This window comes from Thamnophis sirtalis, unplaced genomic scaffold (assembly GCF_051295495.1).
Source record: "Thamnophis sirtalis isolate CommonGarterSnake01/CBP01778 unplaced genomic scaffold, rThaSir2_p1.2 scaffold_3, whole genome shotgun sequence".
In the NCBI taxonomy this organism is placed as follows: domain Eukaryota; kingdom Metazoa; phylum Chordata; class Lepidosauria; order Squamata; family Natricidae; genus Thamnophis; species Thamnophis sirtalis.
This window is the reverse complement of record NW_028261383.1, coordinates 14,659,469-14,731,557: the sequence shown is the minus strand read 5'-3', so window position 1 is coordinate 14,731,557 and position 72,089 is coordinate 14,659,469. Positions and strand designations below refer to the sequence as shown.

General features: G+C 40.8%; 2 protein-coding genes across 2 annotated transcripts; one reads left to right on the top strand and one right to left on the bottom strand.

Moving 5' to 3' along the window:
• Positions 1-1,132: 1,132 nt before the first annotated feature.
• LOC148047258 (vomeronasal type-2 receptor 26-like) lies at positions 1,133-11,985 on the bottom strand. The gene is made up of 4 exons (XM_087711264.1): positions 11,453-11,985; positions 9,813-10,025; positions 3,156-3,282; positions 1,133-2,289 (listed from the first exon to the last, which is right to left on the bottom strand). The coding sequence occupies exons 1-4, from the start codon at positions 11,876-11,878 to the stop codon at positions 1,379-1,381; spliced, it is 1,677 nt and encodes a 558-aa protein (XP_087567390.1). The 5' UTR covers positions 11,879-11,985; the 3' UTR covers positions 1,133-1,378.
• Positions 11,986-39,873: 27,888 nt separating this feature from the next.
• Positions 39,874-55,708, top strand: LOC148047257 (vomeronasal type-2 receptor 26-like). The gene is made up of 3 exons (XM_087708012.1): positions 39,874-40,233; positions 42,340-43,134; positions 55,607-55,708. The coding sequence occupies exons 1-3, from the start codon at positions 39,874-39,876 to the stop codon at positions 55,706-55,708; spliced, it is 1,257 nt and encodes a 418-aa protein (XP_087564138.1).
• The last annotated feature ends 16,381 nt before the right edge of the window (positions 55,709-72,089 follow it).

Below are 72,089 nucleotides of genomic sequence, written 5' to 3'. Positions count from 1 at the left end.
GAGACGCAATGAAATTTACTGAGAAAGGTTAAAATATAATTGTACATAATAACTGCTGTAAAGTATATTGGAAGTATATATCTCTACACCTTTCTTTAAATTTTTTCTTTTTCCAACTCTAATATTTTTTTTCCTATTTTTACAACCACCATCTTTATAATAATTTTATTTTTATTTTCCTCTCAAACAAAGTAGCACCCTCAACTGAACATTGTTCATGTCATCTTTTCAATCCTCTTCAGGTTAACATGCTCTTTTCAAGGAGTGGACTGCTACGGGTTTGCCCTGGTTTGAGAGAACCCATAGCTAACGATATGGCCAGGTCGGAGAACCTCCAAATCCTACCCCTGGTTGGCCCCACCCACCCCATCCTGCCCTGCCCCTCCCAGGTGTCTCCACGTGGCCCATTTTGGATATGAGGTAAGTGCAGGGCCCATGGAGAGGTTCAGGGAGGGGGAAAAACGGCCTCCTGAAAGTTCCTCCAGTGGTCCTCTGGAGCCTGGGAGAGGCAGTTTTCGCTCTCCCAGAGGCTCAAGGAAAGCCTCCAGAGCCTGGGGATGGTGAAAATGCCACCCCCCCCAGCCATGGTGCAGGAGGCCGACTAAGCCACAACCACCATGGCCACAGCCACCCAGCAACCAGGCAGAGAACCCGTTGCTGAAATTTTTGAAGCCCACTTTTCTCTTCTCTTTTCTCTTCTCTTCTACAACTTGCAGATAAAGCATTTCCTTTTCCTTATTCCAAACATCCATTTTAAGTGAAAAGCTGGACAAAATGGCTGGAGAAAGAAGACCTGAAGACTCTTCTCTGGGAGAAGATTGAAGGAATCTTGTCCATAAAAAACACTTCATTAATTTCAGGGTGTGACTGGGGCTTGGGCCTTACATTCTGCAAATTCACCCAGCAAGAAAAGGATGAGGAAAGCTGAGAACTTTTTGCATGATAGGAAGATACAGCTATCATACAGCCAAGAAAGAAAATACTACCAAATACACATATTACTGTTAAATTTGAGGATAAATGTAATTATATCAGGAGGATTTTTAAAAATATCTTTACAAACTTTCATTTTGCAAATGCAAGAGTAGGTCTTCTGGATCAGGCCAGGACTATCTTCATCCCTCTCAATTATTTCTGGCATATAAACAAGATTCCCATTGCATAAGTATTATGTTCCAAATACCCATGTGTGACATTTCAAGGCCCAGATAGGCTAAGGATCAAAGAACAAAAGATTCAAAAGTGAAGGACACTATTCTCCAGCCATCTTTTCTTATTACAAGTAAAATCATTGGCCCAACTTAGGTATTGAGAGAAACTTGCACATTTTCTACATTTGATGTGTTGGGAATTTTTGGGTAGTTAAAATTCCTCTGTCTCACATTTCTATATTTTTTCTGGTTGTAAGCTGCTCCTTTGTATTCAGGTCTGGCCTCAGAATGATAATGTAGCACTTGGGGATGAAGATGCAGCCCAGAAGACCAGCACTCGAGGCCACAATGGAGAAGATCTGAACAGCCACCATGTATTTCCCTTTGGTGCTCAGGTAAGTGGGCACAAAGCTCACCCAGACACTGCAGAAAACCAGCATGCTGAAGGTGATCAGCTTGGCTTCGTTGAAGGCCCCGGGGAGATTCCTGGCAAGGAAAGCCAATGTAAAGCAGATGGCAGCTAGGAAGCCCATGTAGCTGAGGGTGATGTAGAACATGACAATGGACCCTTCATTGCATTGCAGGATGATCACTCCAGGCTGGGAGTGGAAGTCAGAGTCAGGGAATGGCGGGAAAGCTCCAAGCCAGATGGAACAGATGATAATTTGAATAGCAGCAGAAGAAAGGATGATGGAGTTGGCCAAGCTCTTCCCCAACCATCTCTTCACTCGGTTTCCAGGTTTTGTGGCCAGGAAAGCCAGCACCACTGTGATTGTTTTGGCCAAAAGAGAAGAAATGGCAACTGAAAAGTTGATGCTGAAAACCATTTGTCGGAGAAGGCAAGTGGTTTTTCTTGGTTGACCAATGAAGAGAAAAGGAGACAAGAAGCAAAGCAGGAGGGAGACCAGGAGGATGTAGGAGAGGTCCCGGTTGTTGGCTTTGACAATGGGAGTTTCTCGGTACTGAAGGAATATGATTAACACAAATCCTGTGGTTAAGAACAAGAGCATGGCAAAAGAGACTAGGATGTTGCCCAGATATTCTTCATAAGACAGGAAAGATATAACTTTGGGAATACATTGTGCTCGGTTCTCTTTTGGATATTTGTCATCTGGACACTTGGTGCATTTTTCTGTATCTGAGAAAACCAAAAGCAATATTTCTTTCATATTCTGTCCTTTTACATTTCAAGAAATACAGTATTTGCTTGGGATCGCAGCTGATACCAGCAGCATTTTCTCAGATGCATTTCTTAATTTCTCTACGGAATGAAAATACAATGGATTCCATGTTCCAAAAACTATAGAGTTAACTATAGAGCCGAGGTGGCGCAGTGGTTAAATGGAGCACTGCAGGCTACTGCTAGATCAGCAGTTCAGCGGTTCAAATCTCACCGGCTCAGGGTTGACTCAGCCTTCCATCCTTCCAAGGTGGGTAAAATGAGGACCCAGATTGTTGGGGGCAATATGCTGACTCTCTGTAAACCGCTTAGAGAGGGCTGAAAGCCCTATGAAGCGGTATATAAGTCTACTGCTAAGTCTACTGCTATTTGTGAAGTTGGGAAAAGTCTTAGGACCTTAATGATCTCCTGTAAAATGTGCAGAACCTTCATAGAACAGGTAAATAATAAATCAACTAATCATTCTAGACAAACTTCCTTGATCCTTCCATACAGCAATGTGAAATCTAATTGGCTTGCAGAGAAACTGGTCTTGCAAAGAAACTGGAACGACTGCTGGGAAAAAGGACACATCCAAACTAAAAAGCAGAAGAGATATTTTCTCTAGCAATAGTAATGCTTGTCCAATCTGCCATACCCATCAATTCCCAAGCCCCTCCTTCAAGGCCTTTTTCATATTAATCCCATTAGAGAAGAAATTGTACAGTTTGAAAATAAACAAGAAAACAGTTGAGCTTCAATCTGCCTTTTCACTTGCATTTTCATGAGAATATTCTGAATGGATCCATTTGCACATACCAATCCTTTTCTTTGGTGTAACCCACCTTCCTCACTAGAGATGGTCCCTTCCGGACAAGGAATGCAATCATAGCAGCAAACTGGTTCTCCTTCTCGTTTCCGTTTGACAAATCCAGGATGACATTTCCCCCCACATTTGGACTGAGGCAGAGACTAAGCAGAAAAACAAGGTGTGGCAAAGAAAATATGTTAGAATTAAGTAATAATCAAAACTGGAAAATTACAGGGATATCAGCCTAGCAGTCTCTGAGCTACAGTTAGGTAAAGATGAAATCGCTGACTCAGTCCAAACAGATGAAGTTGTCAACTTGTAAAGCGTTTCCGTGACTATTATTAGGTTGGCATTGGAGAGAGGATTCCATGCATACCTTTGGCCAGAGTTGGATCTCATATTTCTACAGCCTAGTTGGTGCATATGATTTATGACACAGACACAAGGGAGGGGATAGAGGGGTAAAGTTCAAACTTAATTAAACGGAAGTCAGTTTCGGCTTCGCAGAAGAACATGCCACAATGCCTAATAAATGAATGGGTTACTCTTGAACTTTGTCTCGAGGCTCATAAATTAATTAGATCAACTTCTGGGAACTTCACAGAAGTAATATTGGTAAATCCTTCATTTTAGTACACTATTTTGTTTTCAGCATATCACATTACAAAAAAAAAGACTTTTCTACTTAATACTGGAGTGATGGAATTAAGAAAAGATTTAAGCATTAAGTGACAACCATTGTGTATTGTGGCCTGCTAGTGACCAGTGGCCAATGGAGCTGGCAGCAGAGTCGGACAGTGAGGAGATTGGGGAGGATCATGGGCCAGTCCTGGAGGCTGGGGAAGGCTCGGACAAGTGCCCTGCATCGGAGGCAGAGACAGGGCCAAGGTTGACTGGCAGTGATCAGGTGCCTATGGAGCTAGACAGCAGTGAGGTAGAGGAAAAGCTAGAGCCTCTTCCCAGCGTGCGTATGCACAGAGCTGCCTGAAGAAAATAACTCAGAAATCAGGGTCGATTTGGGAGTAAAGTCACAGGTGGAAGGTAATTGGCCCCTCCTGTAGGAAATAAAAGAGGAGCAAAAGGGGAGTGGGCTTTTGCAGGAAACAATTTGTTCATTCATTCATTAGATTAATTTCAGGAGCGTGAAAATCTGTTTATGAATCTCAGAGACTCTGTGCCAAAAAGCCTTAAAAATGAGGACTGACAACCCTAAAGGAGATGTTCTTTGTTTTTTATATTTATTCCTTCAATTCCCATGGCTGAGATGAAATAAGAGTAAAATAAACTGCCTAGTTTCAAGAACTGCAGTGAAGGGAGAGGGAACTGAGGCCATAAGAATGTTTCCCTCAAAAAGGCTAAGTCAGGAATCTTTTGCTACAGCACATGGGACACACATCTGAGCCCTGTGGCAGAGTTGGATATTTCTAAGGTCGTGCTTGGTATCCAAGAAGAAGTCTTTTCTATTGAAGAACTGCAAGTAGGTGACACCTGTTCTTCCTTAAAAAGCAAGAAGCTGAGTCTTGGTCCCTGCAAAACCTTTTATTTACACGACTGTGAATTCCTTTCATTCACAGTCTGCAAGGCTTAACCAACAGTGTTCCAGAGGAATGTTTATCAAAACACAGTGTGAAGTTTCCAAGAGTTGGCCTAATTAATTTACGAGCCTCGAGACAAGATTAGAAAAAACCCCATTTATTTATTAGGACTAACATTTTGGCACGGACCTCTGTGGAGCCGAAACTAAATCCCACTTAATGGCATCTGAACTTTACCCCTGTGTCCCCTCCCTTCTGGCTGAGGTCATCAATTACATTCTCCAACAGGACGTTATGGCAGGGTTCTGGACATGCACATTCACATCCCAGTACAGAAATATGAGATTTTTTACTCTGGCCAAAAGTATGCATAGCATTCCCCCCCCTTTCTCAAGTTGATAGTAGTCATGGAAACGCTTTAGACGTTGACATCCGGCTCCTCTCACTTCCTGAAAGCGACCTGTGTAAAACAAAGCAATTTGAGTACAGGTGTATAACTTAGGGATGTATCCCTCCCCCAGGCTTGCTTGGATTTTCTGCATGGAATTTTGCTATAAGGTGATCAGCCTGGATATTTCTACTTTTCATCCAAGATGCCTCTGATAAGGGGTAGCCTTTCCACTTGATTAAGTATTGGAGTTGTCTCCTGTGTCACCTTGAATCAAGGATACGCTGAACTTCATAATGGGTTTGGCCCCCTATGACCATAGGGCCCAGGGGCTCCCGTGGTAGTGGTCTCAGAGTGGATCCAATCATGGGTTTTAAGAGGCTGCTATGAAATGCTGGGTGTATCTTCCCCAACAATCGAGGTAGTTTCAATTGCACTGTGACTGGGTTGATGATCTTTCTTCACGCCAGGCCACCAGAATTGCTCCAGGCTAAGTGTAAAGTCTTTAGGAACCCAAAGTGGCCTGCTGGTTTGACATCATGACTCCTCTGGAGAATTAGGGTATGTAGGGATTCTGGGACGTAGAGTTTTGTCCCCTTCCATGCAAGGTAATCTCTCTTTGTCAAGATGTGTTGGTTGTTTTGGAACCAGGGGTCTGCTAGCAGTTCAGTTTTGAGCCTCGTGGTTAGGTCACTTGCAAATTGATCTTGACGGTCATGACGTTGCCATCTGGTGGTCACTTGGGCAGCAGTTTAGGTAGAGGGAATCATGGTGTCCACTACGTGTTCCTGTTCGCATCTGTACTGAGGCATGCGGGAGAGGGCGTCAGCTAGAAATGTGCTTTAAAACAAAATCAAAACAGTTGAAGTATTGAGCCCATTGGACTTCTTTGGGTGATAGTTTCTGTGGGGGTCCTGAGCACTGCCAGGTTTTTGTGGTCAGTCCAGACTTCGAACGGTTTCTGGCCCCCTTCCAACAGGTGTCTCCAGGTTAGCAGTGCCCATCTCACTGCGAAAGCCTCCTTTTCCCACGCGGCCCATTGTCTCTCTGTGCCTGTGAGCTTGCGAGGTCCCGAAATTCCATTGGAATCAGTTTGGCCTCAGGGGTTTTGTCAGATGTGGTTGCCAGTTCTTCTTGTGGGCTCTTTTGGGGGGTTTCCAGCATGGGTGGTGTTTCTGCTTGCTGGTGTGGGAGGGATTGGGGGACCCTTAATATCCTAAGTCTGCTGGGTACCCCCTTGCCACCAGATGGTCGGTCCCCACTTGTCTAGCCAGGAAAGTCCCAGTATGACTACGTCTGTCATTTTGGGGAAAATTATGAATTGAATTACTTCCCAGTGATCCGCTAGCTCTAGCCTCACTTGTTAAGTCAGGTGGGTGGAATAGGCTCCTCCCATTAGGGACCCGTTGACCTGCTCGAACCGGATCGGGTGGGCCAGTCTTTTTGCTCTGATCCCCAGTTTCAGGACTGTGGTTAGGTTAATCAAGCATCTTGTGCAGCCTGAGTCTATTAGGGCTTGAAAATCCCCCTGGTTCCCTGTTTTTGGGGCTGTGAGGTGTATTGGAAAAAGGAAAGGGTGAATTGGTTCTCTCACCATTGGGTCTCCAACAGGACGTTATGGCAGGGTTCTGGACATGCGCATTCACATCCCAGTACAGAAATACGAGACTTTTACTTTGGCCAAAAGCATGCATGGCATTTCCCCCCCTTCTCAAGTTGATAGTAGTCGCTTTAGCCGTTGACACACACCCTATCTCATTTGGCGAGCTGCCAAATAACTAGTTTCCAAATGCAGAGCAAGGCAAAACCTGGCACCGAGTCTCTTATAGGCACAAACAGAACTTTCCACTCTTGAAATGACCAAATGAACAAATTGTTTCCTGCAAAAGCCCACTCCCCATTTGCTCCTTTTTTTATTTCATATGGGAAGGGCCAATCACCTCCAAGATGTGGCTTTACTCCTAAGTCGGCCCTGCTTTCTTAGTTGTTCTTGTCTTCTGGCAGCTCTGCACATGTGCACATTGGGAACACACTCCAGTTGTTTCCCTGCCTCACTGCTGTCTAGCTCCCTCTCTGCCTCCAACACAGAGCCCTCGTCTGAGCTATCCTCAGCCCCCGGACTGGCCCATGTTCCACCTCAGCCTCCTCACTCTCTGACTTTTCTGCCAGCTCCACTGGCTGCCCGTGATCCACAACAACACAAACAGACATGGAAAAACACAGCTACCTTTATTATTAGTTACATTTGGAGTCTCCTTTTGACCCAGAGAGACTTAAAGTAGCTAACAGTTGAGATAAACAATGCCATTCAAGGGACCTTCAGATGAAGTCCTCTCTTACAAGCCAAAGGCCACATCTCAATTGCATTTCCTTTCAAACTGTCCCTCTGTATTTCCAATATAAAGAAGTACTTTCCTTTGGATCAAAATCATTCTTCAGGGCTTCAGTTTTCTGGGTCAGGACATATCTCACATCAAAAGAGTATCTTTATGATTTCATGTGAACTGAAAGCGTCACTCTTTCCTAAAAGCAGGCAGCCTTTCCACTTTTTCTTATGGGGTGAAATAGAGGTATGCATAACCCTGCTTAAAAATATCATAAACCATGTATCTGCCATTTTAGGGGCGTTTTCCCCAATCAGGACAATAGGAAGCTTATTTCCTAATGAGACCAATGAAAACTCAATCCAATTCATCAAATTCAGTCCAAACCTGAATCTAGGGACCCATCAACAGAATTGTCTTCTTCTTTACTATTTGAGGAAAAGGAATAAGTGAACCTGAGGCTCTAAGCAACACAATCCCTGCATTTGAGGGTTCCTCACTTGTTTGATGGTCTGCATCATTAAAAAATGATCACTGAGCAGCAAAAGTGGGCATCAAGGAAGTTTAAAAAGAGGTTCCGTATTATGCTTTCTGAAGAAGATCTCTGTGAGTAGTACTAAAGGTTTCAATTCTCAGTGAAAGTCATCTATCTTGGTGACTAGGCTTAGCCACTTGAAAATAGCGATTTGGTATTCATTATAGAAGACCCAATAGAAACAGAAAATAGCTTAATGCGAGAACTAGGAAAATATGGAGATGTAGCAGGGTTAAAGATTAATAGAGAAAAGACTAAAATAATAACTAAAAATTTGAAGGAAGAACTAAATAAAGAATTAGAAAGAATAATAGGACTGCAAGTGAAAAAGAAAGTTAAATATCTTGAAATATGGCTAACTGCAAAGTGCTCAACTATAAAAGAAACTAATTATAAAAAAATAGTGCAACAAATAAAAAAAGATCTAGAACTATAGGGGAAACTACAACTAACATAATTAGGGAAAATAGCAGCGATAAAAATGAATGTACTACCCAGACTATTATACCTATTTTACCTAGGATAAAGTTGAAAGCTCTACAGGATGACAGAAGCAGAGGTGGTATGGGACTCCCAGACTTGGAGCTTTACTACAAAGCAGCAGCACTAACATGGATCAGGGATTGGATAAATTTAAAAAATAAAAGAATACTAACATTAGAGGGTCACGATTTGCAAATGGGATGGCATTTTTTCCTATGGGAAGAGGGTAAAAAGAAACAAAAATACTTTCACAGACACTATATTAGAGATGCACTGATACAGGTCTGGAATAAAATTAGAGAAAAACATTACATGAAAATACCGACATGGCTTTCCACTATGGAAGCCATGACACATCCCAATACACTAGATCTATCGAAAATGGTTAGATGTAGTGAAAATTTAGACAGCCAAGGGAATTTGAAAACAAATCCAGAATTAAAGGAGCAAAATATAAATATAGATTAGTGGCCATATCTCCAACTACAATCGAGATACAAAAAAGACGTAAAAGAATATGGAATATACACAGAATTACAACAAATAGATAAAATTTTAATTGGCCCGGAAAATAAATTCATAATGAAAATTTACAAATATTTATTAGAAGTAACATTAGAAGAAGAAAAAGTTAAAGGTTGCATGATAGTGTGGGCCAAAAACTTTGGATATAACATAGATCTAGTGGATTGGGAAAAAATTTGGAACACAAATTATAAACTAATACGATCCACAGCACTTAAAGAAAATATATACAAAATGTTTTATCGTTGGCATTTATCACCAACAAGATTGGCTAAAATGTACCCAAACATGAAGCCGACGTGCTGGAAGTGTAAAAAAGTACAAGAGACTTATTATCACATATGGTGGACCTGTCCAGAAAGACAAAAATATTGGACAAAAATTTGGAAATGAATGCAAGAAATTACAGGAGAACAGATAAAATACAAACCCGAAATCTTTCTACTGGGAATAATCAAAGGGAAATATACAAAGAAAACTAAGTACATATTAACACATCTGCTAATTACAGCTAGAATAGCATTTGCCCAATGCTGGAAACAAAATAATACCCCCTCGGATGAATTGGTGATAAAAAAACTTTGGATTGTGCAGAGATGGACAAATTAACACTGAAATTAAAAGATAAAGAAGAGTCGGAATATTATGAAATTTGGAACAATTGGTACAAATGGCTGCAAAACAGGAATAAAATTAATTAAGCCAAAAAACAATATATAGAAATATATATAGAACTGTGTATAAAGTGTGTAAATATAGAAGCAAAATATTATATACATGTACAGGTATGATGACATAACAATGCAAGGTGTTGTAGAAGGGAAAAAATAATAATAAAAATCTGCTAATAAAAAAGAAAATGGGGCCTAAGGCTTGGTAAAGAAAGCAATATTTCACTCACTTTTTTGTGTAATTTTAGCTGTGACAGAGCATTTCGTTGGATAATAAGTCGCTGTCTTTCAAAACTGCCCAGTCTCATTAGGAAGGCATTCTTCTTGGAGACAATCACATTCATCATGATGTCCATATCTGCTGTTACTTCTCCATTTTGGTCCAAGTACATTCTCCGGCTGGAATGTTTGAAAAATTCACTCTTCTGCAAATATGGGTGAAACTAGAATGGAAGCATCAATGAAGTTAGAAAGCTTATACATTGGGATTTTTTTTTATCCCATGCAAGCTTTTCACATTTATCTCATCTCCAAATATGCTTAATTGGAATACCCTTCACAAATGAACAAAAAAGGTTCAGCAAAATTTGTCAGACTGACAAAATATATCTTGACAAAATTGATCAATTATGGGAAACAAAAGAAGGTGACAAATAAATGGAACAATATAAAAAAGAGATGGTTCACAAACTCCTTGAAAACAACAGGGTGAATTTGAGAATCCTTGGATTTGTCAAGAAGATAGTTGCCAGGCTAATCTCCCCAGTTAAACCCAGTGGGAAATATGACCATTTGAGCAAATTGCATTTATTGGATGGCTACATCCCAAGAATCTGTCAAGTCTGAATGTACTAATTTCCCACCAACTCTTTTTTACACCTTGAAGAATTAGGGATGATCTTTTTATAATTTCTCTGCCTCTTACAAAGTTGTAGGCATCCTCACCCTTACCTGATCATACTCTAGGCCCATGATTGCGAACCTATGGCATACGTGCCACATATGGCACATGGAGCCATATTTGCTGGCACGCCAGCCGTCAGGTCCGGCACACATGTACATGCCAGTCAGCTGATTTTTGCCCTTCTGGGGGACGGGGAACGCCATTTTTGCCTGCCCCAGGCTTCAGGAAAGCCTCCAGAGGCTCAGGAGGCCGAAGAACAGGCCCAACGGGTTGGCAACAGTAAGAAGAGCTGTTTTGGTTCCTGGGAGCTTAGAATCAGTAGGATTCTAAGAGCACCTTTTCTTAATAACACAATCTCTGATTTGGAGAAGGAAGAATATAGCATTTTTTTTCAATGACCAAAAGCTGTTGTACAGAAGCTTCAGATCTTTTCACTGTCACTCCAAGGGTCAGACATAGTAACACAAACTCAGTCACAAGAGAGAAGAATCTTGCTGAATGATAAGAAAAATATTTTTAAAAGAGGAACTGTTTTAGAGCTGAGCCAGTGAACCAGAGAAGTTCAGTCTCTCCTTCACTTATTGTCTTAATGCGAAAACCAAACAGACATCAGTCAGAAAAGCTTTAACTGGGATTCCTGCAGAGTGGAAGGATTGATGGGTTAGGAGGCTTCAGGGTATACATCAAATTTATAAAGATACAATTATATATTGCTGATCATGAAACCATATATACATGGATTTATTTTAAAATGCATACATCCTTTTTTTTAATCAACAGTGTCTAATATGAAAGTTTATCGGTTGTGGTGCCAGCTGTTTGGAAAGTTATCCCCTTAGCAATTAGATTGACCAAACATGCTTGCCTTTTGTAGCACAAGGAAGTTGAGATGTTTTCCTTCCTTCTCCTTTGGATTCCTGCTCAGAAATAACTTAATTTTGATGGATTTATTTTGGGATTCCTTACCTGCCATGGCTGCAGTTTTGGAGGCTTCAAGCTCTTTTCACTCTGCTTCCTTCTTCTCCTGGATCTGGAGGAATATGCATTGTTCAAGACGTGGGCCAGAGTCAGAATGATAGAGTGGACATATTCAACAGGAAAGATTTGTCTCCTGTTTCTTCCCCTTTCAGTATCCAGTGGCACTTTCTCGGTGCATCTTTTCCGGCCTTTGACAGAAAAGCCACGATTTGAAAAAGAACAGTGAAAATAGTTATCTTCAAACTGGCGGTCAACAAAAAGTAGTTTTGGATTATGTTGTCTCCAGTCTTTCAACTGAATTTGAAGGGCCCATATACTATGGACATATTTGAAAAGTCTGTGCTTGTTTCTATTCTCTCGCAAAAATCCTGTGATGATCCAGACTTTCTCTTCAATGGGTTCTGATAACCGCATAAATATTAAATGAAAAGGAAGAATTCTGTCCAATAAGAGATCATGTTCTATGAAGTGCACAAAGACATTGACTTGTCTCCATTTGGAGAGGGCTTCCCTGAGATACGCTGTGTAGCCTGTTGGTGAGAATTGTTGTGATATAACAACACAAATCCCATTCCTGACAAGCAAAGGAGTAAAAGTCCTCATGAAATTCTCTCCGTTCTCTGTGTCTGAAGCAAAGAGGCCGATCAAGGTCCATCTGAAACGGAGGAGCAGTTGGACGATTGCTGGGTACTGGATCCTGTCTTTGGGGGACATTTGGTGGAGAAAGGGGAACTGATTTTTATCACCCAGAGTCTCTGAAGAAGACATATAAGCAATCTGAAAAAGCAATGAAGATGTGTTATACTTGGGGTCAAAGTCAGAGTCTAGCTTTTAAGAAATCCAGCTTAGTTTTCATCATCATTTTAGAATAGTTTATGGTGCATTAGCCACTGGACCCATCAAGGTAGAATGTGGACATTAACAAGGCTGTATATAAAAATAGAATAAAAGAAATAAATTAAATAAAAACAATAAAGTATGCAAATCATAACTCTGTATGACCCCTATTATTTAATGCAAACACACTCAGACATGCAGATGTCAACGGAACTGTTTTGTACCAATACAGGGCAGTATTATATACTTTTTGAATTTTGACTACATAGGGAAAATGTTGTTTTGATATCCTAAAGGTTGTTGGTGCAGGCTTTGTTCCTTTTTTAAGAAGGTTCTTAAAGGTTCTTTCTAAGGTTCTTTCCCAGTCAATTATCATGCTACTGTGTTGCACTCAAAGATTATGATCTCTCTCTCTTTGTTATAAAATTGATTTTTGAATTGTTGATGTGTAATGTCTTCTCCCACTGCAAATGTTATCATGCTACTGTGTTACACTCAAAGATTATGATCTCTCTCTCTCTCTCTTTGTTATAAAATTGTTTTTTGATTTTTGAATTGTAGATGTGTAATGTCTTCTCCAACTTTGGAAATTCAAATGCATTCATTATAAAGGACTTGATTAAATCCTCTATATTTAACCATTGTGCCTAGCTGTTCAAATCTTGGTAAAATAAATACTTCCCTAAGATGTATCAGTATTTCTGTGTTAAAATACTTTGAATTTGGAACATATTTTTTCTACTGGTTCATCACTTTCAATGTGCCAACCTTACCGAGGCTACTCAGTAAACATCTTTCTCTACTTTGATATCCTGGAATCTTTGTACAGCAAACATTTTAGCTGTTGTATAAGAGACAGGGACACTAGAGCTCCTGGTATAGTTTATCAGTTGTACAATCCAAGAAGTCTTTACTTGAAAATTTGTCTCTTCTAATAGCAAGAATTTGAGGAGCCTGTATGTTTCCATAGCTTTAATGTAACACCAATAATCACTGTATATGCCCTGATTTTAGATAAAGATCAAATTGTATTATTTCTCAATTCAGCTCTGACAGCAGTAGCTGAAATCCTTCTATCTACACATTATATTTCTCAGATGATGTGATTGGGTGTGTTCTATTTGTGGATGAATTGTAAGTTCCAATCAAAGACCCTTTGATTGGACACAGAGATTCTCCTTAATTTCACAAATCTGCAGCCAAAGCACACAAAGCAATGGGGTTATTGGCATGACAGGAAGTGTCTTCCTTGGTTCTTACTCCTCCCCAATGTGGATCCCAATTCCTTCTGACACCTAAAATGGTCATGCTGAAAAGCAGCTCCTGAAATCCATAAAGAAGTTATGGTCGGATCTATTACTCCTACCACTACCACCACCCTCACTTTACAAGATAGCACAGTACACACACACACACACAGACACACACACACACACACAAACACAAACACACACCTACCTACGTACCTGTGGGACTTTGTAGGAACCAACCAGTGTTGACATCTGTATGGAGATGTCCATTTTAGCTCCATCCAGAAGAGCCAGAATGTTGTCCTTCCTTCCACAGCTGTAGTTGGGAACATTGGCTTCTCCAGTAGAGAGCATGTCCAGCAAGGCCTCTGAAGTGCCCAGGCTGTTGACATAGTTGTTATGGATGCTATAGCCCAGAGTGAGATTGCACAGGAGCCTTTCATTCTTGTTGATCAATTGAATAGCAAAAATATAGCGGAAGAAAGGTACTTCTGCAAAAAATATATCACTGTAAAAATGTTCACATTATTATAGTCAACAATAACAATAACAAAATATAGTTTTCAATTTTGCCTTCTTTGCCTCCACTATCTTTATTATTCTTAGCTCGTTGTGTATAAAACTAATCCAAAATCAGAAGCAAATGATAGCCATCACCATTTAATGTCTTTTTGTCAAGAAGATGGGAAAGATTCAAAATCATTCAATTATTAAAGCCAAACCATCATGAAAGGAAAAAGATGTTGCATAAGTAGCCCATAAAAGCTATTCTAAAAGGAAGTCAGCTTCTTTTCCTTTAAGGATCAGATAGTCAATATCAATGAGTGGTTATACAAATATAACAGAATAATCAAGTTGGAAGGGACCTTGGAAGTCTTCTAGTCTAACCTCCTGCTGAGGCAGGAGACCCTAAACCATTACAGGCAAATGATTGTCCAATCTCTTCTTTAAAACCTCCAGTGTTGGAAGCCATGGAAATCAAAATTATTCAGTAAATTAGACAGGTCCTTCAATATAGTAATATATTACTATATATATTATAGTATACTATATATATATATATATAGTAAGAATAAAAGAACAGGAGTGTTAGAACTGCAAATGGAGGGAATCCAAGTCCATCACCATGAATGACTTACGAGTGAGACTGACTGGAAGGAGCCACATTGAAAGGCAACACTTTTTCTGATGTTTTTGTTGTACTGATGACTATATTAATCAGATGGTCTCCTGGCCGATAGTAGCTCCAGGGTTTGTTTCTATCCTGCTGCTCCAAACTCAGTGGGCATTTCCTTCTAAGCTTTGCAGAGTCTGGCTGTACCAACAGTATCAGAAGCAGAAGCAAGAGATGCATGATTCATTCAACCCCATTCAATTTGTTAAAAAGAACCTCCAGAAGAGTTAGAGGAATGCAAAATACTCTCACAAGGTAGAAATACCAATCGTTTCCCTGACTCTGACAGAAACAAACAACTTTCACCTGGAAAGGATAGAAAGGTACATTCAAGAGCACAGTCCCTGCCTGTCCTAAAATAGTTGGAAGCACTCAGCATGGCCAGAGACATATATATTCTTTTTCTGATGCAAGATCTCTTCCATGTTGCTTCTGGCTGATGTTTACATCAAAGGCTGTTACTCGAGAAATAGCCAGTGAGGTCTCAAAGACTGGGATAGTTATAATTACAGTGAGAAGCATCTTCTCTTGGGATGCTGAACTTCTGTGGGTCTCCATGTGCAGGGTAGTTAGAGAAAAGTATGTTAATGAAAAATCAGTAATACACATCCCTGGGACACTGTTCTTTAGTGGTTGTGTGGTCCTTCCTATCAGGACATGTCCAGAAAGTTATTGTGAAGTTCCCAGAAGATGACCTAATTAATTTACGAGCCTCCAAACTAAGTTCAAAAGAAATCCATTCATTTATTAGGATCAACATTCTGGCGTGTACTCCTGCAGAGCCAAAACTGATTTACACTTTATGGTGTCTGAACTTTACCCCTGTGTCCCCTCCCCTCTGCCTTGGTCATGACTCATATTCACCAACAAGATGCTACTGTAGGTTATGGACATGAGCAGCTCTAAGAATATGAGACCTGACTCTAGCCAAAAGTATGCATGGAATTTTCCTCCCTTCTCTATGCCACTTGATAGTAGTCATGGCAACACTTTACAAGTTGACATCCGGCTCCCCTCACTTCCCAAAAGCGACTGGTGTAAAAACAAAGCAATTTGACTACAGGTGTACAACTTAGGGATGCGTTCTTCCCCCAGTCTTGCCTGGGTTTTCTGCATGGAATTTTGCTATAAGGTGATATCCAGGTAAGCCTGGATATTCCTACTTTTTACCCAAGATCCCTCTGATAAGGGGTAGCCCTTCCATTTGATTAAGTATTGGAGTTGTCTCCTTGGCCACCTCGAATCAAGGACTTGTTGAACTTCATAATGGGTTTGGCCCCCTATGACTACAGGGCCCGCGAGCTCCCGGGGTAGTGGTCTCAGAGGGTTTTAAGAGGCTACTATGAATACCGGGTGTATCTTTCCCAGCAATGGAGGCAGTTTCAATTGCACTGTGACTGGGTTGATGATCTTTACTATGGGGAATGGTCCCATAAACTTTGGCCCCAGTTTCTTGCTAGGCAGTTTTAATCTCAAATATTTGGTGGAGAGGTAAACATTCTCTCCCACCTGGAATGGCTGTTGCGGAGCCTGGTGTTTATCTGCCTGTTTCTTATAGGTTTGTGCTACTTTAGCCAGTGCTTTTTTTTGACATTTTCCCAGGTTTCTTTCAGCATCGACATCTAATCAGTCAAGCTGACTGAGGAGGGGGGATCCCTTGGATACTCAGGCATTGGGACAAAGTCCATACCACTCACTATTTTGAACGGCGTGAGTCCTGTGCTACTATGAACAGCATTATTGTATGTGACTTCAGCAAAAGATAAAAGGTCTTCCCAATTGAACTGCTTGTTCTGAAAAAATGCACCAGCAGCCACTCTGGTGGTAGCCTTCCTATGACCCTCCTAAATTCACGGATATGCTCTTTGATGGGGCGGCCCCTCTGTTTTAGTTTGCTTAGTTCCTCTTCCGCATATGGGTCCTCCTCACCCTCCTCAAATCTGGCCTCTAGCAGTTGCAGGAAGTCATCTATGTCTTGCAGTTGGGGGGGGGCGCTCCTCTTGTGGAGGACTCCTAACCAATTCCTTGTTTCTCCCTCTAGCCCCTCTGTGATGGTATTCACCATGGCCCTGGGGGATGGGTAGAGGTGCCCATAGAGCTGGGGGCGATGGTGGCTGCCACTTTGGATAACTTGCGGCTTGAATGGTGTGAGCGAGTGGCACCGAGTGGCCGATGCAAACGCTAAAGATATCAAGGGCGTGTTTCCATACTGGCGGGTGGCGCTAGCAGATGGCGAGCGTTTCTTCTTTGAACTATGAGAGATTAAGATCTGGGCCTGTATTAGACCAGCACCTCACTTGAAGATGGAGTGGTTGAACTTTTCCATCTATACTGCTGAGACTGGTGGCTGGTTTCTGGCCACCTCAGCCCTCTAGCCCCCCCCCTCTTCTCTTTGGTGCAGCCCCCTCTCTGCTCGCCGCTGCGGGTGGTATATGGATGATGGCGGCATCTTTTATGATCTTTTGGGACTTGCAACATCTTCTGACTGCGTCCACCTGGTTGTCCGACTTGCTGAACCCTTGGGGACCGTTCTGGACTACCATCACCATCTTGCCATCAGATGGAAAAACTGCAAGAGGGGACTTAATGTTTCTAATGTACTCCCCCCCCTTCATGACCCATCTCGCCTGCCCCGGACTTTAGACTTTGGACCCTTATTATTATACCTTCCAAGAACGAGATATACTATCTGCATACCCCTGTATCCCACAGTTGGTGCTCAGCTACCTCAAACTTTTTAAGAAGTATTTGCGCAGTTATTAAGCTATACTTGCGCAGTGCGCGAAAAATTTTTTTTAGGAATGCGGTGTGAATGGTATGTCTGATTGATGACTGTACCCACTTTTTTAACCTCATTATTGCTGTATTTTCTGTGTTTTAACTGACCTATGTGGGGAATGCATGGATGAGTGCCAGTGTTTGTGTAAGAGGATGACTGATTCAAAGGGCCTGTCGGGGAACGCGGGAGCCATAGTGGGTGGGGGGACTACGGACACCGGAGTGGGCCGGAGCATTACGGTCTTCACAGGGAGGGGCAGATATGGCGGGGACTTTAGGGCTGGCCATTACCGGGGAAGGAGGGCTCGCTACGTCACAGAGATCCCTCCTTCCAGCCCTATGAGTCCCACTCCAAGGCCAGATGGCGCGAGTAATCAGGACCCTGGTCTCAGGCTGCTGTCGCTAAATGCCAGGTCTGTAGTTCACAAAGCTCCCCTCATCCGGGACCTAATATTAGACAAGAGGGCAGACCTGGCATGTATTACTGAAACCTGGCTGGGCCCGGAGGGAGGAGTTCCCCTCGTAGAGATGTGCCCAGAGGGTTTTCAGGTGCTTCATCAGCCGCGATCCCAGGGAAGGGGTGGGGGTGTGGCTATTGTTATCCAAGAGTCTCTAATACCTCGTAGGATCCCTGCTCTGGAGCTTGTCGTGTGTGAGTCCCTGCTGGTGAAGTTGGACCTCAAGGGTCAAGTGGGTCTGCTGTTAACGTACCTGCCTCCCAACAGCGTTGCAGCAGCCCTCCCCTCGCTCCTCGAGTCGGTAGCCGAGCTGGCAATTGAGTTTCCCAGGCTTATAGTTCTGGGGGATTTCAATTTGCCTTCGCTCGGTGAACACTCTGATGGGGCGCAGGAGTTCATGGCTTCCATGACAGCCATGGGCTTGACCCAAGTAATTCGGGGCCCGACTCACTCAGCGGGTCACATGCTCGACCTCGTATTCCTCTCGGAGCAGTGGAGTTGTGATCTTGGTTTGAGGGGTAGTGAGATCTTACTCCTGTCATGGTCGGACCGCTACCTACTGAGGCTTGACTTTTGGAGACCAAACCCCCACTGTAGGGAGGAGGAACCGATTAGGTGGTTCCACCCCAGGCGACTTATGGACCCTTTGGGCTTTCAGACGGAGCTTGGAGTTATTCCTGATACCCTCGTCCGCAGTCCACCGGAGACTCTGGTTGCTGCCTGGAACTCAGCAGTGACAGAGGCTCTTAAACAGATTGCGCCTTTACGGCCGATCCGAGGCAGTGGATCCAGGAGGGCCCCTTGGTTTACTGAGGAACTCCGGGAGATGAAGCGCCGAAAGAGACGCCTAGAGCAACGATGGAGATCCAGTAAGTCCGAGTCAGACCGAGCGCTTTTAACATCCAGCATCAGAGCTTACCTCCGGGCAATTAGGATGACTAAAAGAACACACATTGCCTCTCTGATTGCTTCCGTTGAGTCGCACCCAGCTGCCTTGTTCAGGATAACCCATTCCCTCCTAAATAGGAGGGATACGAGCGATCCTTTGCAAGGCAGAGCTGAGGATTATGTCCAATTCCTCACGGATAAAGTTGCTCGGTTTCGGATGGACCTGGACTCCAATTGCGCAGAACCAGCTGAGGCACCAGGGGAGAATCTGGCAGGACATCACTGGATTGATTTTCAGGCTGTTGCCCCTGAGGACGTGGACAAGGCCATGGGAGCTGCAAGTGCCTCCACATGTGTACTGGACCCGTGCTCCTCCTGGCTGGTTGCTAACAGCAGGGAGGTGACATTGGGCTGGATCCAGGCGGTTGTTACCGCCTCCCTTCGGGAGGGGTTCTTTCCCCCCACTCTAAAGGCGGCGGTGGTGAGACCCCTTCTGAAGAAGCCATCTCTGGATCCAGCTGTTTTAAACAATTACCGTCCAGTCTCCAACCTCCCCTTTGTGGGGAAGGTTGTTGAGAAGGTGGTAGCCTATCAGCTCCAGCGGTCCTTGGAGGAAACTGATTATCTAGATCCCTTCCAGTCAGGATTCAGGCCGGGCTACAGCACGGAAACCGCTTTGGTCGCATTGATCGATGACCTCTGGAGAGCCAGGGATGGAGGTTATGCCTCCGTCCTAGTGCTCCTTGACCTCTCAGCGGCTTTCGATACCATCGACCATGGTATCCTTCTGCGACGACTGCGGGAGGTGGGGGTGGGAGGCACTGTTCTACGGTGGTTCTCCTCTTACCTCTCGGACAGGTCGCAGTCGGTGTTGGTCGGAGGGCAGAAGTCGACGCCTAGGCCCCTGAATTATGGGGTGCCGCAGGGATCGGTCCTGTCCCCCTCCTGTTAAATATCTACATGAAGCCGCTGGGTGAGATCATTCGACGGCACGGGATAAAATACCATCAGTATGCGGACGATACACAGTTATATCTGTCCGCCCCGTGCCAACTCAGTGAAGCGGTTGACGTGATGTGCCAGGGCCTCAAGGCTGTTAGGGACTGGATGGGGGTTAACAAGCTTGTACTCAACCCAGATAAGACTGAGTGGCTGGTGTGCTTCCCTCCTACTAATTGGCCAAGTGTTCCATCTCTCAGGCTGGGGGGTCAAACAGTACGCCCCTCAGACAGGGTTCGCAATTTGGGAGTCCTCCTGGACCCACAGCTGACTTTTGAACACCACTTGTCGGCTGTGACCAGGGGGGCATTTGCACAGGTTCGCCTGGTGCACCAGTTGTGTCCCTACCTGAACCGGGAGGCTCTCACAACAGTCAGTCGTGCCCTTGTGACCTCTAGACTGGACTACTGCAACGTGCTCTACATGGGGCAGCCCTTGAAGAGCATTCAGCGACTTCAGCTTGTCCAGAATGCAGCCGCGCGAGCGATCGTGGGTGCGCCTCAGTTCACCCACGTAACACCTATCCTCCGCGAGCTGCACTGGCTGCCTATTGGTCTCTGGATACGCTTCAAGGCGCTAGTCGTCACTTATAAAGCCCTTCATGGTATTGGACCTGGGTACTTGAGAGACTGCCTGCTGCCAATTACCTCCACTAGACCGATTAGATCCCACAGATTAGGCCTCCTCCAAATTCCATCCGCCGGCCAGTGTCGACTGGCGACTACTCGGAGGAGAGCCTTCTCTGTGGCTGCTCCGACCCTCTGGAACGAACTCCCCGTGGAGATTCGAACCCTCACCACCCTCCAGGCCTTCCGCAAAGCCCTTAAAACCTGGCTGTTCCGACAGGCCTGGGGCTAAAGAACTGTTGCCCCCGTCTCGAATTGGTATGACTGTTGTGTTTTAATTATGCATTGTTTTTTATGTCTTTTTAAATTCTTGTTTGTATCCCCCTTCCCTGGTTGAGTTGTGAGCCGCCCTGAGTCCCCTTCGGGGGAAAAGGGCGGCATATAAATAAAATCATCAACAACAACAACATAGCATTCTAGGTGGATATCAGCTGAATCGAGGAATAGATCTAGCTGGTCTGAGTCCCCATCAAACTTTCCCCTGAATTGGGGTGGGTCATTCAGCCCTACTCTTCCAACCTTCTGTCGGCCTCTGTATGCTTGCGTCTGATATGGCTGGCTGTCTTCCTCACCTCTAGTTCGGAGGGAGGGAGGGGTTTGACTGCCCTGGGCAGCCTGCCTGCTGTATGGGAGAGGCACTGGTTGCAGTTTTGGGCTCCTTCTATTGGTTGAAGGAGGGGGGGGGCTGTGCTCCAGTCTGCATCTCTTCCCCTCAACAGGATCAGATGTCCCTCCCCTCTCTTTTGGGTGGCATGATGGCCCCTCATCAGCAAGGATGGTCCAATCAAAATGCTCCCTCTGTTGCTCTATTTCACTCTCCAGGGATTCCATCTGGGGCTTTCAATCCTTGAAAGGGATTGATGTCCATCAGAACAAAGGGTGAAGTCATATGCCTCCGCGTTTCTTTCTCGCCAAACAATTCTCAATTCGAAGTCGTCCATCAAGTCTTTTTCCCTTCTAGAATTAGGTCTAATGCAATATATCTTCCAAAGGGATCTGCTTCAATTAGTTCAGCCTTAATGTCTTTTCTTAAGTATACAACTATACCATTTTTCTTTTCTGTGGCAGAGGTCACAAAATATTGACCAAGTTCGGGGTTGAACAAATATTTTGATCAGTTGATTTGATATGAATTTCTTGCAGGCAAATTATATCGTTCTTGAACTGTTTGAGATAGTGAAATATTGCTGGCTGGCTGTTCCTTTGATCTTTTTTATCACTGTTCTTTGCCGGATAGTTAGGAATGTGGCACAATCGCCATTTTAGGAGCTTATTTTTTAAGAAAAAAACAAAACCTGTGCACGAAGGAAGCTCTTGTAAAAAGAAGCTAGGATTTTTTTTTTTAAAAGGCAGATAAGGTTCTCAGGTACGGACTCTGCTTGTATTAATCTCAAATAAATATATCAATAGTTGTCCTAAGTGGGGGGATCCTTACTTTGCGCCGTAATAAATACAGCCGGAGTTTCTGGCACGGAGATGTGATTCAGCCTTGGTCGGGCCCCCCTTCCATTCGCAGCAAAAAAAAAAAAGGCTGCAAACTTCAAAGAAAAGCTCTTACCAGCTGGATCTCTCTCTCACTCTTCTTTGCCTGAAGAATGAGGTATCTACCAGGTATTTAGGCAGATAACGCCACCAGAAACCTGGGGGCAGCTCATTAAGCTGCCGCCATAAGCAAGGTCCCGCCCTGGAAGTCTGAACTTTTTGTTTCAAATAAAGGCCAATATCATATTTTTGAACTACGACTGCACAGGAAATATGTTGCTTTAAAACATGCATCAAATATTACATCTAATATGCAGCCCAAAGTACTAATTTCTCTCTTTCTTATACATCTGACATTCAAATTATAGATGCATTAAGTCTTCTATCACTGGAGCTCTGCAAATAAAGGACTTGGTTAAATCTTCTTTTTTATCCCCTGGGACCAGCTGCTCAAGTCTTCTTTGAGTAAATAATGCCCTAAAATCACAGTTCCTAACAAAATTTGTCATTTGAAATTTTGTTTGTACAAACAGCCATAATCCTGGGTGTCTCTCATAGCTTTAAAACTAGACCACTAATTATATGGTGCAATTTCCCAAATCAGCTCACAGGGCAGCACATGCAAGATACTTCTCATATGTTGGGTTGGCTAAGTTCCAGTAGAGATAAAGAGTAAGAACCAAACTGTGGGGTGCCCATAGATTTCACGACATGTCAGTTTCAGCTGCGCCCAACTTCCTGAGAGCCTGTGTTAGGTGCTGACAAGGAAATGTTAGAAATTAAGGGAGACGGATGTCCCAAAAATATTTTTTCAAAAGATAACTGGACTTTTTTTTTTCTTTGAAGACATTTCACTTCTTGTCCAAGAAACTTCTTCAGTTCTGACTGGAAGGAGGGATGAAAGGATTTATATTCCTTACAGCCATCCGGTTGTTAGCATTCTGAAGGTCGATCATTAGCTCTCTAAGAGTCATTGAGGCCACTTGTGGGGTTATCTGTGCCCTCAAGCAAACAGCCAGCACTAAGGCATCTCTTTCTATTTATTGTTGTTCATTGCGAAGTCGTGTCCGACCCATTGCAACACCATGGACAATGTTCTCACAAGCCTTTCTTTCCTCTACCATCCACCGGAGTCCATTTAAGCTCATACCGACTGCATCAGTGACTCCATCCAGCCACCTTCTTCTTTTGCCCTCAATCATTCCCAGCATTAATTTCCTCTTCAGGATCTGACTTTCTAAAGAGCAATCAGGTTGATCTCCTCTAGGACTGACTGATTTGATCACCTTGCAGTCCAAGGGATTCATTCCTCTATTCCTCCCCCATCTATTTGCCATGTATTGAGAGGGGCGGATGCCATGATCTTAGTTTTTTTAATGTTGAGTTTCAAGCCAGCTTTTGCACTCTCCTCCTTCATCCGCATCAAAAGCCTCTATATGGTTTACCTATTGTGCACTTCTTTATTCCTTTTCTTTAACTTCTAGAGAAAGATGAATTTCTTCTAAGAAAATATGCTGCAAATTAACAACTGACATTCTATCCTTGTCATTTGTAAGCAAGATTGGGTCTCAGATCTGAATGTCTGCAATCACACGGAGTTCTACAAGTTTTTAGATTGCGAATCTCACTGCTGGCACCAGTTACTCTACAAAAAAAATACAGGACCAAAAAAAACCCAATAATCCTGATTCACTGCAGATTGTTTATTCAGTGTACACTGGAGGAAATTTCTTCCACGAAAATGGTAGGTGGGAATCCAACAAATGAAAAGATGCATTCATATATCTACATTTCAGGAAAGGAAGATGAAATTATAATAGTACAGGGGTGGGTTTCTGCTGGCATAACAGCTGCATACGCAGAACATTAAAAATGAAAAAAAAGAAAAAAACGACGACCAGGGAACCGGTTTGGAGGCGTGGCCGGCCTGGGTTGCTGCCAGCTCCAGCGACCCAGGCCGAGAAACCCCTACCAGTTAACATGTGATGTAGGAATGAATATTCATATTTAGTAAGCATCAAGTTACTTCCCTACTCATTTACTGTTACTACCTTCAAAAAAGAGTTACTATCTAAATAAAAAGAAACATTATCAGTTGCATATGCTATAGCGGTATTGGTAAAATGTTTGGAGAAACAAGCGTGTTTTCACATACAATCCTTCTATATTTCCAGCTTGTTAAAATCTACCCACTACTCTAAGAACTTGCTTTCCTCATAATCCTATTTCCAGTCACTCTTTAATGAATTGAAGCAAAACAGTTGGCCTAGTCATCCATGGAGAACATTGTGGATCATTTTCGGTTGGAACATGTTGAGAGTTGACATTCCCCTGTCTCACATTTCAACATTTCTTCTGGACGTAAGTTGATCCTTTGTATTCAGATCTGGCCTCAGAAGGATAATGAAGCATTTGGGGATGAAGATACAGCCCAGCAGACCAGCACTGGAGGACAAGATGGAGAAGACCTGAACGGCCACCATGTACTTCCCTTTGATGCTGAGATAGGTAGGCACAAAAGTCACCCAGACACTGCAGAAGACCAGCATGCTGAAGGTAATCAACTTGGCTTCATTGAAGGCCCCAGGGAGATTCCTGGCCAGGAAAGCCACCACAAAACAAATGGCAGCCAAGATGCCCATGTAGCTGAGAGTGATGTAGAACATGCCAAAAGCTCCTTCGTTGCATTGCAAGATGATCTCTCCAGGTTGAGAGTGGAGGTCAGAATCAGGGAATGGAGGAAAAACTCCCAACCAGATGGAACAGATTATAATTTGGACAATAGAACAAAAAAGAATAATAGAGTTGGCCAAGCTCTTCCCCAACCACATCTTCACTCGGTTTCCTGGTTTTGTGGCCAGGAAAGCCAGCACCACCGTGATTGTTTTGGCCAAGAGAGAAGAAATGGCAACTGAGAAGACGATGCTGAACACCACTTGTTGTAGTAGACAGGTGTCTTTCCTTGGTTGACCAATGAACAGAAAAGAAAACAAGAAACAAAGCTGGAGGGAGACCAGGAGGATGTAAGTGAGGTCGCGGTTGTTGGCTTTGACAATGGGGGTTTCTCGATATTTAATGAATATGATTAATGCAAACAATGTGGTTAGGAACAAGAATATGGCAAATGATAGCAGGATGATGGCCAGACATTCTTCATAAGCCAAGAATGTTATAACTTTGGGGATACATTGGACTCGATCCACATTTGGATATTTATCATCTGGACACTTGGTACATTTTTCTGTATCTGAAAAAACCCGAAAGAAACATTTCTTTAATATTCTATCCTTTCATCTTTACAAAATAATTTTTTGGGATGACAATTTTTAACAGAATTGGAGGGGACCTTGGAGGTCTTCTAGTCCAACCTCCTGCTTTGGCAGGATACCCTACACCACTTCAGACAAATGGTTATTTAATCTCTCCTTAAAACCTTCCAGTGTTGGAGTATTCGCAGCTTCTGGAGACAAGTTGTTCCACTGATTAATTGTTCTAACTGTCAGGCAATTTCTCCTTAGTTCTCCTTGATTAGTTTCCACCCATTGCTTCTTGTTCTACCCTCAGGTGATTTGGAGAATAGCTTGACCCCCTCTTCTTTGTAGCAACTCCTGAAATATTGGAACACTGCTATCATGTCTCCCCTAGTCCTTCTGTTCATCAGACTAGACATAGCCAGTTCCAGCAACCATTCTGTATATGTTTTAGCATCCAGTCTCCTAATCATCTTTGATGCTCTTGTCTGCACTCTTTCTAGAGCCTCAACATCTTTTTTACATTGTGGTGACCAAAACTTGGAATACTGCAGTATTCCAAGTGTGGCCTTATCAAGGCATTATAAAGTGGTATTAACACTTCACTTGATCTTGATTCTATCCCTCTGTTTCTGCAGCCTAGAATTGTTTTGGGTTTTTTAGCAGCTGCTGCACACTGCTGGCTCATTTTTAAGTGATTGTCCACTAGGACTCCAAGAACCCTCTCACAGTTACCACTATTGAGCAAAGTACCACATTTATTGTCCCTGTGGCATTTTGTTTTTCTTGCCTAAATGTAGAACCTTACTTTTTTCACCATTGAATTTCATTTTGTTAGATAGCGCCCAATGTTCAAGTCTGTCAAGATCCTTCTATATCTTAAGCCTGTCTTTTGGAGTGTTGGCTATTCCTGCCAGCTTGGCGTTGTCTGCAAATTTGATGAGTCTATCTATCCATCCATCCCCTCGTCCAAATCATTGATGAAGATGTTGAAGAATACTTGGCCTAAAACAGAACCTTGGTGTACCTCACTGCATACTTCCCTTCATGTAGATGTAGTTACTCAGTTAGTCTCAGTTAATGAGTCAGTTAGTCTTCTATACAAATGGCACATCTTAATATCCTGGATTCAGAAGATGCCAATCTTCTAAAATCTACTTGGCTGGTGGAGAAAACTGGTTCTGAAAATAATCTCAAATGGGACCAGTGGTATTATGGTTGTAATGAGGTGCATCCATAACTATCTATACCACCTCATTGTGGCCCAGCAATAAGCTCTAGTCATCTACAAAGGGAGGTCCATGTAGAGTGCATTGCAATAATTCTTCCAGGAGGTAGATCTAAGAGAATTCCTCAAGTTTCAAACAACTCTGATATTCATAGAAAGATTAATGCGGAAAGAATGATCCAAAATAAAAAGCAAGAGAGATATTTTCTCTGGCAGTAATAAAGCTCATCCAATATGTCATATGTCATCCCTAACCCTTTTGCTATTCTTCCATTTTGAAAAAAAATGGTGCAGTTTGAAAATAAACAAAAAAAAAAAAGTTGAGATTCATTCTCTCATTTAATTTTCACTTTAATGAAAGTTCTCTAGATGAATCCACTTCCATATACCTGCACTTTTCCTTGGTTTCACTCACCTTCCTGAGTGGAAATGGTCTCCTTTGGACAAGGAACACAATCATAGCAGCAAACTGGCTCTCCTTCTCTCTTTCGCTTGACAAATCCAGGATGACAATTTTCCACACATTTGGACTGAGGCAAAGGCTAAGAAGAAAATGGAATGCCACAAAAATGTTTCTGCACTATGTATCCATGGAAAACAGAGGTAGATATGAAGTTTAGCTAAGTAGACTGTGTGGGCTTCATAATCATATGCAGAGAAAAGCAACAAAGATGATTAGGGGATTGGAGGCTAAAACAGCCAAAGGTTGCTGGACTTAGGTGTGTCTAATTTAATGAAATGAAGGACCTGGGTGTGACATGATAACAATAGCAATAGCACTTAGACTTACGTGCTGCTTCATAGTGTTTTTTACAGCCCTCTCTAAGTGGTTTACAGTCAGCATATTGCCCCCAACAATTTGGGTCCTCCTTTTACCCACCTCAGAAGGACAGAAGGCTGAGTAAACCTTGAGCCAGTGAGATTTGAACTATTGAATTGCAGCTACCAGTCAGCTGAAGTAGCCTGCAGTACTGCACTCTAACCACTGCGCCACCTGGTAGCAGTGTTCCAATATCTAAGGAGTTGCCACCAAGGAGACACATTAAGACTATAAGCACCACAAATACCAGCGCTTGAAGGTTTCTGACCAGTTTGATGGAGATACTAAATTATAGAAGAAATACAAAACTCTCAGTGAAAGTTATCCACCATGGTGACTAAAATTAACCCTTTTGAAAAAGGAGAAAACACAGCAATATCTTACCCACCTTGTTGTGCAACTTTAGCCATGAAAGAGCACTTTGGTTGATAACAAGTCTCTGACTTTCAAAACTCCCCACTTTCCTTTTGATCAAACCCCCCGAAACCAACAAACACACAATGTCCATGTCTGCAGTGACTTCTCCATTTTGGTCCAGGTAGAGTTTCCAATGGGAAAGATTGTAGAACTCATTCTTCTCCAGAAAGGGATGGAACTAGAATGGAAACACCCAGGAATTTTAAAAGCAGAAGCCTTTGTTTCTTATCCTACCTGGTATTTTCATTTTACCTTTTTCCTTTAAATTTTATTGTATTCTCTTTGAAACATTAAAATACAAACTCCCAAAAAAGGTGGAGGGAAGCAATACAAAAAAGAACTAGACAAGGCTACACAAAAATGTGTATAAAAAGAAAAAAAATATCCATGTCATATACATACACAAACATATACATAAACATCCCTTTTAGCAACAAAAGCTATAATATTTTGTACCAGAACGTCAATGATGCACTAAAAAAGGATGGCCAAACTTGATAAGAATATTTGTGAAAATATCAAAATAGTAGATGATTGCTGATGGTGAACTAGATGTGAGTCAGCACTGAGATGCTCATGGAAAGAAGGCAAATGTATCCATATGAATCTCAGGAGGTGAACATTCTGGTTTGAGGAGACCCCAACTCAAGTCTCAGCTCCCCTTGCAGGCACAATGCTTGGAGAAGACATTTCACAAAACTTGGATTAACTTGGAACAGCAAAGAAGTCAAGGAAGAGATCAAAGGAGCTGCTCTTTGCCTTGAGGAAAGACCAGAAGGAGAAGAGCCACGTTGATCTACAGGATCTGAAAATCAAGAGTCCAGAAACACCTTTTCCAACTAACACAGTCTCTTACTTGAGAAGAAAAGATGCATCACTCTTCCAATAATTGAAATAAGTTATGCTGAAACTTAAGCTATCGGCCTCTGCTTCGCTTACTTGCTATTGGCTGCCATAGAAATGGGGATGGTGGGGGCATGGTATTTGGGATGGGAATAAATGGTACAGGAGGTGATATGGAAGTTTTCTTCTCACCATCTTCTGCGCATGCTGGTGGCCGGTGTTTGGACCTGGTCAAGGTCAACCATCCTGCATACCAACATGATGATGCCTTTTGAGATGCAATCCACATGACACCTAATGGAGTTGCAGATTGGACACTGGGGTGGGGTCATTGGAGGGAGGGGGCTGGGTTATCATTTGATATGTACTTGTTCGCGCCTTTCTGGCTCAGATCTTGCTTTACTTTTATTGCTATCTTTTCATAACCAGTAAAAGTATTTTAATTCCACGAACAATGGAGTTGGGAGTTTTCTTTCTTGGTTATTGATGGAGGCACGCCTGACATAAGCACTGTTATTCCAAAGTCTGAGATATGGTAATACGAACTCAGTCCAGAGAGGGGAGATTCTGGCTGAATGGAGTGGGGGGGGGGCATCTTTAGAGGGAAAGCAATTTTACAGCTTAGCAAATGAACCAAAGAAGTTACGTCTCCCCTTCACTGATTGGCTTACTGTGAAAACAGAGCAGCCATCAGTTAGAGAATATTTAACAAGAACTTTTGCAGAAAGGAGGGGCTGGGCTGGATGAGATAGTTTGAGGACAGTGTAAGCATATAAAATAATGGAACCCTTCAAATGGGGGGGGGGGGTAAAGGTTTCCCCAGCCAGTTATGCTTGACTCTCTGTTTTTTGGCTGAGGGAGCCAGCATTGTCTGAAGATATTTCCATGGTCATGTGGCCGACATGACTGTACAGTACATCAAGATACCACTGAATTGGTATCTATTTATCTATTTGCATTTATTTGCATGCTTAACCTCTGGCCGATAAGCCCAGAATCTTAACTGCTAGACCATCATGCCCCATTCAAATAAGAAAGTCCTAGAGGAATAAAATTAATAACTTCTATAGGAAAAGAATCTCATTTAACCCTGAGTTAGTCAGGAATTGACAAAATTATGTAGAAACAAGTCTCCAAAAGTTGAAATTGATTAAATTACCCATCCAACTTTCTAAGCTGCCACCTTTGTTGATTTCCTTGTGAAACTGACAGGCAAACTACAGACATACAGCAGAAACTCCTGACGAGGAGAGGCTTAGGAAGGTTTCATGCTCTTGTTATAAATGTAGCAAATGCAGTCTTGTAGCAAAAAGGATAAATGTAATTAACCAAGTGTGAACACTGATCTTGTGAAAGACATCAGATAGATCAGGGGTGTCAAACTCAGGGCCCGAGGGCTAGATCTGGCCCACGGGGTGCTTAGATATGACCCCCAGGGCCACCCTGGAAACAGCCCCATTTTGCTGGCAGACCTCTCGGGCCACCACAGGCACCCTGACTTGAGTGACGTATAGCTGGCCACCCCCTGCCTCCCAAAGTCAAACACAATGCTGATGTGGCCCTCAATGAAATTGATTTTGACATCCCTGATATAGATTGATTGTAAATAACAAAATAAATCAGATATTTCTATAAATATCTGAGCCATATTTTACTCAGGGCCCTTTATTTGGACCTCTGTCCCAAGCAAGAGGCTCTCTATTTCTGCAGGAATAAACAGCTGAAGGTTTCCTTCCTTGTTCCAGCATGATTTATTGGGCACTGGCACTGTGGAAATAGAATCCGGCTGATGCTCAGGCCATCAGATGTTCTCAGAGTCTCCTTCAAATTAATGAGTAAAATTCTACAGTGCTAATCACAAACCATACGTACAGGAATATCTTTAAAAATGGAAACATCATTTAAAATTATTATTATTTAATATCAAAATATATCTGATGCCAGTTCCTTGGTAAAATATAATTGGACCAATTAGATTGATCAGACCTTTTGGTCTTTTGTAGCACAAGGAGGATGAGATGGTTCTCCTCCTTTTCTCATGGATTCCTTCCCCAACAGAGTTTTGTTTGCTATATCCCTGTTGGGATCCCATACCTGCCATGGCTGGAGTCTTGGAGCTTCCAATGTTTCTTGGACCTTCTTCCTTCTCCTCCATGATCTGGATGAATATGCTGCCTTCAGGATGTGGGCCAGAGTAATAAAGATAATGTAAATAGAATCACTATTTGCAATCTAGATCCTGCCTCTTTTCTCTTGGGTTTGCATTGCAGCTTTTTGGGTGCATCTTCTCCGGCCTTTGACAGAAAAGACATGTTTAGAAGAAGAACAGTGAAAATACTGCTTTACAAACTGGGGATCCAGAAAGAAATGTGGCTCAAAAGCACCATATTTTGGGTTTTATTGTTGCAGAAAATCAAAGCTCCAAATACTATGGATGTATTTGAGATATCCATGATGATATATTAAATATTTTCCCAGATTTGTGGTGATCCAGACTTTCCCTTCAATGGGTCCAGGCAAATCTTTAAGTGTTAAATGGAAAGTACGAAAGGTGCTTGAAACGATAATATATTCTGTGAAGTGAACAAAGACATTGACTTGTTTCCACTTAGAGCTGCAACCCCCGAGGGGTGCTTGATAAAGAGTCATTGGAATTTGTTGCGATATAACAACACAAATTCCATTTCTGACAAGCAAAGGAGGAAAACTGCTCAGGAAATTCTCTCCCTTTTCTGTCTCTGGAGCAAGGAGACCAATCAAGGTCCATCTGAAATGAAGGAGCAGTTGGACAATTGCTGCGTACTGAAACCCTTCTTTGGGAAGCATCCGGTGGAAAAAAGGGAATTCACTTTTATCACTCAGAATCTCCGAAGCAATTTTATCCCTGATCTGAAAAAGCAATGAAAAACGATGAAGTTTGTTTTGATGAATATATTTGAATGGTTTGTTGATTAGTCATTGTTTATAATATGAAACACAGAATATTAATAAGACTGTATATAAAAACAGAACACAAGAAATAAAGTAAATTGGAATAACAGTAAAAATGCAAATTATATTTCTCTATTGCTTCACAATTAGATTCAAATATGGAGATATTAACTAAAGCATGTTGTTCCAGTAAAGGGCCCTATTATATTTGTCAGAGAGTTTGCAGCGTGACTACTATTAGGAGGCAACCCAGGTGCATAATCCAGAAGATACATAACCCAGGTATAAGGACTATGTTGAAGCGTTGGATTATCAGCTGTTCAGCTTTAAGTGGGAGGATATCAATCTTCTTAACTCTACACCGAGAACCTAGCAATGGATACCAGACATCAAGGTAAAAAGTTGTTGACATGTTGGCTCATAGGCTTTTAGCTTTCTAAATGAAGTAATGACTAATTACTGATTAGTAATTACTGTCAGTATGTTTTATTAACAATAGTTAAAATGGAGACTCTTATCATGACTACTGGATTTGTTCAGCATTGAAAAATATCTAATTCTAAGACGATGGACAAAATGTGAGCTTTCCATCATTTCTGCATCTTCTTATTGTACAGAATGGCTTTTTGGTTGAATAGAGAGTCTTTCCTCACCTCCAGAAGTGTGCAACAGAAGCCCTCAAAGCAATGGGAATGGTGTCATGAGAAGGTACATCTGTTTTGAACCATGTTCCTATCCTAATGTTATCTCAACAGCCAGTCATCATAGACCATAGTGAAAAAAAGCTCTTGAATTCCATAGAGAAGATATGGCTGGAATTTTATCATGCACTCACTACCACCCAACTCACTTAACAAAGTACAAAACAAACACACACACACCTGTGGAACTTTGTAGGTGCCTGCTAAAGTTGACATCTGGATGGAAATCTCTCTGTCAGCTGCATCAAGAAGAGCCAAAATGTTGTCCTTCCTTCCACAGCTGTAATTAGGAACATTGGCTTTTCCAGTAGAGAGCATGTTCAGCAAGGCATCTGAAGTGCCAAAGTGTGTTCAAATAGTTATCATGGATGTTATACCCAAGTGTGAGATTGTATGTAAGCTTTGCATTCTTGTTGACCAGTTGATCAGTGAAAATAAAGCATTCTCTTCCTTTGTTATCATAAGGTATACTATTGTAAAAAAAGTGTTATAGATAATATCAGCATAACCAACAGTAATCATCAAATAACTTTTTTTTAAACTTCATCTCCTTTGTCAACATGACTATTGAGTCTGAAGCAAATGCTCATCCAAAACCAGAGCAAATAACCTATCAGCATTAAATATTTGTGAATATTGTGACATTGAAAAAGAGATAGTCCTCTACCAATGTTAAGTATCATAAGATTCATAAGAATCAGAAGTGATACAAAATGCCATTCTATTTCAAGTCATCCTCTATTCCTACAAGAATCAGGTATTGAATTGAATATCAATGAGTGGGTATAAAAATATGGAAATGATCTGGTCAAGGGAAACTATGACAATGACTTCTTTAAGTCATGAAGTCTTTAATTTGTTGCAGAGAGGAAAATACCGTAGACTTCTTTTGGGTATTTTTTATGTCTTATCTTTACATTTGTGACTCCTTCTCAAAGGGTTGTAAAATGCTGTGAACATAATTTACTTGGACTTCAGTAAGCATTTGATAAAGAAGACCATAACCTTCTACTTGATAAGATTTGGGATAAGAAAAATTTGGGTTAGACATCATGATCACCAGATGGATTTGTAACTGGCTGACCAACCATACTCAACATTTAGTCCTTAACTGAACTGCATCTACTTAATGGAAAATATGCAGTGGGGTACCCCAAGGCTCTGTCGTTGGCCCAGTGTAAAGTACCCTAACAATGCCTGCTTCATAATAAGTAACCCAATATTGTAATACAAAAAGCAGTGATTTATTAACAGCTTCATTAGGCATTTTTCTTTAGCCATTTCTTATTCGCAGCCATCTTTTTTTGCTTTCTTTATCTGCTTTTGAACTTTGCCCGTGTTTCTGTCTTCCCTTCAGTCTTTGTCATAAATTACGTTTTCCAATAGCTTCATTCATCTCAACCCAGCTACTGTAATCTGAGATCTGGCTCCACCGATGCTCTGCATGGAATGTCAACACAGAGAGTTGACACCCAGTACACTTTAATAACTTCACAAATGATTATAAATGAAGGCGTAGAAGGACGGCTCATCAAATTTGCAGATCACACCAACTATCTTTAGGGCTTTAACTAACAAAATGAAATTCGATGGTGAAAAAAGTAAGGTTCTACATTTGGAGGGAGGGATCAAATGCACCAGTATACAATAGATGGTACCTATTCAATAGTAGTAATTGTGATAGGGATCTTGGACAATCACATAAACATGACCCAGTAGTGTGCCGCAGCTGCCAAAAACAGCCATCACAGTCTTAGGCTGCATTAGCAGAAGGATAAAACCAAGAAGCATTAGAACCACTTTAAAATGCCTTGAGAAGACCACAGTTTTGGTCGACACAATACAAAAAGGGTGTTGAGGTTCTAATAATAGTACAGAGAAGAATACCAAAGATAATTAGTTTGTTGGAAACTAACACATATGATGAACAGTTGCAAGTACAGAGCATTTCTAATACAATGCAGAGAAGCCTAGGGGTGGTATAATAGCAGTGTTCCAATACTCCAAGGAGCTACCACAAAAAAGAGGTGACCAATCTATTCTCTAAAACACCTGAAGGCAAAACAAGAAGCAATGGATGGAAACTAATCAAGGAGAGAACCAACCTAGAACTATGGATAAATTTCCTTTCAGATTGAAGAATTAATCAGTGGACAGGCTTGCCTTCAGAAGTTGTGGCTGCTCTCCCATTTGTCTGAAACAGAATAGGGTTTCCTGCTTGGGCAGAGGTTGTAACAGAACACCTTCAGGGCCGCTTCCAACTCAGTTATTCTGTTATATTTTTAAAAAAAGACAAAAGAGGGAGCCTCTCAAAATCAGAACAATTCAAGAAATTAGTTAATCCCTGCAATAGAGGAGTAAGTGGAATAAAAAGAAAAGAATGAGGGTGTTAGTAATGCAGATGGAGGGAATAAAACACCATTGCACTGAAAGACTTACAAGAAAGATTTACTGTGAGGAGCCATGTTGAAACTGAAAATGTTCTGTCCCATAGTAAATGCACTGGTGACTATACTAATGAGATGGTGCCCCGGCCTATAGTAGCTCCATGGTCTTTTCCCATCCAGGTGCTCCAAATGCAGTGAACACTTCATTCTAAGCTTCCCAGAGACTGACTGGGATACCAGCAGAAGCCGAAGCAGAAACAGGGAGTCCATAATTCATGAAGCTGAATCAATCCTCTGTTTTCAAAGAAGAGTTACACGAATTCAAAGCACTCTCACAAAATGAAATCTCCAGTGGCTTTCCTGTTTCGAAGAGAGACAAACCGACCTTCACATGGAAAGGAGATAAAGCGCATTCAGCAGCATAGCCCCTAAATCTTGCACAAACTGTTCAGCATGAGTAGAGGTTTTTATCTTTTTTGATGCGTTCAATGTTGCTGTAGTCTGATGTTATATCACAGGCAATCACTGGAAAAATTGCAGCAGATGTCTCAAAGTCCAGGATCGGGATAATTACCATGAGTGATAATTTGTCCCCTGGGACCTCTGAACCTGTTCCAGGTCTCCATGTACAGAGAAAAAAAATATGTTTGTGAAATCTCACAGATACATCCCCAGGGACACTCTTCTACAGTGGTTGTCATCCTTCCTGTTAGGACATGACCAGAAAGTGATGCTGGAGGAAGATACTTCAATACCTGGGAAACTGACTTGTGAAGTCCTCCATTGTGAAGTCCTCCATTGTAAAGTCCTCCAGATCGAGTTTTTTTCTAGTGTAGATTTCTGTCACTTAAATCTAGTGCTCCCTGTCTTCCTAACACCTTGAACTCTGCCTAATATTAAGAGTAGGTCCTCTTTAGAGTTTTCTTTTCTAGGAGATCTCCATGTATTAATCCTAAATTGGAACTGATTTTAAAATTCCTTCTACATGGAGTGATTTATTTTATTTTCCATCTGTTCTAAAAATACAAAATTTTTGAATGAGAACTGACTAAGGGCAAGAAAGCATGGAAGAAAAGGATAAGTACCAAACACTTCTGGAGCGGGAGGAAAGGGATAGACTTTTCAAGGCCGGGAGGAAAGCATCTCCTAGAAAACAGCCAGAGACTTCCAGCAAAAAGAAGTGCATATCACATCATAGAGGGACAAGAACTTTTGTCAATTTTTATATTTTTAAATTCTATAAATTTAAATTCTCTGAATTTTTAAAAAAAGTTTTCAAATTTTCATTTTTTTTTTAAATCAATGTTTTAAAATTCTTTTTTCAAATTCATGCAGGTGAGTGTGGAGATTGAGTGGGCATGCATACATGGTAATAGCATGCATGTGCATAATTTTGGCATGCCGTAAGAAAAAGGGTTGCCATAACTGGTCTAGAGGCAACTCTAGCACTCTGAGACTCAATGAACAAAGCAAGAAACCCCAGCCTAAGCAAGAAGACTGCACCAAAATTAAACACAATAGAGAGCAAACAGTTTCTGTAAAAACAAATGACTCTATATTTGAACTAAAAGATCAATGGAAACATGTCAATTTTAGAAAAAACACAGCAACCAAGAGCAACACCCTACTGTCTACCCTAACCCACTGCAATGAAGCCCTTCTGGAACTGAACAATCATTTTCATAGCTTCCCCCCCAAAGAAACTATGTTTCTATGTAAGAAACTATAAAAGAGCAGTCATCAATAGTTTCTTTTAAAAAAGAGGCACAACTCAGCATTCCTGTGACAGGAAGAAAAGCATTCCAGACTAGCAGAGGTGGGTTGCTCCTGGTTTGGCCCAATTTGGCCAAACCGGTAGTGGCGGTGGCAGGAGGCTCTGCCCACTCGCCCGGACACTTCTGTGCAGAAGCGTTACATGGACAAGCGAGTACGTCCACGAGCACGAGTGAACTGGTAGCAAACCGGTTAGGAACCCATCACTGTTCCCTAGGGAAAAAATATGAGTATTGGTGATAGGAGATTCTATTCGTAGTGAAACAGAAACTATAGTTTGTAGACTGGGCAGTCAATCCAAGCAGTATATTGTCTCCCCGGAGCAAAAATCAAAGAAGTAACTGGGAATCTTACTAAAATAATCAACCCCATGGATTATTACCCCTTTCTTCTCTTACACATGGGGATGAATGACATAACAATGAATCTCAAAACAAAAACAAGAGATTATGAGCAGCTGGGGAAGAAAGTTAAAGAATTAGGAATATAAGTAGTGTTTTCATCTATACCTCCAACAAAAGGCTAACAGCCAACAAGGGAGCAAAGGATTTTAGAAACAAACCACTGGATTAAAAGCTGATGTCGTCAAAAGAACTTCGGTTTCCTGACCATGGTCTGCATTACCTACATGAAGTGGTCCTGGCAAGGGATGGATTGAATCTCACAAGAACTGGGAAGAATATATTTGGAAAATGACTGGCTCATCTTATTAGACAAACTTTAAACTAAAATTGAGCAGGGAGGGGAGGAATCTTCATGACCTTTAAAACCTAATTCCAAGCAAAAAACCACTAGATAACCATGCTGTGGAACCTGGGTCTGGATGGCACAGTCTTATGTGGATTCAGCTACTTTCTTCAAGACTGATTATAATAAATGTTGATAGGGAATGAGAGGACCAGCCCACAGATGTTTTCAAAGTCTTTTTTCAATTAAAAAAATGAAAAAAGTTTCTTTAACTTCTTCAGAAATTTTTAAAGATCTAAGGGGGGGAAATCATGGAAAAAAAGACTGACACTTCAAAACAGGGAAGATAATGAATGAATTTTCAAGGTAGAGAATAAAGGGCCAAAAAGTCTTGTTTCTGACTTATTACATTGCAATAAATGTCCCAAAAGTGCTTTTTTAAAGAGGCAACTGGACTTTCTGGTTTTTCTTTGAAGACGTTTCACTTCTCATCCCAAAAACTTCAGAGCTGAAGAAGTTTCTTGAATGAGAAGTGAAACATCTTCAAAGAAAAACCAGAAAGTCCAGTTGCCTCTTTAAAAAGCACCTCTGGGACATCCATGACCTGGATGACTGAGAATCTCCATAGATATCACAACTGTAGACCTCACAGCCCTCTGTATGTGTCAGCACCTCTTCATTGGATAATCAGGAAAGAAAACCACAAGACTCCGTTGATAGAAATCAAGTGTACTTTTACTAATTATAAATGAACAGAAGCGTAGCAAAGCGAAGTCTGATTATTTAGGCGTGAAAGCAAATGATATATTGTATAACCCATTCCCCACCACTTGGCATCCCATGCACAGTCCAATCATAATTCTCCCAAGTGTCAGGTGCGAGATAACTTCGAAAGGCATCACCAAGATGGAATGTCGGTGCCGTTGGCCTTGGCGGGAAACCTCCTCCGCGTGCGCAGTAAGACGGGGAGTAGAAACTCCAGAATCTTCCTCCAGCACAACAGTCCCCTCCCAAATACCATGCCCTCCCTCCCCGTTTCAATGGCAGCCGAAGCAGCAGCAAAGCAGAGGCTGACAGTATGTTTAGTGAAATAATAAACTTCAAAATATAAACTTTCTCAATATATAACACAGATATAGAAGAACGACAGAGAGACCATCAAGAAAAAAAAATCTTTCTCCTATTAAACAAATGGTACAGTCCACAGGCTGTCATGTTCCTGCTCTTAGTCAACTCTCATCCAATATGGATATTTCTAGAAAATATGGGGAAATAAAATTTTATTCCAGTCACAAGCAATTTTGAAATCAGCTCCAATCAGGATTCATACATGGAGATGCAATAAAAAGAAAATCCCAAATAGGCCCAACCAATGTTAAATTAGATAGGCTCAAGTGTACTGATTACTTCCTTGCCATTAGAAGACAGGCAGCTCTAGAGTTAAGTGTCACCAATCTAGAATGTCACCAAACTAACTCTGTGTGACCTTCCCCAATGTTCTCTGGAGACAAGTCACTATACTGAAGGAAAAGCAGGAATCATTATCTGGGTATTGAACAGCATCACTTTCTGGACAAGACCTGACAGGAAGGATCACAACCATTAAAGGACAGGGTCCTCAGGGCAGGATTTGTGATTTTTTTTACTAATATGTTTCTCTCCAGCTACTCCTATGCGAATGGAGAAATTTATGATCCCCAGAGAAGAAATTGCTTCTTGCTGTAATTTTCAAAATGCTGCTCTTTGAGACCTCTTCTGTCTTTGAGGTAAACATCAGACTGAAACAACATGGAAGGTGTCTTGCATCAGAAAAAGATAAATGCCTCAGTCACACTCATTGTGGCACAGGTTGTGGGACAGGCAGGAGCTGTGCTCTTGAATATACTTTCTCTTCCACGTGAATCTTAGTTCGTTTCTGTCTGAATCAGGAAAGCCACGAAAATTTCTATATTGAGAAGATACTTTGAATTCGTCTAATTCCTCTTGTTCTTTTTTTTTTGAAACAGGGAGGGAATTGATTCAGCCCCATAAATTATGGATGTTCTGCTTCTGCCTTTGATCCTGCTGGTGTCCCAGCCAGTCACTGTGAAGCTTAGAATGAAGTGTCCAATGAATTTTGAGCAACAGGATGGAGAAAAACCATGGAGCTATTACAGACCTGGAGACCATCTCATTAGTATCATCACCACTGGGACAAAAATATTGTATAAAACAACATTGCCTTTCAACACAACTCCTCGTTATCACTTTGACTTGTAAGTCATTCAGTGTGATGGAGTTGCATTCCCTCTATTTGCAGTTCTAACACTCTCATTCTTTTCTTCTTATTTCACTCATGCCTGCGTTATAGACCTGACTAATTTCTTGAATAATTTTGATTTTTATTGCTTCTCTTTTGTTTTATTTTGCGAAAAAAATAAATCTCAAATCCAAAAATGGGACAGAAAAAAACTGCTGAAAATATCCAAATTCTATAACTTTCCTGGTCTAATACTGTATTATGACTTGAATGCCAACTTTTGTTTAAAGTAGTATTGAATCGGTTGTAGTTGCCTCTGCCTATGCCATTCCCATTGTTTTATAACCTCTCATTCATATTCAATGAATGATCTTTATAGGAACAGAGAATGGCTTGATTTTAGAATTGCTTTTCTAGAACACATATGAAATAGCCTCTTCGTATTTTGATGGTTCTACTTTAATAATTGAATGGTTTTGAATCCTGGTTACTCAGAAGATGAATGCTGCAAATAATGGTTTATTTGTGATTCTTACCCTTATAATCTCCCTCTCAAAATGAAATGGTGATGGGTGACTGTCACTTGTATTTGATTTTGGATCAGTGTTGGCTTAAAACTCAGAAGGCTTGTGAAGACAAAATGATTAAATTGGAAAAGGATTTTGTAATTGTTATTAATGACAATGCTAACATGAATATTCTTTATTTTAGTATATCTTTTGATAGCTTTAGAACACTACGCTACATTTTTAATATTCAAGTGGTCAACAATAATTCCAGGCATCTGCAAAATCTTACACTTGGCTACAACATCCATGACAACTATTTGAACACGCTTCTGAGTTCAGATGCCTTGATGGACATGTTGTCTCCTGGAGAAGCCAATATTCCCAACTACAGCTGTGGAAGGAAGGACAACATTTTGGCTCTTATTGATGCAGCTGCTGATGACATCTCTATCCAGATGTCAACATTAGGAGACACCTACAAAGTTCCTCAGGTTTGTAAGTTTATGTTTATTTTTTTTTTTTTTTTGTAATTTGAATGAGTTGGTGGGTTGATATGTGATAGATCCAACCATATTTTCATATGGTTTTCACCAAGCCCATTGTAGGTGTCACAGTTAGGAATTTGGATCCACGCTGTTTAGGACGCAAAGATCAGAGCAGTGACATCAACTCGTGATGTCATCATCATCATCATTACTTTGGGTCTTTTGATTCATACTTGGGAAGGTTCTGTATTCAATCAAAGGGTCTTCTGTACAAAAGGAAAGTGTAACAGAGATGGGAAATTGTGTACATAATCTTAACAAAAATAACATTTTCAATGGTAAACAAATCTCAGATTCAGGGATAGAATTCAAATTAATTATCTTACCTATAGCTGATAATATACCAAGAATTTATGATAGATTATCAGATATCATACGATAATATGACTTATGAACTTGTAGGGAGTATTATCATTAATCAACTATTTTATTTTTAAAAAATTACAAGCATAGTAGCATGACAAATATTTTTTATCATGAAATGTTCACGATGAAATTCATCATAAATAGCTATAAAAAGAGCAATAAAGCCACTATGAAAGATTTTCTGCCAGCTGAAGTATTCAAAAAATATATCCCTAATGGTGGTATAAGGGATGCAGTTTTGAAATGGAGATGAGCACTGCAACCTAGAGTTGAGAATGACTAGCACACATCTTTGAGGGGAATCTTTACCTTTACCTTTAATGGTGGTATAATCTATTGGCAGATTGATTTACACATATTAATGATTCTTACCAGAGGTGGGTGGCTCCCGATTTGGCCCAGTTTGGTAGTAGCGGTGATGGGAGGCCCCGCCCAACCACCGGGATGCTTGTGCGCATGCAGAAGGCTGTTTGAGCTAATAGAAATTGTGGCTAAACTAGTATATGCTAGAATCCTCTTGAGAAGACTGAGAGTGAATAGATGAAGAAAGACATTCTTGCTGAAGAACAAGAAGGCTTTCTAAACAGAGTTTTATTTGACCAAGAGCCCTTAGGTTGCCATCCTCAACAAAACTAAACCTATGTGGAGGGAAGCATGCATGAGTTACTTTAAAATTCTGTCTTAGACCCAGTGCCCAATTATTGGTGTTACATTAAATCTATGGAAACTGACAAACTTCCAAAAATCTGTCTTTTAGAAGAGACAAAATTGGTTGATGGCAATATTATTTATTTTCAAACAGACAGATCGATCAATCGATCGATCGATCGATAGATAAACAGATATACAGAGAGAGAGGGGGGAGAGACAGAGAGAGGGACAGGGAGACAGAGAGAGAGAGAGAGAGAGGGAGGGAGGGAGGGAGGCAGGGGAGAGAGAGGGGGGGAAGAGAGGTATTAAAAAGTAATTACAGGTCCATAGGTCTAATAAACATTGTGGTCAAAATACATGTTAGGAACCTTTTGAATAATATGAGAGGAGGTAGATAAACAAAGAATTTATTGTTGGAAAACAAGCGAGCTTTAGACAGAGTTTTGCCTGACCAAGAGCCCTCAGCATGTAGTCTTCAGCAAAACTAAGTTTACATTAGTATTACATTAAACCTATGGAAACTGTCAGTCTTCCCTGAGAGAGAGAGAGAGAGAGAGAGAGAGAGAAAGAGAGAACACATCTATTAATTAAATGTCAGCTATATAAAATAAATATGTGAATCTTGGACCCCATATTAGATAAATGACCTATTTGGATCCTTATATTAAAGCAACATATATCCTGTTTAGTCAAAATTATCAAAATACATTCAATATGGTTCTTTGTTTGAACAAAACATTTTAATTGACTTATGGACCTGTGTGTCTGATGCCATAAGTTGTGATACAGAAATATCATTGGCATTCTTTATTCTTATTCTTTTAAACTTAGGGTTTTATACTATTGTTATATACAGTCTGAATAATAATGGTATATATTTTTTAAAATTCTTTATTTTCATATGGGTTAATGATTAATCAACAATAAACTATTCTAGTAAGTTCATGAGAGCCAAGCTGGATTTGTTTAAAGCTAAAACATTTTGGAACTGATCTGACCCCAAATATAACACAGAATTCTTCCTTGCTTTTTCAGATCAATTTTGAATTATTTTCAGATTCGCTGCATGATAAAAGTCAATTGCCCTTTTATCACCAGCTTTATCCCAGAAAAGGGATCCTCTACCCAGGAATTGTCCAAGTGCTCTTCCATTTCAGATGGACCCTGGTTGGTCTCTTTGCTTCAGACACAGAAAATGGAGAGAATTTCATGAGGACTTTTACTCCTTTGCTTGTCAAGAGTGGAATCTGTGTTGTTATATCACAATATTTCTCAACAACCCAACTTATAGCAATCCACAGCAATGCCCTCTCTAAGTGGAGACAAGTCAATGTCTACATTCACTACATAGAATATGGTGCTGCTTTGGAAAGAATTCTTCCTTTTCACTTAATACTTAGGCGTTTGCCAGGACCCATTGAAGGGAAAGTCTGGATCACAACACTCATCGGACTACATCCACTGAGAGACCACAGTGCCCTTAAATACGTGAATAGTATCTGGACTGTTGAGTTTGAGAGAAAAAAGCAGCCAATAAAGGATGCTTTTATAAACGGTTTCTTTCTGGATCCACCCTCTGGGCATCAGTCATATGTCTGTTCTTTTTCAAAACATGTCTTTTCCGTCAAAGGTCGGAAAAGATGCACTGAGAAATCACCACTGGAGACCCAAGAGAAAAAGAGCATGGCATGGGCCATGAATTTCCACCATTATTACAGTGCCATTAAGACTCTGGCCGCTGCCTTGAATGCTGCATATTCCTCCAGATTCAGGAGTAGACAGAAGGATGGCAAAGGGAATTTGAGGGCTCCAAGGCTGCAGCCATGGGAGGTATGGAGTCCCAACAAGGATTTAGTTCCTTTGGTAAAGGAATTCAAAATAAAAAGATGGAAACAATATCAACCTACTTGTGTTATAGGACTCCAACAAGTTTGATCAATCTAATCATTCAGGCAATAATGTTCACAAAAATGGGAACTATGGCAGATTTGATATTAAAGATTGCTAATATTTAAATGATGTGTGCATTTTAAAATAAATTCCTATATGTATGGATTTGTGATTAGCATCATATAGAGCCGAGGTGGCACAGTGGTTAGGGTGTAGTACTGCAGGCCACTTCAGGTGACTGTTATCTGCAGTTCAGCGGTTCTAATCTCACCGGCTCAAGGTTGACTCAGCCTTCCATCCTTCCGAGGTGGGTAAAATGAGGACCCAGACTGTGGGGGCGATATGCTGACTCTGTAAACCGCTTAGAGAGGGCTGAAAGCCCTATGAAGCGGTATATAAGTCTAACTGCTATTGCTATTGCTATCATAAAATTTTACCTTCATAAATCTGAGGGATTCCCTTAGATCATCTAGCGCAACATCTCCTCTCTGCAGGAATCCCAGTTAAATCTCTTCTGACTGATGGCTGCTCGGCCTTTGCATTAAGAAAATCAGTGAAGAGATGGCTGCATTTCTCTGCTTCTCTGGCTGAACACTAAAACTCCTTTTAAGTTTCCCTCCTCTCTTATTCAGAATCTTCTCTACTGTAAATGAATTCATTTCTCCATGCCTATTGTCTAGAATAATATTAAACAGATCTTAAGTGTTTGTGTAACATCTTTCAGTTATTCTCCATCACTATTAGTTGGAAAATCAATCAATCAATTAATTAATCAATCAAAATACCTCTGGAAGGGACCTTGGAGGTCTTCTACGAGACCGTCTTCTGCCACATACCTCCCAGCGTCCAATAAGATCACACAGGATGGGCCTTCTCCGGTGCCGTCGACTAGACAATGTCTGGCAGCTCCTAGGGGGAGGGCCTTCTCTGTAGCTGCCCCGGCCCTATGGAATGATCTACCCCCAGAGATTGATTTGGTTTGGTTTTATTAGTTTTGTATGCCGCCCACTCCCGAAGGACTCCGGGCGGCTTACAATAAAAAAGGGAAAGGGGATAAATAAGACAATACAACAATTTAAGATCCAGACCCTCCCCACTCTCTTGGCCTTCCAAAAGTCTATTAAGACCTGGCTATTCTGGCAGGCCTGGGGCTGTTGACCTCTTGAATGAGGTCCAGCCCCACTAAGGTTGAGTGCATGTTGTGTCTTTTTAACTTGCTTTGTCTTTCTATTTTAATTTTTTTAGTATTCTTTTAAAATTGTTTTTATGTAAGCTGCCCGGATTCCTTCGGGATTGGGCGGCATATAAATTCATTAAACTTTGAAACTTTGAACTTTTGAAATTTCTAGTCCAACCCCATGGTCAATCAGAAGACCATATACAACCAAGGATTGCATTATCTTCTTTGGCTGTAGAGCCAAGGTGGCGCAGTGGTTAAATGCAGCACTGCAGGCTACTGCTAGATCAGCAGTTCAGCGGTTCAAATCCCACCGGCTCAGGGTTGACTCAGCCTTCCATCCTTCCGAGGTGGGTAAAATGAGGAACCAGATTGTTGGGGGCAATATGCTGACTCTCTGTAAACCGCTTAGAGAGGGCTGAAAGCCCTATGAAGCGGTATATAAGTCTACTGCTATTGTTGCCACACATTGCTGGATTATGTTTAAGTGATCATCCACTAGGCCTCCAAGGTCCCTCTCACAGTAACAGAAAAGATGTTCTCAGCACCCTTGTGATTTTTTGCTCTAGTAGACCAACATGGTTCTTCCCTCTGCCTTTCCTCAGGACTAAGACATTCACTTCCTGAGATGCCTATGGAGGCATTTGCCAAGTCACATTGGTTTTGTAATGAATTATTATTCTGAGATCATTTTCACAAATAGTTTTATCAAGTTTGATATTGTTCATCATTCTTCCTCTAGATTTCATTTTTCTTCTTCTATGTTGAAGACTTTGTACTTGTTTCTCTTTTAAATTCCATTCAGGGATTTTTCCCCAGCTCATTTTGATAAACATCTTTTCATATCTATTTCTAAATTATACATTTAGACACCAAATTTGCTATCAGCTACCTATGGGTAGCCCTTCAATTCCTTTTCATCAAAATCAATAATGATATTATCATGAAATTATATGATTATTATCAAACCAAATTAATATACTACTAATTCTAATTTATTATGATCATTGACCACTTTATGTTTTTAACAGTATGGGAAAAGTACAAGTGGAATGCTAATAAAAGATAAACATTGTAGCTCCTATCTATAGCTTTGTTCTTATATGAGATAACACAGTTTGTTCTAGTTGCTAAATAAGATATTTTTCTACTGGATATTATTTATGTACTTTTCTCTATGAGGAAATCATAAAAATTTCTTTGGAAGCTTCATCTGTTTGAAAAGAATACAATTTTAAAGTCAGTTTTATCCACTTAGTTGTTATACCATTCATTATACCATCAATTCCTCTTTTAATTAGTTTCCTAATTATCACATCACAAATTAGTTCGTTAATCCCTTGCGATAATCAAATTATATCACCAGCACTCTCACAATATGTTAAAAATGGTAATCGGGGGGGGGGGGGGGAGCCCAGAACTGAATAATACGCAGAGAGAGAAACTCAGACAGGGTCCATCCTAATTTGTGTGTCAAAAGAGTTGATGAGACATTTGTCCTTTCAGATATGCACAATTGCCTCACATCACGAGATGAGCAGCATACAAATTTGATGATAGATAAATAGATTAGATGGATGGATGGGTGCGTGGATGATAGATATTCTCTAAATGTTACCTAATCACTTATTGTTCCCGTGGAGTTCATAAATGTTATGTTTATGGGATTTATTTGTGACCTGATTTAGAAAGTTTCCTATGATTGACATATTTTGTCAATCACAAAATATATATTTGACACAAAATTATATTATATTTTTTTCAAAACATATGTTGACAATATATAATTGACAAACTTTGCTGAAGTTTTCTTTTCCATTTTTTGAAGATAGCAACGTGTTCTCCCTACGAAGAATATTTGCAAGTTAGACAACTGTAAAAGAAAGATTCTGTTTAGAACAGACAAAAAGGGGATAAGTTACCAAATTTGTTGCTTTTGAAATTCTTTGATATCCCCATTTTAGTTCCATCCCTTTCTGGAGAAGAATGAGTTTTGCAATTTTTCCAAATACGAACTGTACTTGGACCAAAATGGAGATGTAAAGGCTGATATGAAGCTCATTAACTGGGTGTTTCTTCACAAGAAGAATCTCAGGAAAGACCACATCGTGACTTTTGAAAGACAGAGAATTATTATCAACCAATATCATATGTCATGGCTAAAGTTGCACAACAGGGTAGGAGAAATATTGATGTCTTTTCTCTACTTTCCAAAGGGTTCTGATCCATTTCATTGGGCTAAGCCTATGTACCCTGGATTAGTGTTGAAATGGAGAAACTGCATGAAATTAATAAGAGATGCCTTCATGTACCGGTGCCTGCCAGGAGCACCATGTACCATTCCGGTACGGTGCTCCGGAGGGCCCACCCGCCTGCCCGTGCTCCTTACCGGTATTTGAAGTTTTCGGGGCTTCCGCACACGGAGTGTACAGTGCCTGCACAATGCTCCGCCGAGCAGCTGGAGAGTCACAGGTGCTAAGTATGTATGCATGCACTGCGCACATGTATGCGCGCACTGCACATGTTCATATGGCGGACGCCCAGCACCGTTACACCGTACCAGTTACACTGAGGTCCAGAACCCACCACTGCTTCATTAATAGGGATTTTGGTTTGCTTCTTCCTTGTCCTCAAATACCCAACAAGAAGATACATTTGTTGACCAGTCCCTGGGTTTAGAATTGGACTGAGTCAGATGAAATTGAATCAAGAATGGTTTTGGTTATTGAGAAATTAGCTTTGGAATTAGGATTTACCTTGAACCGATTGGTGTCCCATGAAAGGGCAAGGAAAGATGTTTTTAAGCAACCCAGAACTCTGGGTAACCCAGAGTTGTTACCTATTACAATCTCTCACTCCTCTGAGATCGTGAAATAGGCCATCTGCTCCTATGAAGGAGGTCCAAGAAGTTTTGTTGACATGGTGTCAAAATGACTAGACTGCTGAGTGACAATGCCCTGACCCTGAAAATTGAAAATCGAAAACACAACTTTGACTCAGAGAAAAGCCTTTCCTGTTATCTGAAATAACAAAAGACAATTTAGAAGGAAATGCTGCTTAGATTTGGGCTTTGGCTTGTAAGAGGAGACTTCATCGAAAAACCCCTTGAATGCAATTGTTGATATTGTTAGCTTCCTTAACGTATTCGCGCGCGGGGGGGGGGGGGGAATGGAGGCTCCAAATTTAATTAATAACAATTAATTTGTTCTTTTATGGCAGTTGTTACTTAATTGTAGTTCTTCAACAGAAAGGACCTTGTCTTGGATACTTAGCTGAGCTTCAGACATTCTCTCACATGACTCATATGTGCTGCAGCAAAAGTTTCCTGATTTATACTTTATGAGGGACACATTCCCATAACCTCACCTCTATCTCATAGTACTACAGTACTAGAAAGTGAGCAGTCACTTTTATTTCGAGAGCATGTCACCAAGTCAAGATGGTTAGTGCTACCATAATTCAGAATTCATTGTTTTTCTACTTAGTCTCTTCCTCAGTCCAAATGTGTGGAAAAATGTCATCCTGGATTTGTCAAGCAGAAGCGAGAAGGAGAGCCATTTTGCTGTTACGACTGTGTTCCTTGTCCAGAGGGGACCATCTCCACTCAGGAAGGTGGGTGACACTGGAGGAAAGGACAGGCCTTGTGGAAGTGGATTCATCCAGAACAATTTTCACCAAAGTGAAAGTTAAAGGACAAAATGAAAAATCGTAAAGACCTTGATAGGGATTGGAAAATATGGCATTTTGGGCAAATTTTGCTACTGCCAAAGAAAATACTGATTCTGTTTATTAGTTTGGATCTGTCTTTCCATGTTTATTTTTCTAGAAACATTTAAGTTCTTTGAAACTGAGAGAATAGTCTTAGGACCATTTCCAGGAAGGATTATTGCAATGCTCTTTACATGGGCCTCCCCTTTTGGATCACTGGAAGCTATCACTGGTCCATAATGAGGTGCTGTGGACAATTATTGAGGCATCTCATTGCATCAATATTACCACTGGTCACAGTAATCATTCTAGATTATTTGCAGGACTATCTTTCTCTGCCAGTCAACTACATTTCAGAAGATAGGCATACTCTGAGTCCAGTACGGTACTAAGTACCATCTGGAAGGACTCCAATAAGCTGATTATTTATAACTGAGTATTTACTTCTAATAATCTGGGTTACTATGAAAATTCTGCAGATTACACAGGAAAGCAAAGAAAAGGTTTTAGGATTTTCCCCAATTTCATAGACCTTAGCTTTATATGGTTTAGAAAATAATGTTCTTGCTACCTTCATTCTGAGGAGATATTAAGAAATAATCTTGGAAAATGCTGCTGGTATCAGCTGTTGTCCCAAGAAGGTATTTCTTGAAATGTAAAGGACAGAATTTTAAGGAAGTATTGTCTTTTTATTTTCTCAGATACAGAAAAATGCACCAAGTGTCCAGATGATCAATATCCAAATGAGGACCGAGTTCAATGTACCTTCAAAGTAATAATCTTCTTGTCTTATAAAGAATATTTGAGCTTCATACTCAACTCTTTTGCCCTACTCCTGTTCCTAACTACAGGCCTTGTTTTAATCTTATTCATTAAATATCGAGAAACCCCCATTGTCAAAGCCAACAACCGGGACCTCTCTTACACCCTCCTGGTCTCCCTCCTGCTTTGCTTCTTGACCCCTCTTCTCTTTATTGGTCAACCAAGGAAAGCCACCTGCCTTCTCCGACAAACAGTGTTCAGCATCATTTTCTCAGTTGCCGTTTCTTCTCTCCTGGCCAAGACAATCACAGTGGTGCTGGCTTTCCTGGCCACAAAACCAGGAAACCAAGTGAAGAGATGGTTGAAGAAGAGCTGGGCCAACTCCATTATCCTTTCTTCTGCTGCTATCCAAATTATCATCTGCTCCATCTGGCTTGGAGCTTCCCCCCCATTCCCTGACTCTGACTTTCACTCCCAGCCTGGAGTGATCATCCTGCAATGCAATGAAGGATCTGTTGTCATGTTCTACACTACCCTCAGTTATCTGGGCTTCCTGGCTGCCATCTGCTTTACAGTGGCTTTCCTAGCCAGGAAACTGCCTGGAGCTTTCAATGAAACCAAACTGATCACCTTCAGCATGCTGGTCTTTTGCAGTGTCTGGGTGACCTTTGTGCCCACCTATCTGAGCACCAAAGGGAAATACATGGTGGCTGTTCAGGTCTTCTCCATCTTGTCCTCCAGTGCTGGTCTGTTGGGCTGTATCTTCATCCCCAAGTGCTACATTATCCTTCTGAGGCCAGATTTGAATACTAAGAAGCAGCTTATGGCCAAAACAAATGCAAAAATGTGAAACTTAAGAATTCACCCTCTCAAAATTCTCAAAGAATCCAAACCTTGAATATGGTGCAAGATTTGGAAAAATTGAAGGCCAGTCAGAAAATAGTGTCCTCCAGCCTTTTCCAGCTAATTGGAAGATGGCCATTTAGCTCTTTTCAGTAGTTGAATTATCATATCTATCTGTGCCCATAACTGAGCCCTGAAAATACCCCACCAAGATATTTTAAATGTGACATTTATACAGTGGGAATCTTGTTTATATATCACAAATAATTGTATAACTGCAGGGAGCTGTAAAAATGCCATTATTTTAGTTGTATGATAGTCTTATTTGCAATTGGGGTCTTTGTCATATTGGACCTACGATCTCAAGGTCATCAACCTAATATTGCTCATTATTATAAATTATTATAGAGATAGTGGTTGTTGTGAAGAAGCATGTGATTTCTCCTCTTGCAGATGGAAATGTGGACTGTGGGAGTGCTTACCTGCTCGTTCTGCTCAGTCATTGCATCTCTTTCTACTCATCCCTACAACACGTGAAGAGTGTGTGAAGCAGGACACAGAACGTTACAGACATACTTGTGGGATTTTGTAGGTGGCAAACAGGGCAGCAATCTCAGAGGAGGTGAGATTGCTGCCCTGTTTGTTGCCCCCTCCCTCCCTCTCTCAAATTACATTGTAACTCTTTTTAAAAATAGTCTCTCTTGTCCAATCATTAAAAGCATGTTGTAAGAGGATTTTTGTGGACATTTTATGAAAAAAGACACTAAGGGTGTTTCAGTCACCAATAAAGGTACATTGCCCTTTAATTCAGGTATGCCTTGACTGACACTTTTCACACTTATGACCTTGGCAGCATTTTAATATTCATTTTGATTTACATTCGGATGCTTGAAAACTGACTCATATTTATGAAGGTTGCAGTATCCCGGGGCCATGTGATCTCCTTTTGCAACCTTCTGACAAGCAAAGTTGATGGGGAAAACAGATTCACTTAACAACCATGTTATTAATTTAATAACCGTAGGGATTCCCTTAACAAATGTGGCAAGAAAAGTCATAAAATGAGGCAAAGCTCACCTAACAAATTTCTCACTCAGCCACCTACATTTTGCGCTCAATTGAGGTCATAAGTTGAGGATTACCTGTAAAAGAAATCAATTTGTCCATCTCAGCAAATTCTGTCCATTTCACCAACCAATTCCTCCATGGTGGGCAGTGCTGAATTTTTTTGAATCTTCCATGTGGAATAGAAAAAATGGTTGCTGCCAGTTTAGATTCAAAGTTGACAGTTGCTGCAGTCAACTGTCCCTGATCGGAATCTTTGTTCTGTTGCTAGGCAACTAACTTAACGGAACCTCCCTCCTGCTCTCCTTTCTCCTGGGCTATGACAAGTCAACACTTCAAGAGCCAAAATAACCAACAAAGGGGACAAAGGACAATCTTGGCTTGTCCCCTTCTAGATATCACATGATTTACTTAGATCACCATTAATCATAACTAGAGTCTTCTGACACTAAATTCCTTGAATAAAATTCTCAGCAAAGTGCATATCTTCCAGAACTTTAAGTAAAAAAGGCCAATTCAAATCCCAGGTCCCCTCAAACTACCTTCTGGGTGGATGTGGGAAGAAATCAAGTCTCACCATCCACCACATTGAGGACACTGCCACCCTCTCACCTACAGACCTCAAAGTCCACTCTTTATTTAACAAACCAAGAAACTTCAAAATATAGAGGATTTCAGTGTCTTAACATGAATAGGGAAGGACAACACAGAGATGTCAAGGGGAAAAAAACTTTCAATCCCTCCTTTAACTTTCTCTCTAATTATGCAATGATACAAGCTATCACTTTCCTGCCTTTTAGTCACCTCTCATCCAAACCCTGATTTTTCTGATCTGTTCTATTTCTAGAACAGATTGGAAATGAAATTTCACTTCAGATACAAGGAATTTTAAAATCTGCTCCAATTTAAGGTACAGAAACGAAGATTTAACATAAAAGAAAATCACAAACAGGCCTGGTTTTAACTTTAGACAGGGTTCAAGGGGCTGATTGCCTCCATAGCTCTGGATAACCTTGCCCAGGAGACTTTGGAGGAGATACCATCTTGAAGGACAGCAAAAGTTACCAGGTTGTTGATATATCTACATCCATTTCCTGGATGAGTCCTGAAAGGAAGGATAACAACTAGAGAACAGTTCCTCCAGGGATGTATCTGTGATTTTTTTTTCAGCTTCTCCTCTGCAAATGGGACCGAGAAGTAGTTTAGGATCCCAAGAGGAAAAGTTGTTTCTCAGTCACAATTCTGGGTTTGGCACATCCTCTGCTGCTCAAGTGATGTAAACATTAGACTGAAGCAAGATGCAAAGGTCTTGCATCAGGAAAGAATATATGCATCAGATCACAGTCTGTTGTGACACAAGTTTTGGGACAGGCAGGAGCTGTGCTTTTGAATGTAAATTTCTTTCCTTTCAAGATGAAAGTCAGTTTGTCTCTGTGAATTGGGAAAGTCACTGGCCCTTCCATATTGTAGAGTGTTTTGAATTCTTCTCATTCTTCTTTTTCTTTCAACCCTATGAATTATGGGCCTCTTTCTTATTCTTCTGATGCTTCTGGTGTCGCAGCAAGTCTTTGGGAAGCTTAGACTGAAGTGCCCACTGAGTTTGGAGGATCGAGATGAAAGCCACCCATGGAGCTATTATAGGTGAGGAGACCATCTCATTGGTGTAGTCCTTTGTGCAACAAGAATATCACGTGAAATGTTGCCTTTCAACATGGCTCCAAATTAAAAGTCTCACTCGTAAGTCATGAATGTGTGTGATGGAGTTGCCTTTCCTCCATTTACGGTTCTGTTCTTTTTATTTCTCTGACTCCTATGTTACAGGACCTGTCTAATTTCCTGAATGCTTTTGATTTTCACGGCTTCCCTCTTTTGTCTCCTTTTGCAGAAGAGACTCAAATCCAGAGATGGGGCAAGGGGAACGCCTGAAAGAAGTCCAGATTGTTTCCCCGTCCCTATCCAGGGCAGAGTTTATCAGTTGAATGCTAAATTTTCTTTAAAACAATGATTAAAAGAGCTGTAGTTTCCTTTGCCCTTTTCCATACTTTTATGACATCTCACTGATAGCCATTCCCTGATTCTTATAGAAAAAGACAACAGGTTATTTGTAGAATTGCTTTTCCTGCCCACCTATGAAATTGCTTTTCCTGGCCACCTTCTTTTTATGGTGGTTCTACTCTAATGATTGAATTAGTCTGAAACCGAGTTATTGGAGAAACGAATATCAGCCCTACTAGCAATAGCAATAGCAATAGCAATAGCAGTAGACTTATATACCGCTTCATAGGCCTTTCAGGCCTCTCTAAGCGGTTTACAGAGAGTCAGCATATTGCCCCCAACAATCTGGGTCCTCATTTTACCCACCTCGGAAGGATGGAAGGCTGAGTCAACCCTGAGCCGGTGAGATTTGAACCGCTGACCTGCTGATCTAGCAGTAGCCTGCAGTGCTGCATTTAACCACTGCGCCACCTTGGCTCTTTCCTCCATACTATAAAACGATATATTTGTAACTTTTAACCCTGGTGGAGGTTAATCTCAATACCATCTTCTGAACAATAATAAAACAGGTGTATAGATCCAAAGAGAAATAAATCAACTTGAACATTATTTTACAGTAAGACATTTGATGAAATGCATAGAATCACCCGCTTCATTATGACTATTGAAGAGGTCAGCAAGAATAGATGGTACCTGCAAAATTTCACCCTTGGCTACAACATCCAGAATGACTATTTTAACACAATTGGCACTTCAGAAGCTTTGCTGGACATGCTCTCTACTGGAGAGGCCAATGTTCCCAATTACAGCTGTGGAAGGAAGGACAACCTTTTGGCTCTTCTTGATGCAGCTGCCAGTGATATCTCCATCCAGATGTCAACCTTAGTAGGCACCTACAAAGTGGCACAGGTTTGTGTGTGTGTGTTTCTGTATCTGTTCAAGTGAATGGAACAATAGATCCAACCATTTTGTTTATGTTTTTTTATTTACTTTATTGTCATTGCATCTCGTACAATGAAATTAAATGTCATCTTCAATGTACATCATATATAAGAAATCTATAAAAATAAAACAAAAACACACATCCTTCACATTCTATACAATTGAATTGAATACCCCTGATACTGCATTAGTATAACACTATACAGTCGAATTCAATATAGTTACTGCTCTGAGATAGAAGCTGTTTGTCCTTGTTTTTATTATCTTGTACCATCTGCTATGAACTATGGTACGTAGTAGTTAAAAAATGAGATGGATCTTTAAGAATGTTTTGAACTTTCTTAAGGCTGCAGGAGCTATAAAGCTCTTCCAAAGAGGGGAGAACGCAACCAATGATCCTCCGGGCAATGGTGTTAACCCTCTGGAGCACTGTCCTATCTGCCACTGTGCAATTGGCAAACCATACACAGGTGCAGTAAGTTAAAATACTCTCTATGGTACAGCAGTAGGTCACCACCAATTTTTCATTCAGTTGTTGTTTCCTGAGAAGTCTCAGGTAGTATATTCTCTGCTGGGCCCTTTTGACCAGTGCTGCAATGTGAATGCCCCAGGTCAGGTCCTCTTTTAAGATAACATCCCAAAACTGGCCACTTGCTTCACTTCGTCTCCATTAATGATGTTTGTCCATCATGTTCAAAGAGGACCTTGGCATCTATCAGGTTGTGGGCTAGCCACGATATGTCCTCAAGTGGTTGGTAAGGCCTATACAGGCATGAAATGTTCTGCTACCATTGTTGCAGAATTTGCAGATCTGGCTTTGTGGAGTGCTCGCTTCTTTTGTGCTATGGTTGTTCTTCTGTCCTCAGATGTCTGGCAGCCTTGGTGGATTATCTGATCTAGTCCTTCTGTAGTCCACTATAACCTCCTTGGTCTTATTGGTGTTAAGGACCAAGTTATTGTCTCCACACCATGAAAGTAACCGGTTTACTTCATCTTGATAGGCAGATTCATCCCCCCAGAGATGAATCCCACCACTGTTGTATCATCTGCAAAATTAATAATAATATTATTGGCATGAGTGGGAATGCAGTCATGTACATAAAGAGTACAGAGTAAGGGACTCAACACACAACCCTGTGGTGTGCCAGTGTTAAGAATAAGGGCTGAGGAGGTATGAATCATGGAATTCAAGAAATGCTTTTCACTGTGGCCATTTCAGATGTCATTGCTCTAGGATCCAGAGTGGGGAAGGATCAAAGCAGTCATATCCTCTCATGACACCATCCCCATTGCTTTGTGGGTTTCTGCTACACATTTGTGAAAGTGAGGAGAGGCTCTGTGTCTAATCAAATTGTCTTATGTATAAAAGGAAAATGAAGCAATGATGGAAAGCTCTTGTTTTGTACATTATCTTAGCCAAAATAATATTTTTCAATGGTAACATATTCTAGATTCATGATTCATCCACTCAGGAAGGTAAGTAACTCTGGAGAAAGTATGCTGTATTCATCCAGAGCATCTAGATAGAGATGCATGTTAAAGACACATTTAATTTTGAACATGTTGCTGTTTTTCTTCCATAATGAGAGGAATAAGAAAAAGATCTTGAAGGATGAGATTGGAAGAGATAGAAGAACTTGGTGGATTCTTCAAGAGTACTTGTGTTAGGAGAAATCTTTCCTTCCTCAGTGAAAAGCAGCTCCTTCAGGTTTCTTCTATTGAGAGACCAGTTACATCAGTAACTGTTTAAACTATTGGTAATTCTTTTGTTCAGTATTTAGGTTAGCTAACATTTGACTTAAACAACTGTTTAAGAGAGGACAGATATGAGTGATGTCCTGGGTTCTGCGAAAGGTTAGCAGATTTCTTCAAAATTATTTACTTTATTTATTTATGGTCTCAACCTCATCTCCTTAATAGCTCTATGGGAATCAGTATTCCCATTCCCCTGAGGTCTGTGAAGTGTTGGAAGAAAATGGATGTTACAAGTTCCTCATTCAAATGACACATTTCCTCGCATAAACTCCCCATCCTCGTGGTCACAGCTACTGGATGACAAAATGTAAATATTAAACCTTCCCCCAGGACTGAAGCCAGACCTTCCTCCCTACTGGATCCTCTGTAACCACCAGAAGGCAGGCTGAGTTCATGTGCTTTCTGGGGACAATAGAAAATCCGCTCTATAAAAGTGACCACGTCAAATGAACTCCAGCTCTGCCTCAAGCAATTTGCACTGTGGTGCTCTTTGGAAGACCCAGCCTGGATCTGAACCAGAATCTTCTTCTAATGATATATCCAACAAAGCCAGGGCTTGCCTGCCAAATCTGTTTTTCAAAGAGGAGCTTTCAAAAGAGTCATCTAAAGTTGATCCAAGGTCAAATTTGGTCCAAGATCAAAATGCCAGCCAGTCCAAGCATCTAAGGTTCAACAGTAAAATTCATACCCCGATTCACACATTTGAGTATTAAATATAATTTCCAACAAAGAGAAGAGAGGAAACCCAGTCTCTTTTATATAGGCTGTTTCTCCTTGAAATATTGCTGCAGCCAAGTGTCACCGATCCGAATCTTGACTCTGTTGCTAGGCAACTAACCTAATGGAGCCCCCTTTCTCTCTCCTTTCTCCTGGGCCATGATAAATCAACACTTTAAGAGTCAAAATAAACAACAAAAAGGACAAAGGACCCCTTCTGAATATCAGATTTTAGTTAGATCACCATTAATCATAATTTGAATCTTCTGAAATGTATATATATCAACTTAGTTCTTTAATTGGAAGAGCCAAGGTGGCGCAGTGGTTAAATGCAGCACTGCAGGCTACTTCAGCTGACTGCAGTTCAGCAGTTCGGCTGTTCAAATCCCACCAGGCTCAAGGTTGACTCAGCCTTCCGTCCTTCCGAGGTGGGTAAAATGAGGACCCGGATTGTTGTTGGGGGCAATATGCTGACTCTGTAAACCGCTTAGAGAGGGCTGAAAGCCCTATGAAGCGGTATATAAGTCTTGCTATTGCTATTGCTATAATTTTCTTTACCAAAGTCCATATCTTTCAGAACTTTGAATTCAAACATATGTCTGTCTGTCTGTCTGTCTGTCTGTATGTATGTATGTATTTTTCATCTTTTTAAATCATTTCTCTCAGAATGCCACATTGCTTCCTTTGCATCTAGAAACATTAACCTAGCTTGTTTTTCATTAAATTCCCTTTTATCCAATACAATTCTCACATTGTCTTTTTTTAGATAAGACAAACACTGATCTTCGTGAATAAACTTTTGTCATCAGTTTTCTAATCTATTGGCCAAAATTAATGTAAACACTTTATCATCATGATTCAATAGGGAAATTGGTCCATAGTTCCCAGGTTATCTCTTTAACAGTTATAGTGTTGCCTTGAATTTCAAGCTTCCTTATTAGCATTTTAAACTATGCTATTAGTTCTGACAGAATAACAGATTAACAGAGTTGGAAGGTGTTCTGACTTAGGCTTCCTGATACAGTAAAACGCACACAATTAAGTCCAAAAAAACCTCTTTTTATTTCAAAGGCTGTGAGTTATATTCATTCACATCCCATAGTGAGTTCTAAATAGTAGTAAAGAGTTTTACAGCAGGCTGCCAAAGTCCTTCCGGATAAGGCTGATAAGCATCCACCTTTATCTTCCTTGAAACATTGCCAAAGACTTAATTGGCAATTAGCTTGGCAAGGTCACATGAAGCAAAGAGCCCAAACGTATTTTCAGAAGGTAAATTGACCAGCATGAACCAAGTCGCTTCCTGCAAAGACTCATGTGGTTTTGCTCCTCCTTTATGTCCTATGGGAGGGGCCAATCACCTCCAAGCCTTACTCTTGAGTCTTCCCTTCTGTCTTAACTATTCTTGCCTTCTGACAGCTCTGCACATGTGCACACTGGGAACAAGGGGAGCCTATTCCTCTGCCTTGCTGCTGTTTGATTCTGGAGGCTCCGGAGGCAGCACATAACTGGCCCCCATTCTGCCTCTGATGCAGAGCCCTCGCCCAAGTCTTCCTCAGACTCCAGGACTGGCCCATGTTCCCTCTCAACCTCGTCGCTATCCGACTCTGCAGGGAGCTCTGCAGGCTGCTGGCGGACCACAACAGAAGAGACCTTTGTGGTCTTCTAGTCTCAAGCAGGAAACTCTCTACCATTTCAGATAAATGATTGCCCAATACCTTCTTAAACACCTCTAGTTTCGGAGTACCTACAACTTCTAGTGGCAAGTCATTCCACCGGTTAATTGTTCTGCCAGGAAATTTGGCTTTAGTTTTAGGTTGGTTTCCTCCTTGATTTTTCTCCGTTTATTGCTTTATGTTTTGCCTTCAGGTTTTTAGGAGAAAAGATTGGCTCCCTCTCTTTTGTGAAGCCCCTTAGATATTGAAATATTGCTGTCATCCTTCTTTTCATTAAACTAAATAAAGCCAATTCCTGCAACCGTTCTTCATATGTTTTGTCCTCCAGTTCCTAATGACAGTCCATGCTTCTTTTTTAATGTTAAGAAAACTTGTTTTTTTCTCCTTTTTAGATCCTTTCTTAGGTACTTATGAGGACTTGCTTTTCCAGCAATTATACTACAGTGTAAGTATTTTGAAAGTACTTGAAAACACTTGCACATTTCAACAGAAATCCCGCCAGGAAACTTAAGGTAATCCATAAATTTCCCATTGTGGAATGTTATGTAGAAATAATGTTTTCTCTGGTTCAAGTCTCAAATGTAATCAATGTCGTTTATTATTTGATCCAGAGGTGGGTTTCTGCTGGTTTGCCCCGGATCAGGCAAACTGGTAGTTGTGTGGTGGGAGACTCCGCCCAACCACCCAGAGGCTTCTGCGCATGCACAGAAGCATTGCTCCTGCGCCTGCGCACACAGTGAATCAGTAGTAAAATAAATTGAAACTGGTTTGATCACTTACTTTCTGGTTTATCACATAGGTCAATTTTATGTATCATTTGTTTCTGTACCCTATAAAAATATTTGAAACCCTTCTCCCTTTAATAAATGCTTTTTGCTTTACTTGAATTTCTTAGTGATCTCTGTGTTCAGGTGGGTAAAGAAGTCCCTCTTGATGGGTAAAGGTATCTCTCAAATTCAGGCATCAAGGTCTTACCAGCTCCAAGCCAATCTCAGGATGTCTGAGTTTGGAGCCAACATCTTGACTCTGGAACAGGATGGAGAAAAGCCATCAAACCATTATAGGCCAACAGATCATCTTAGTGGTGGGGACTTCTTTGCAATAATCATGGGTTTTGGATTGGACAGCTTTGTAGAGTTTAAAATTTGAACAACATGAAGGAAAATTTGATCATGCTTGGTAGACATATACAAAAAGCTAAAAAATAAATAAATCTGGATCCAAATGCATACATTGATCCAGAGTATTTAAAAATAAATGTTCCATTGAAGTCAGAATGTTTTTTTTAAGATTGATGGATAAACAATTAGAACACTACCACAGAAGATTATTCCAACATATGATTACCATGGTAAGATTACTATATTCATAAAGTTGGAAAGATTTGGCATCACAGAATAATTGTGACAAAACTTGAGGAAATTGACAAATTGAATAGTTTGATTAGAGAAAGAGCAATATTGATATTTATTGATAACTGGAAGCCCATTAGGGAATGTTGGTGTAAAAATTGAAAAAAAACCTTTGAACTTGCAATATATGGTTTTGAAGATCAGTCAAGAAAGATGAGAGACGCAATGAAATTTACTGAGAAAGGTTAAAATATAATTGTACGTAATAATTGCTGTGAAGTATATTGGAAGTATATATCTCTACAACTTTCTTTAATTTTTTTCTTTTTCCAACTCTAATATTTTTTTTACTATTTTTACAACCACCATCTTTATAATAATTTTATTTTTATTTTCCTCTCAAACAAAGTAGCACCCTCAACGGGTTTGCCCTGGTTTGAGAGAACCCATTGCTAACAATATGGCCAGGTCGGAGAACCTCCAAATCCTACCCCTGGTTGGCCCCGCCCACCTCATCCTGCCCTGCCCCTCCCAGGTGTCTCCACGTGGCCCATTTTGGATATGAGGTAAGTGCAGGGCCCATGGAGAGGCTCAGGGAGGGGGAAAACGGGCCTCCTGGAAGTTCTGGAAGGCCAGAAACAGGCCTTTTTTGAGCCTCCAGTGGTCCTCTGGAGCTTGGGAGAGGCAGTTTTCACCCTCCCAGAGGCTCAAGGAAAGCCTCCAGAGCCTGGGGATGGTGAAAATGCCCCCCCCCCCAGCCGTAGTGCAGGAGGCCGACTAAGCCACAACCACCATGGCCACACCCACCCAGCAACCAGGCAGAGAACCCGTTGCTGAAATTTTTGAAGCCCACTTTTCTCCTCTCTTTTCTCTTCTCTTCTACAACTTGCAGATAAAGCATTTCCTTTTCCTTATTCCAAACATCCATTTTAAGTGGAAAGCTGGACAAAATGGCTGGAGAAAGAAGACCCGAAGACTCTTCTCTGGGAGAAGAATGAAGGAATCTTGTCCATAAAAAACACTTCATTAATTTCAGGGTGTGACTGGGACTTGGGCCTTACATTCTGCAAATTCACCCAGCAAGAAAAGGATGAGGAAAGCTGAGAACATTTTGCATGATAGGAAGATACAGCTATCATACAGCCAAGAAAGAAAATACTACCAAATGCACATATTACTGTTAAATTTGAGGATAAATGTGATTATATCAGGATGATTTTTTAAAATATCTTTACAAACTTTCATTTTGCAAATGCAAGAGTAGGTCTTCTGGATCAGGCTAGGACCATCTTCATCCCTCTCAATTATTTCTGGCATATAAACAAGATTCTCATTGCATAAATATTATGTTCCAAATACCCATGTGTGACATTTCAAGGCCCAGATAGGCTAAGGATCAAAGAACAAAAGATTCAAAAGTGAAGGACACTATTCTCCAGCCATCTTTTCTTATTACAAGTAAAATCATTGGCCCAACTTAGGTATTGAGAGCAGCTTGCACATTTTCTACATTTGATGTGTTGGGAATTTTTTGGTAGTTAAAATTCCTCTGTCTCACATTTCTATATTTTTTCTGGTTGTAAGCTGCTCCTTTGTATTCAGGTCTGGCCTCAGAATGATAATGTAGCACTTGGGGATGAAGATGCAGCCCAGAAGACCAGCACTCGAGGCAACAATGGAGAAGATCTGAACAGCCACCATGTATTTCCCTTTGGTGCTCAGGTAAGTGGGCACAAAGCTCACCCAGACACTGCAGAAAACCAGCATGCTGAAGGTGATCAGTTTGGCTTCGTTGAAGGCCCCGGGGAGATTCCTGGCAAGGAAAGCCAATGTAAAGCAGATGGCAGCTAGGAAGCCCATCCAGCTGAGGGTGATGTAGAACATGACAATGGACCCTTCATTGCATTGCAGGATGATCACTCCAGGCTGGGAGTGGAAGTCAGAGTCAGGGAATGGCGGGAAAGCTCCAAGCCAGATGGAACAGATGATAATTTGAATAGCAGCAGAAGAAAGGATGATGGAGTTGGCCAAGCTCTTCCCCAACCATCTCTTCACTCGGTTTCCAGGTTTTGTGGCCAGGAAAGCCAGCACCACTGTGATTGTTTTGGCTAAAAGAGAAGAAATGGCAACTGAAAAGTTGATGCTGAAAACCATTTGTCGGAGAAGGCAAGTGGTTTTCCTTGGTTGACCAATGAAGAGAAAAGGAGACAAGAAGCAAAGCAGGAGGGAGACCAGGAGGATGTAGGAGAGGTCTCGGTTGTTGGCTTTGACAATGGGAGTTTCTTGGTACTGAAGGAATATGATTAACACAAATCCTGTGGTTAAGAACAAGAGTATGGCAAAAGAGACTAGGATGTTGCCCAGATATTCTTCATAAGACAGGAAGGATATAACTTTGGGAATACATTGTGCTCGGTTCTCTTTTGGATATTTGTCATCTGGACACTTGGTGCATTTTTCTGTATCTAAGAAAACCAAAAGCAATATTACTTTCATATTCTGTCCTTTTACATTTCAAGAAATACAGTATTTTCTTGGGATCGCAGCTGATACCAGCAGCATTTTCTCAGATGCATTTCTTAATTTCTCTACAGAATGAAAATACAATGGATTCCATGTTCCAAAAACTATAGAGTTATGTTTGTGAAGTTGGGAAAAGTCTTAGGACCCAAATCTCCTTTAAAATGTGCAGAACCTTCATAGAACAGGTAAATAATAAATCAACTAATCATTCTAGACAAACTTCCTTGATCCTTCCATACAGCAATGTGAAATCTAATTGGCTTGCAAAGAAACTGGTCTTGCAAAGAAACTGGAACGACTACTGGGAAAAAGGACACCTCCAAACTAAAAAGCAAAAGAGATATTTTCTCTAGCAATAGTAATGCTTGTCCAATCTGCCATACCCATCAATTCCCAAGCCCCTCCTTCAAGGCCTTTTTCATATTAATCCCATTAGAGAAGAAATTGTACAGTTTGAAAATAAACAAGAAAACAGTTGAGCTTCAATCTGCCTTTTCACTTGCATTTTAGTCCAGAATGCAGCCGCGCGAGCGATTGTGGGTGCACCAAGGTACACCCACGTTACACCTATCCTCCGCAAGCTGCACTGGCTACCTATTAGTCTCCTAATCCGCTTCAAGGTGCTGGTCGCTACCTATAAAGCCCTACATGGCATCGGACCTGGGTACCTGAGAGACCGCCTCCTGCCGATTACCTCTCTCAGACCAATTAGATCGCATAGGTTGGGTCTCCTCCGGATTCCATCTGCCAGCCAATGTCGGCTGGTGACTCCCCGGGGGAGAGCCTTCTCTGTTGCAGCTCCGGCCCTTTGGAACGAGCTCCCTGTTGAGATCCGGATCCTTACTACCCTCCCGGCCTTCCGCAAAGCCACCAAGTCCTGGCTGTTCCAGCAGGCTGGGGGGAGCTGAGAAGCATCTACCTCCATAGAAATTGTGAATGTTGGTTTTGTTTTTAATATGTTGTCTTTGTCTCGTTCCCCCCTTTCCCTTGTCTTTTGTAAGCCGCCCGGAGTCCTCCGGGAGTGGGCGGCATACAAGACAAATAAATAATAATAATAATAATAATAATAATAATAATAATAATAATAATTTTCATGAGAATATTCTGAATGGATCCATTTGCACATACCAATCCTTTTCTTTGGTGTAACCCACCTTCCTCACTAGAGATGGTCCCTTCCGGACAAGGAATGCAATCATAGCAGCAAACTGGTTCTCCTTCTCGTTTCCGTTTGACAAATCCAGGATGACATTTTCCACCACATTTGGACTGAGGCAGAGACTAAGCAGAAAAACAAGACGTGGCAAAGAAAATATGTTAGAATTAAGTAATAATCAAAACTGGAAAATTACAGGGATATCAGCCTAGCAGTCTCTGAGCTACAGTTAGGTAAAGATGAAATCACTGACTCAGTCCAAACAGATGAAGTTGTCAACTTGTAAAGCATTTCCGTGACTATTATTAGGTTGGCATTGGAGAGAGGATTCCGTGCATACCTTTGGCCAGAGTTGGATCTCATATTTCTACAGCCTAGTTGGTGCATATGATTTAAGACACAGACACAAGGGAGGGGATAGAGGGGTAAAGTTCAAACTTAATTAAGCAGAAGTCAGTTTCGGCTCTGCAGAAGAACATGCCACAATGTTGAGCCTAAGAAATGAATGGGTTTCTCTTGACCTTTGTCTCGAGGCTTGTAAATTAATTAGATCATCTTCTGGGAACTTCACAGAAGTAATATTGGTAGATCTTTCATTTTAGTACACCATTTTGTTTTCAGCATATCACATTACAAAAAAAAGAGACTTTTCTACTTAATACTGGAGGGATGGAATTAAGAAAAGATTTAAGCATTAAGTGACAACCATTGTGTATTGTGGCCTGCTAGTGACCAGCGGCCAGTAGAGCTGGCAGCAAAGTCAAACAGTGAGGAGATTGAGGAGGAGCATGGGCCAGTCCTGGAGGCTGGGGAAGGGTTGGACAAGTGCCCTGCATCAGAGGCAGAGACGGGGCCAAGGCTGTCTGGAAGTGATCAGGTGTCTATGGAGCTAGACAGCAGTGAGGCAGAGGAACAGCTAGAGCCTGTTCCCAGTGTGCGCATGTGCAGAGCTGCCAGAAGAAAATAACAACTCAGAAATCAGGGTTGATTTGGGAGTAAAGTCACAGGTGGAAGATAATTGGTCCCTTCTGTAGGAAATAAAAGAGGAGCAAAAGGGGAGTGGGCTTTTGCAGGAAACAATTTGTTCGTTCATTCATTAGATTAATTTCAGGAGCGTGAAAATCTGTCTATGAATCTCAGAGACTCTGTGCCAAAAAGCCTTAAAAATGAGGACTGACAACCCTAAAGGAGATGTTCTTTGTTTTTTATATTTATTCCTTCAATTCCCATGGCTGAGATGAAATAAGAGTAAAATAAACTGCCTAGTTTCAAGAACTGCAGTGAAGGGAGAGGGAACTGAGGCCATAAGAATGTTTCCCTCAAAAAGGCTAAGTCAGGAATCTTTTGCTACAGCACATGGGATATACATCTGAGCCCTGTGGCAGAGTTGGATATTTCTAAGGCCGTGCTTGGCATCCAAGAAAAAGTCTTTTCTGTTGAAGAACTGCAAGTAGGTGACACCTGTTCTTCCTTAAAAAGCAAGAAGCTGAGTCTTGGTCCCTGCAAAACCTTTTATTTACACGACTGTGAATTCCTTTCATTCACAGTCTGCAAGGCTTAACCAACAGTGTTCCAGAGGAATGTTTATCAACACACACTGTGAAGTTTCCAAGAGTTGGCCTAATTAATTTATGAGCCTCGAGACAAGGTTCAAAAAAACCCCACTCATTTATTAGGACTAACATCTTGGCACGGACTTCTGTGGATCCGAAACTAAATCCCACTTAATGCCATGTGTCCCCTCCCTTCTGGCTGAGGTCATCAATCACATTCTCCAACAGGACGTTATGGCAGGGTTCTGGACATGCACATTCACATCCCAGTACAGAAATACGAGACTTTTACTTTGGCCAAAAGCATGCATGGCATTGCCCCACTCCCTTCTCAAGTTGATAGTAGTCATGGAAACGCTTTAGCCGTTGACACACGCCTTATCTCATTTGGCGAGCTGCCAAATAACTAGTTTCCAAAGCAGAGCAAGGCAAAACTTGGCACCGAGTCTCTTATAGGCACAAACAGAACTTTCCACTCTTGAAATGACCAAATGAACAAATTGTTTCCTGCAAAAGCCCCCTCCCCATTTGCTCCTCTTTTATTTCATATGGGAAGGGCCAATCACCTCCAAGATGTGGCTTTATTCCTAAGTCGGCCCTGCTTTCTTAGTTGTTCTTGTCTTCTGGCAGCTCTGCACATGTGCACATTGGGAACACACTCCAGCTATTCCTCTGCCTCACTGCTGTCTAGCTCCCTCTCTGCCTCCAACACAGAGCCCTCGTCTGAGCTATCCTCAGCCCCCGGACTGACCCATGTTCCACCTCAGCCTCCTCACTGTCTGACTCTTCTGCCAGCTCCACTGGCTGCCAGTGGGCCACAACAACACCAACTGACATGGAAAAACACAGCTACCTTTATTATTAGTTACATTTAGCAATAGCAATAGCAGTTAGACTTATATACCGCTTCATAAGGCTTTCAGCCCTCTCTAAGCGGTTTACAGAGTCAGCATATTGCCCCCAACAACAATCCGGGTCCTCATTTTACCCACCTCGGAAGGATGGAAGGCTGAGTCAACCCTGAGCCGGTGAGATTTGAACAGCCGAACTGCAGAACTGCAGTCAGCTGAAGTAGCCTGCAGTGCTGCATTTAACCACTGCGCCACCTCGGCTCTATTTGGAGTCTCCTTTTGACCCAGAGAGACTTAAAGTAGCTAACAGTTGAGATAAACAATGCCATTCAAGGGACCTTCAGATGAAGTCCTCTCTTACAAGCCAAAGGCCACATCTCAATTGCATTTCGTTTCAAACTGTCCCTCTGTATTTCCAATATAAAGAAGTACTTTCCTTTGGATCAAAATCATTCTCCAGGGCTTCAGTTTTCTGGGTCAGGACATATCTCACATCAAAACAGTATATTTATGATTTCATGTGAACTGAAAGCGTCACTCTTTCCTAAAAGCAGGCAGCCTTTCCACTTTTTCTTATGGGGTGAAATAGAGGTATGCATAACCCTGCTTAAAAATATCATAAACCATGTATCTGCCATTTTAGGGGCGTTTTCCCCAACCAGGACAATAGGAAGCTTATTTCCTAATGAGACCAATGAAAACTCAATCCAATTCATCAAATTCAGTCCAAATCTGAATCTAGGGACCAATCAACAGAATTGTCTTCTTCTTTACTATTTGAGGAAAAGGAATAAGTGAACCTGAGGCTCTAAGCAACACAATCCCTGCATTTGAGAGTTCCTCACTTGTTTGATGGTCTGCATCATTAAAAAATGATCACTGAGCAGCAAATGTGGGCATCAAGGCAGCAGTTTAAAAAGAGGTTCCGTATTATGCTTTCTGAAGAAGATCTCTGTGAGTAGTACTAAAGGTTTCAATTCTCAGTGAAAGTCATCTATCTTGGTGACTAGGCTTAGCCACTTGAAAATAGCGATTTGGTATTCATTATAGAAGACCCAATAGAAACAGAAAATAGCTTAATGCGAGAACTAGGAAAATATGGAGATGTAGCAGAGTTAAAGATTAATAGAGAAGACTAAAATAATAACTAAAAATTTGAAGGAAGAACAAAATAAAGAATTAGAAAGAATAATAGGACTGCAAGTGACAAAGAAAGTTAAATATCTTGAAATATGGCTAACTGCAAAGTGCTCAACTATAAAAGAAACTAATTATAAAAAAATAGTGCATCAAATAAAAAAAGATCTAGAACTATAGGGGAAACTACAACTAACATTATTAGGGAAAATAGCAGCGATAAAAATGAATGTACTACCCAGACTATTATACCTATTTTACCTAGGATAAAGTTGAAAGCTCTACAGGATGACAGAAGCAGAGGTGGTATGGGACTCCCAGACTGGGAGCTTTACTACAAAGCAGCAGCACTAACATGGATCAGGGATTGGATAAATTTAAAAAATAAAAGAATATTAACATTAGAGGGCCACGATTTGCAAATGGGATGGCATTTTTTCCTATGGGAAGAGGGTAAAAAGAAACAAAAATACTTTCACAGAGACTATATTAGAGATGCACTGATACAGGTCTGGAATAAAATTAGAGAAAAACATTACATGAAAATACCGACATGGCTTTCCACTATGGAAGCCATGACACATCCCAATACACTAGATCTATCGAAAATGGTTAGATATAGTGAAAATTTAGACAGCCAAGGGAATTTGAAAACAAATCCAGAATTAAAGGAGCAAAATATAAATATAGATTAGTGGCCATATCTCCAACTACAATCGAGATACAAAAAAGACGTAAAAGAATATGGAATATACACAGAATTACAACAAATAGATAAAATTTTAATTGGCCCGGAAAATAAATTCATAATGAAAATTTACAAATATTTATTAGAAGTAACATTAGAAGAAGAAAAAGTTAAAGGTTGCATGATAGTGTGGGCCAAAAACTTTGGATATAACATAGATCTAGTGGATTGGGAAAAAATTTGGAACACAAATTATAAACTAACACGATCCGCAGCACTTAAAGAAAATATATACAAAATGTTTTATCGTTGGCACTTATCACCAACAAGATTGGCTAAAATGTACCCAAACATGAAGCCGACCTGCTGGAAGTGTAAAAAAGTACAAGAGACTTATTATCACATATGGTGGACCTGCCTGGAAACACAAAAATATTGGACAAAAATTTGGAAATGAATGCAAGAAATTACAGGAGAACAGATAAAATACAAACCCGAAATCTTTCTACTGGGAATAATCAAAGGGAAATATACAAAGAAAACTAAGTACATATTAACACATCTGCTAATTACAGCTAGAATAGCATTTGCCCAATGCTGGAAACAAAATAATACCCCCTCGGATGAATTGGTGATAAAAAAAACTTTGGATTGTGCAGAGATGGACAAATTACCACTGAAATTAAAAGATAAAGAAGAGTCGGAATATTATGAAATTTGGAACAATTGGTACAAATGGCTGCAAAACAGGAATAAAATTAATTAAGCCAAAAACAATATATAGAAATATATATAGAACTGTGTATAAAGTGTGTAAATATAGAAGCGAAATATTATATACATGTACAGGTATGATGACATAACAATGTTGATGTAATGACTGTAAGGTGTTGTAGAAGGGAAAAAATAATAATAAAAATCTGCTAATAAAAAAGAAAATGGGGTCTAAGGCTTGATAAACAGAGCAATATTTCACCCACTTTTTTGTGTAATTTTAGCTGTGACAGAGCATTTCGTTGGATAATAAGTCGCTGTCTTTCAAACCTGCCCAGTCTCATTAGGATGGCATCCTTCTTGGAGACAATCACATTCATCATGATGTCCATATCTGCTGTTACTTCTCCATTTTGGTCCAAGTACATTCTCCGGCTGGAATGTTTGAAAAATTCACTCTTCTGCAAATATGGGTGAAACTAGAATGGAAGCATCAATAAAGTTAGAAAGCTTATACATTGGGATTTTTTTTATCCCATGCAAGCTTTTCACATTTATCTCATCTCCAAATATGCTTAATTGGAATACCCTTCACAAATGAACAAAAAAGGTTCAGCAAAATTTGTCAGACTGACAAAATATATCTTGACAAAATTGATCAATTATGGGAAACAAAAGAAGGTGACAAATAAATGGAACAATATAAAAAAGAGATGGTTCACAAACTCCTTGAAAACAACAGGGTGAATTTGAGAATCCTTGGATTTGTCAAGAAGATAGTTGCCAGGCTAATCTCCCCAGTTAAACCCAGTGGGAAATATGACCATTTGAGCAAATTGCATTTATTGGATGGCTACATTCCAAGAATCTGTCAAGTCTGAATGTATTAATTTCCCACCAACTCTTTTTTACACCTAGGGATGATCTTTTTATAATTTCTCTGCCTCTTACAAAGTTGTAAGCATCCTCACCTTTACCTGATCATACTCTAGGCCCATGATTGCGAACCTATGGCATACGTGCCACATATCATGCATATGGCACGTGGAGCCATATTTGCTGGCACGCCAGCCGTCAGCTCCGGCACACATGTACATGCCAGTCAGCTGATTTTTGCCCTTCTGGGGGACAGGGAACACCATTTTTGCCTGCCCCAGGTTTCAGGAAAGCCTCCAGAGGCTCGGGAGGCCGAAGAACAGGCCCAACGGGTTGGCAACAGTAAGAAGAGCTGTTTTGGTTCCTGGGAGCTTAGAATCAGTAGGACTCTAAGAGCACCTTTTCTTAATAACACAATCTCTGATTTGGACAAGGAAGAATATAGCATTTTTTTTCAATGACCAAAAGCTGTTGTACAAAAGCTTCAGATTTTTTCACTGTTACTCCAGAGGGTCAGACATAGTAACACAAACTCAGTCACAAGAGAGAAGAATCTGGCTGAATGATAAGAAAAATATTTTAAAAAAAGGAACTGTTCTAGAGCTGAGCCAGTGAACCAGAGAAGTTCAGTCTCTCCTTCACTTATTGTCTTAATGCAAAAACCAAACAGACATCAGTCAGAAAAGCTTTAACTGGGATTCCTGCAGAGTGGAAGGATTGATGGGCTAGGAGGCTTCAGGGTATACAACAAATTTATAAAGACACAATTATATAATGCTGATCATGAAACCACGTATACAGGGATTTATTTTAAAATGCATACATCCTTTTAAAAAAAAGCAGCAGTGTTTAATATGAAAGTTTATCGGTTGTGGTGCCAGCTGTTTGGAAAGTTATCCCCTTAGCAATTAGATTGACCAAACATGCTGGCCTTTTGTAGCACAAAGAAGTTGAGATGTTTTCCTTCCTTCTCCTTTGGATTCCTGCTCAGAAATAACTTAATTTTGATGGATTTATTTTGGGTGCCTTACCTGCCATGGCTGCAGTTTTGGAGGCTTCAAGCTCTTTTCACCCTGCTTCCTTCTTCTCCTAGATCTGGAGGAATACGCATTGTTCAAGACGTGGGCCAGAGTCAGAATGATAGAGTGGACATATTCAACATCAATCATTTGTCTCCTGTTTCTTCCCCTTTCAGTATCCAGTGGCACTTTCTCGGTGCATCTTTTCCGGCCTTTGACAGAAAAGCCACGATTTGAAAAAGAACAGTGAAAATACTTATCTTCAAACTGGCGGTCAACAAAAAGTGGTTTTGGATTATGTTGTCTCCAGTCTTTCAACTGAATTTGAAGGGCCCATATACTATGGACATATTTGTAAAGTCTGTGCTCGTTTCTATTCTCTCGCAAAAATCCTGTGATGATCCAGACTTTCTCTTCAATGGGTTCTGATAACCGCATAAATATTAAATGAAAAGGAAGAATTCTGTCCAATAAGGGATCATGTTCTATGAAGTGCACAAAGACATTGACTTGTCTCCATTTGGAGAGGGCTTCCCTGAGATACGCTGTGTAGCCTGTTGGTGAGAATTGTTGTGATATAACAACACAAATCCCATTCCTGACAAGCAAAGGAGTAAAAGTCCTCATGAAATTCTCTCCGTTCTCTGTGTCTGAAGCAAAGAGGCCGATCAAGGTCCATCTGAAATGGAGGAGCAGTTGGACGATTGCTGGGTACTGGATCCTGTCTTTGGGGGACATTTGATGGAGAAAGGGGAACTGATTTTTATCACTCAGAGTCTCTGAAGAAGACATATAAGCAATCTGAAAAAGCAATGAAGATGTGTTATACTTGGGGTCAAAGTCAGAGTCTAGCTTTTAAGAAATCCAGCTTAGTTTTCATCATCATTTTAGAATAGTTTATGGTGCATTAGCCACTGGACCCATCAAGGTAGAATGTGGACATTAACAAGGCTGTATGTAAAAATAGAATAAAAGAAATAAATTAAATAAAAACAATAAAGTATGCAAATCATAACTCTGTATGACCCCTATTATTTAATGCAAACACACTCACACATGCAGATGTCAACGGAACTGTTTTGTACCAATACAGGGCAGTATTATATACTTTTTGAACTTTGACTACATAGGGAAAATGTTGTTTTGATATCCTAAAGGTTGTTGGTGCAGGCTTTGTTCCTTTTTAAAGAAGGTTCTTAAAGGTTCTTTCTAAGGTTCTTTCCCAGTCAGTTATCATGCTACTGTGTTGCACTCAAAGATTATGATCTCTCTCTCTCTTTGTTATAAAATTGATTTTTGAATTGTTGATGTGTAATGTCTTCTCCCACTGCAAATGTTATCATGCTACTGTCTTACACAGTAGCACTCAAAGATTATGATCTCTCTCTCTCTCTTTGTTATAAAATTGTTTTTTGATTTTTGAATTGTAGATGTGTAATGTCTTCTCCAACTTTGGAAATTCAAATGCATTCATTATAAAGGACTTGATTAAATCCTGTATATTTAACCATTGTGCCTAGCTGTTCAAATCTTGGTAAAATAAATACTTCTCTAAGATGTATCAGTATTTCTGTGTTAAAATACTTTGAATTTGGAGCATATTTTTTCTAGTGGTTCATCACTTTCAATGTGCCAACCTTACCGAGGCTACTCAGTAAACATCTTTCTCTACTTTGATATCCTGGAATCTTTGTACAGCAAACATTTTAGCTGTTGTATAAGAGACAGGGACACTAGAGCTCCTGGTATAGTTTATCAGTTGTACAATCCAAGAAGTCTTTACTTGAAAATTTGTCTCTTCTAATAGCAAGAATTTGAGGAGCCTGTATGTTTCCATAGCTTTAATGTAACACCAATAATCACTGTATATGCCCTGATTTTAGATAAAGATAAAATTGTATTATTTCTCAATTCAGCTCTGACAGCAGTAGCTGAAATCCTTCTATCTACACATTATATTTCTCAGATGATGTGATTGGGTGTGTTCTATTTGTGGATGAATTTTAAATTCCAATCAAAGACCCTTTGATTGGACACAGAGATTCTCCTTAATTTCACAAATCTGCAGCCAAAGCATACAAAGCAATGGGGTTATTGGCATGACAGGAAGTGTCTTCCTTGGTTCTTACCTCCTCCCCAATGTGGATCCCAATTCCTTCTGACACCTAAAATGGTCATGCTGAAAAGCAGCTCCTGAAATCCATAAAGAAGTTCTGGTCGGATCTATTACTCCTACCACTACCACCACCCTCACTTTACGAGATAGCACAGTACACACACACACACACAAACACACACCTACCTACCTGTGGGACTTTGTAGGAACCAACCAGTGTTGACATCTGTATGGAGATGTCCATTTTAGCTCCATCCAGAAGAGCCAGAATGT

Coding starts and splice junctions, on each gene's coding strand:
- LOC148047258 (XM_087711264.1), bottom strand. CDS start 11,878: ATGCGGTTATCAGAACCCATTGAAGAGAAAGTCTGGATCATCACAGGA. Junction 10,026..11,452: donor CAAAACTGCAGCCATGGCAG/GTAAGGAATCCC, acceptor CTTCCATTCTAG/TTTCACCCATATTTGCAGAA. Junction 2,290..3,155: donor GACCATCTCTAGTGAGGAAG/GTGGGTTACACC, acceptor TGGTTTTCTCAG/ATACAGAAAAATGCACCAAG.
- LOC148047257 (XM_087708012.1), top strand. CDS start 39,874: ATGATTAAATTGGAAAAGGATTTTGTAATTGTTATTAATGACAATGCT. Junction 40,234..42,339: donor ACACCTACAAAGTTCCTCAG/GTTTGTAAGTTT, acceptor TTGCTTTTTCAG/ATCAATTTTGAATTATTTTC. Junction 43,135..55,606: donor CAAGGCTGCAGCCATGGGAG/GTATGGAGTCCC, acceptor TCTCCTTAATAG/CTCTATGGGAATCAGTATTC.